We start from the raw sequence: 72,089 nt of genomic DNA on the forward strand, positions 1-72,089 counted from the left end.
ATTGGAAGTTACTGTTCTGACCTGAAAATTTGGAAACTATAAATAAAATTATTAACCTTTGTAATGATGATCTAAAAGTTTTTCTATTTTTTTGTAACTTTAAACATGCTATAGTAATAGTAACAGACTAAACTATTAGATTTGATTTACTGTCTTATTGAATAAATCAAACAAAATAATCACTTTGGAGAATGTTTTGTGAGGAGTCCGTCTGAAACAACATACACTGAGAGTTTATTACACTATCTTGAAGATGTAGGATAATTATGTGTCCTGTTACAGCATAACTCTCTAATAATGCTAAGCCATAAATTGACTTAAGTACTTGGGAAGTTCAAATCATATAATATAGATACATGTGATGTCCTTTAACACTATATATTGTTTTTCAGAGCTAAAAGCTAAAAAAAAATGCTAATGGTTATTAAATATTTTTTTAATTTGTTTAAGATTTTTATTTATTCATGAGAGACACAGAGAGAAGCAGAGACCTAAGCAGAGGGAGAAGCAAGCTTCCTTTGGGGAGCCTGATGTGAGGCTTGATCCCAGGACCTCTGGATCAAGACCTGAGTTGAAGGTAGATGCTTAATCATGGAGTGACTCAGGTACCTTGAATACTGAATATTTTAGATATGACTACTGTGTCCTCACCTAATGATTTATGTTTTTTTAAGCTTTGTAAGACAGAAGCTACAAAGCTACAACCTATAAAATTTTCACTTTCCAAAGGGAATTCTGATGTAAGTCAACCTTACATGGAAGTCTAAGTAACTTCATGGCATTATGCTGCTGACGATCCTGTCTTTCAAGGAGGCCATCCAAAAATGATAAGATTGAAGTGCTAACACAACCATTTTACTGAATCTATACTTAGTGGGCTAGCAACATGTGGTGGTTTTATTTTTTCTTGTTCTTTGCCTCCAACTAGCCTCTATCAACTCTCTTTTTCTTTATTTTTCTCCTTAAGAAGATCTTTGAATCCCTAGTAAGAGAAAAGGGATATTGTCCTTTAAACTATAAGGAGTGTCTGGTCGACATGTGTCCCCAGCTTTCCTTAAAACACAGAATATTTACATCTCTTTTCCCCAGTTTTGGTTCCTAGTTACCAATTTCCAGGTACAGGAAAGACCAGTTCACCACCCTGTTATACCAGTTTTAGAAAACCAAGCAAGTTAACCTCAGAGCATGAAATGTTAATACAATTCATTCATTCTTTCTTTCTTTCTCTTTCTTTCTTTCTTTCTTTCTTTCTTTCTTTCTTTCTTTCTTTTTCTTTCTTTCTTTTCTTTTTTCTTTCCTTTTTCTTTCTTTTTTCTTTTCTTTCTAATGAATATCTATCCTTCAGATTCAATCAAATATTTTTCTGAACTACAACTAAAGTTCAAAGTCAGTTGCTCTTAAATATATGAATTGATCAACCTGCACAATTAAAATATCATTTAGAAAAAAAATATTATTTAAATCTACTAGATTGGAGGCATTACAGAACTGCAGAATTAGGGCATTTGAATCTCCCACACATCCATCACAGTTATCAAGATTCTTTACCCTAAAAATCAATCAGAAAAAAAAAAAAAAAGGAAAAATAAGGCAGTTTACCTTAAAATTGGATGCTTTCACCAAATCTTTGCTCTTCTGTAAAGCCATCTTAATGACAGAAACTTAAATAGTGTATTTGACCTTAAACACTATATAATGAACTTTCAGAAGAGGTGTGGATGACCTAAATACACTAATACAGGACACAGGTAGTGTATGCTTCTATTTACATTCTGAAGAGTTAAAATAATAAAAGTTGAGCAAGTAATGTAAGTTGACTAAAGACTAATTAGGGAAAATGCACTAGAGAAAAAAATGCTTTAAATTAGATTCTGAGGGAGGAAGAGGTCCCTGGAAAAAATTAAATATGGTGTGCTCTCTTTGGAGAGTACAAAAAAGGGAAGAGTATATGAGAATTGACACAGTAAATATTGCGGTGAAAGGAAGGTCTAGACATAAAATCTCTTTTAATTTCTCAGGTTGGCCACTAACAACTCATTTCCCTGGTGTCTCCTCCCAGGTTTCAGTGGTATTACTACTAAAATCAAATTCTTTCTTTTCCTGAACATGTTGCGGGATGGAGGTTGGGGAGAATGAGAGTACCTTGAGTATGGAAGACTTATGGATGCAAAGGGGAAATGGGTTTGTTTGGGGCTCACTGGTAGTTCCCAAGCTCTTGAGACCCAAGAAGACTAATGTCCCAATGTCTGCTCTAGATTTTCTCTACACTTTAGTAATGAAAAATGATTTTTTTAGCTTATCAGAGAAATAGGAAACATCCATGCACTATGTATATTTCTTAAACTATCTGCTTGTCCCTTAGTAACTCAGTTTTTAAATTAACATTTAAAAATGGAAATCAGTTAATAATACACGTTTTCACCATTTCCCAAATCCTTTTGTGACAAACAATTTTCATCTTTGGCATTCTGATTTCAACAGAGTGGTCCAACATCGAATTCTGAAATTCTCCTCATGTATCTACTAGACATACACCTTCACTTTTAATAAAAGACCACTCTCTAGTGACCAGAGATGAATGTCTAATACTCGCTTTAATTTGAACAGGCTAAGAATCTGCAGTTTGCAGACACTTATCTGCCATTTCAAAATATAAATCTGCAAAATTATCTTCCAGAATGAGATTAAATTTCCTAGACTTCACTACCACACTTCAAAATAGTAGTCCTCAGAATGACTTTTCATCACTAGGTTATACAACTATCTTTCAACCCATTCTGTGCTACAAAAACAAAACAAAGCAACAAGAAAAATCTTAGTAGTTTTCTCAGATTCAAGTATTTTGAAACCCAGCTTAACTTGAAGCTGCATTAAATCTCACAGGCATTCTTATATGAATCTTCTTTCAGTAGCTTCTCTTTCAATTTAAGACTCTTAAAAGCAGAGAATCTTAGAAACATTAAAATCTTGCTCATATAACACTGCCCCATTTTGGTAGAGCTGCTTTGTGAGGACAATAGTTTTGTGTAAAATGTCAAAAAAAAAGTCCCTGATTTGTTATCGTATAATACATACAGAAGACTCCTGCACAATTAGGCATTCTTGTTTTACTTGTTCGAGGGAATTTTTTTAATCTCCCCCGAGGGAATTGTTTAAAGGATAAATTTATGTTAGATATATGGAATTCAGAAAAAATCCAGAAAAATTAAGATCATGAATTCTTGCAGTAACTTACTATTTTTTATTTTTATAGCATTGGTGATTTTCTACCCTTACCATATGTAAACTCATACATTGTTCTTTTTTTTTTTTTAAAGCTTAATGGAGTAGATATTCCAAATTGGTTCCAATAAAAACCAGTAATGTAGTTGAGGTTAACTTGTGTATATTATATCACACGGAATAGCTTTGTGTTATTTAGTTCTATGGATAGATTGAAAATGCATTTTGCTTAATGAGGGGTAATCACTAATTTTATATTAATATTTGTAAAATTTTAACCCAATGTTATACAACAGCATCTATATTTCATTTGCCTGAAAATATCTTCTTATTTTCATATTTAGTAGGCAATTTATTAATTAAATTAATAGCTTTTTTATTTCTTTTAGCATCTTGAATTGTCTTCTGGTCTCCATTGTTTATATGGAAACGCATGCCTTCATTTCCATCTTTTTTTTTTTTTTTTTTGTATGTAATGCATTTTTTTTCTGTATCTCTTTTCAAGATTTTCTATTTTGGGGCACCTGGGTGGCTCAGTTGGTTAAGCATCTGCCTTCGGCTCAGGCCATGATCCTAGGATCCTAGGATCAAGTCCTGCATTAGGCTCCCTGCTCAGCGAGGAGTTTGCTTCTCCCTCTACGTTTCCCCCCTGCTTGGGATCTCTTTCACGCTCATAAATAAATAAATAAATAAATAAATAAATAAATAAATAAATAAATAAAATCTTTATTAAACAGATTTTCTATTTTGGACACTGCTATTTGTGACTATGTAACTGTGATACACCTAAATGTGGTTTTCTTTGAATTTACCTTGGTTATTGCTCTGATCTTCCTGACACTGTAAGTTAAAGTTTTTCAACTTTCAAAAATATTTTACTGCCACACTATATTCTGATTTCACTTTTGGAGCTCCAACACATATACTAAACTGTAATATTGCCCCATGAGGTCATGAAGTTCTGTTTTTTTCTTGAATCTTTCTCTCTGCTTCTGAGACTATTTCTGGGTTCCAAGTTCCTCTAGACTGGAGAAGTTTAATCTCCAAACTGTCTCCTCTAAGACTTTTATTAGAGCTTGATTTTAAGCTTTGCTAAAGTGGGTTTAGAGGGGCCTTTCTCTGGGTGTGGCCTTTACCAAACAGCACTGGTTTGGCCTGATTTCCCTTGTTGTTAGGAGGTGTTGAAGTGTTAAAGTCTGTCTATTATGTCTGGGTTAAAATTCTAAAGTCCCCAGCATTCTTTCATATTTTAACATCCTTGTTCTGCTCTCACCTCTGTAGAAGTTACTCTAAGACTTGAGTGGCCATGCCTATGGTTGTCCAGCCCAGTCATCGGTTAAGGACTTATAGGAAACTCCCATAGGAGTTGCATGACTTCTATAGACTCCTTTTCTTCATCTTCTGCCCCATAGTTTCCAATCACTTCAAATGTCCAGAACTCTCATCTCTGCCTCCTTAGATGAGAGAGACTTCCATATTCTGAATGAATTTCAGGTCACTGCCCTGGATCTAGGAAAATTTCCCTAAGCAGAGGTCCAGAGCAACTGTGGGCTCACCTCTTTCTTTCCTCAGGAACCATAGCCCATTTCTGCGGTCATCTTCTTTTAGATATTTAATTCTAACATTTGTTCATGTTCCTTTTTGGTTACACAGTGCCTACCCCAAAAGTATTGTTCTCTTAAACTGTTGTTCTTTAGCTGACATTCCAGTTTTGCCTTCATATTTTAACTTTCACTACATTCTCTTGGCCTCCTGGTTACATAATTGGTTTATATTCCGTTTCTGGATTATTGAACTCTGCTTCCTTTTGGATTTCAGGATATAGGCAATCCCCTGATATGGAAGCTTCTGACCTTTAAAATATAAGATACTTTATCATATATAGCTATGAATTACTATTACAGTTGAACCACCCTCCTTCCGTGTCTCATCTTTAATGGACAAGTAAGAGGATTTTGACACCAGGGAACACTTATTGAGCCCTATTTGCTATTCAACTGAACTAAAAATAAAATGTCTATCAAATTTACCTCTTTTTCTTTGCTAACAAATACAATTTAGCTAGACGAGAATGTGTCCATTTAAATATTAAAATTCCCAGATTCCTGAAAGCCAGAAGTGGCCAGAGAACACATTTCCCCCCAGTGAAATGCATGTCAAGGGCATCAGGTAGGATTTTGGGACAACCAGTTGTTTCGTTAAGAAAATAAAAAGAAAAGTTACACATGAATCCCATTGCCTTTCTACTTACACACTCTGCTTTATGAAGTTCTGGTCTTAGACCTGAGAAGAACATCGCCCAGAAAGCCATGAGATCCCAAAGAATGAGAAGCTCCTGTAGTAAAACTGAACCTAATCTGTGGCCTCGAACCCACTCTCTACAAAGCCAGCTTATATCAGTCAACCTCAGCTTTTCCAAAGTTGTGAGATGTAAATGCTTATTTTGCCATATGCCAGTGAGATCTTTTCGGTATTGGTTATGCAGCCCTGATTCTGGCAAAGCTGGCTGAGACAGTAAGTTAGACTCAAATACTGGAAACTCTTAATTAGGAGAAGATAAAAATGTAGGAGGAAGTAGCCCACCTCTCCTGCTAGACTGCCTGTGTTCACTGCCCAACTCTATTTTCAATCAGATTTTCACCCAATTGACTATCCTTGTGTCTCAGGTTCCTTAATTGCAAAGCAGGAATAACAATGCTTTTTTTGTGAGGATTAAAGAGATAATGGTTTAACATCAGATAATATGAAATCTAGTACATAAAATGATTAAGTACTCAGAATTATTAGCTAGTACCAGACTTAAAGGGTGAGATTTTACTCAGCCGGCCAGTGGTTTTTAACTCTATTTTCATGGAAGACTAGTTTGCCAGCTAAACTGTTCCTTAATAAATTAGAATAATAGTGGCCTTTCCCGTGTGTACATTAAGTAAATTTATATAAATTCCTTGTTATAAGAATTTTTCTCCCCTAATTTTCCTCTTCTTTTGATTGGCACGATTTGTTTGCAAGCCAAATGAAAACAAGTAAAGGAGTGCATAGTATTAATAGAAATAATTCAGAAACACTAACCATACCTAACTTGATAATGGGTTTTTTAAAAAGACATGCATGGTCCAAATTGTGATTTTATATTACGCAGCAAAACACAGTATTTTCTCCTAAGAAACTTGTTCCTAGTTCCTGTGATGAAATTGGAAAAAATTTTTTTTCATTATAATTTGCAAATATAGTGTTCTTCCCAAAACAATAATTTGTAGGTGCTTTGCATGCATAAGATCTGTTGTTGAGGACCCAAAATCTCTGGGAAAAATCTACTTGGTGTTGTTTTATTATTTTAAGAGAGAGCTGTACTTGAAGGTTTACCCTGACAGTAATATATAAAGTTTAATTGAAGGTAGAAAGGGCTGGGACCCAAGCTAAAGGATAGCCACACCAAGATTAAAAAAAAAAAAAAAAAAAAAAAATTCCTTGTCAGGAGCATAGAACAGGAAAGAGTTAATTAATGAAAAAGATGCTAGGAAAGTGGATAATCTGACATCATCAGGTGCAGTGGCAAGGGAAAGGAAAGAGATCCTTAAACTTTAGCGCAAATGATAATCCCTCGGAGAGCTGTGTAAAAATGCATAGATAGCCCTTGTCTCCATTCCCAAGAATTCTAGCTCAGAATTTCTGGAATAGTGACCTAGAATCTACAGTTTAAACACATTCCATTTCTGATTCTGATTCAGGTAGCTAAGCATCACATTTGGAGAAAAATCAGAACATGATATACTTAATCATTTGGAAGCATTAGACGGACTCTGCTAATTCAATTATTCAGCACTTTGCACGTCAGTTACCCGCAAGGACTGATGCAGATGGTAGACCAATGGTAAAGGAGGACTCCAAGATTTTATGCTTATGCATCTGACAGAATAATGCCATCAACGAAGATGAAGTACATACTGGTAAAATGATATACTGTAAGGAAGGAAAGATGATTCTTTTTTTTTTTTTTCTTTTTTATGTGTTGTATCCTGGATTTTTTTTTCAAGAGGTAGAGGGGAGCATTAAATACCCACCCTCTTCCATAGACGGTTCTGAAGAAAGTTGTGAGTAAGGGAGATAGAGAATCCACACAGCCATTTTATTACTGATAAAGGCCAGGCTGGAAGCTAGAGTTCAGGTGTGTCACTCACGCTCTTCCTCACACTACAACCCAGCATGACGATGCCTCCTCCCTTCAATTTTACCGGGCAGGAGCAACACAGCATTACTGTTACTTCCAAGCAGCGAAAAGATATTATCTGAACTACAGTAGCCCTTTATCGAAGCTTTACTGGAGGCCCTGTACTAGTCATTTATGACACACACTTCAGAATCCAGGACAGAAGGCAGCCCGGATGGCTCAATGGTTAAGCACCTGCCTTCCGCCCAGGGCGTGATTCTGGAGTCCCAGGATCGAGTCCCACGTCGGGCTCCCTGCATGGAGCCTGCTTCTCCCTCTCTGCCTGTGTCTCTGCCTCTGTCTCCAATAAGTAAAAATAAATAAATAAAAATAAATAAATAAAAATAAATTAAAAAAAATCTTAAAAAAAAAAAAATCAAGAATGCGTGCAACCCCTCACTGTGTTATCTCTATTTGGACCGAAGTACCATAAGAGCGAGGACCACATCTTATTTGCCTACCGTCTCATACTCCTCATTTTCGCACACTGCTAAGCAACGGGTAGAAATTCTAATCAACCTGTTGAATGAATAAAGGGAAAAAAAAAAGTTAACTTCGGCTGCCAATCGGACGTTTTCCATTACAAGTTCTGTGTTAGTGACGTCAGAGTCAAGAAAGTGAGGAAGGTTTTACTCAAGATTATCTCAATCGAGGAGAGAGGCCGCGACTCTCTTCTAGCGCCAAGTCCTGGGAAACAGCTGGAGATGATACAAACTGAGGTGGGGGTGGGGGGTAACATCACTGACCACCTGTATTTACTGACTGGCCTTCCCCAAATGGAATACTCCGCCCCCCCCCATGTGTGGCAGAAGGTAGTGGGCCGCCGGGGGGGGGGGGGGGGGGGGGCAGCGGTTTGGCACCACCTTCGGCCCAGGGCGTGACCCCGGGGTCACGGGATCGAGTCCCGCGTCGGGCTCCCTGCGTGGAGCCGGCTTCTCCCTCTGCCTGGGTGTCTGCCTCTCTGTGTGTGTGTGTCTCTCTCATGAATAAATAAATGAATTTTTTTAAAAATGCTTAAAAAAAAAAAAAAAGGTAGTCTCACAACTTGGCCCAGGGGCCGGCCTGCGTCGGGCTCTCCCACCCTTCCGCAGAGACGGCGGCACGGCCGGGGAGCCGCCTTCTTCGAGGACGTTCCCCCAAAGACGTTCCTTCAAGAGGCCGCCCCTGGTTGCGGAACTGCCACGAACTTCTCAGGGGCCTCGCGTCTCAGGAGCCCACAATCGTCCAGTGCGTGCAGCAGATGCTCTCAGGAGAGAGAGCCCCGGGTCCCGGGGGCGGCCCGGAGCACGCCCGTCACCTGTACCTGAGCTGAGGGGAAAGTGTAGCTGGTCTGGACCGACGCTTAGCCGTGCCGCCGCAGCTCTGCTCCACGGGGACTCCTCGAGGAGCTTCCAGGCGCTCCCGGTTCGCTTTCTCCCTTCGGGACTAGACGGGCAGAGCGCATGCGCACTCGGCGGAGCGCGCCTGACGTCATCGAAGGCGCCTGCCGCTGCTCGTTAGCAACCGAAAGCGTCCGTAGTATCGCGGGCGGCGGCGATGTACGGACTTCCGGTTCCCCGGGCAGCTGCCGCGGCCGCCGCCGCTGCCCCTGCCACCTGCCCCCGCCGGGCCGCGGTCCAGGGGTGGGTCGCCGCTTCTGCGTTCGCCGCGGCGCCCATGGTCCCTCGTGGAGCCAGGGCGGCGGGCCCGGCGGCTCCCGCGCGCTGAGAGGGCGCTCCGGGGACGATGAAGGGCTCGCGCTGCGGCCGCGGCGTCAGCCCGCTCTTGGCCGCCGCCCTGCTGCTGCTGCTGCTGCTGCCGCCGCCGCCGCCGGGCCGGGCGGGCGCTTGGGCCTCGCTGCTGCAGGCGGCCGCGCCGGGCCCCGCGGCCCCGGGGACCTCGCCGCCCCTGCGTCCCGGCCCCACCGCCGCCGGGTCGCCGGGCCGGGCGCCCGCAGACGCCGCGGGGCCGCGGGGCGCGGAGGGCGGCAACGGCAGCAGCCCCCGGGCGGGGCTGGCCGCGGACGACTCCGGCGGGAAGGCCCGGGAGGAAGACTCGGCGGGCGGGAGCCTGGCCGTGAGCCCCAACCCCGGCGACAAGCCGATGACCCAGCGGGCCCTGACCGTGCTGATGGTGGTGAGCGGCGCGGTGCTGGTGTACTTCGTCGTCAGGACCGTCAGGTGAGGCGGGGCCTCGGCGAGACGGGCTGCCGGGTGACCTTGCTTGCGGCCGGGCAGCGACCTGGCGTTGCACCTGCGAGCCCCGGTTACCCGCCACCTGCCTGCGCGGGTGGCCATGGCGACGCGCGGGGGCACCGCTGCAAGACCTGAGGCCACCAAGCACTTACCCTCTTCCGTTCATGAATCATACCGTATTACTACGTGCTCGAAGGGCGCACTCTCCTTGAAGAGCAAGGAGTCTTTTATTTATTTTGTTTTGTTTTATTTTATTTTAGATTTTATTTACTTATTCATGAGAGGCACACACACACAGAGAGAGAGAGAGAGAGAGGCAGAGACACAGGCAGAGGGAGGAGCAGGCTCCATGCACCGGGAGCCCGACGTGGGACCCGATCCCGGGACCCCGGGGTCACGCCCTGGGCCCAAGGTAGATGCTCAACCGCTGAGCCAGTCGGGGATCCCCGGAAATATTTTCCTGACCGCACTAAGACTCCTCTCTGTGTGTTGTCGTGTACTCTCTCGTTTTGCCTATCCGGGTGTAGACTTCTAGCAGGGCCAGGATTCCTGAATAGTAGTAGCATCTGTGAGCCCTGGAGTTCTTTGCACAACGCCGTCCCTTACTCGGAAATTGTTAGTATTGTTGGATTCATACTAGTGCAGAAAGACCTTGTGAGTATGTTATTTTGTAAAATTCATTTAAAAAAAAAATACCTACCTACCTATTTATTTATTTATTTATTATACACACAGAGAGAGGCAGAGGCACAGGCAGAGGGGAAGCAGGCACCATGCACGGAGCCCGACGTGGGACCCGATCCCAGGACCCCAGGATCATGCCCTGGGCTGAAGGCAGGCGCTAAACCACTGAGCCACCCGGGCTGCCCTATTTTCTAAAATTTAAAAGGAAAGTTACTCCTTGCCAGCATGTTCTCATATTGGTGTTTAATCTGCCACTTAATTCATTAGATTATACTATATGAAGTTTCCTACATTCCTCTTGTTTTTGGCCAGGAAAAGCAACAGTTTTGTACAGTCCAGTCTATGCCGTGTGCCTCATTAATCAGAAGTGTTTAGCACTCACTTGACATGGCACAAGGTATCTCAGTGCAAAGTGTTACCAATTGGCATGATAGAAAACCTATGCAGCCAAAGGAAAAAGAATGTCCAGCATACTCAGGTTTTAATATTAGAGCAAATATTTAGTACTTAATACAACTAAATCTGACTTTGAATTTATTGAATTTTGAATTCGTGAATGAATACATTTGATACTTCACCTTCCAAAACAGCCTTTCTAAAATGAATTCATCTGTGAATAATCTAAGTCATTCAAAAGTTTAAATTTACAAAATAAATAATCTTGTGCCCATTCTTACTACAGAATGCTAGATTATGGAATTCTTTAAATTCCAGCTTTGGAACATATATGATGACTTAAATGGCACCTTTCCCCTTAACTGTGATTTATCTGGTGTCCCATGGGGTTTAAGTAATCTATAATTGTAAATTCCACTGTTTGTTTGAATTTTTTCCCCTTAGCAAGATGTCTAGGTGGACTTAGTAGACCAGGTCATTATGTTGTTTAAGTACCAGATTATGAATACAAGTAGATGATTGATTGCCACTTATTATTCTACTTAATCCCTTATAAAGTAGAAAAGGAATTATGTAATTAAATTGGTGACATTATTATCAGTCACCTTCGTTTGATACATCTTTTTATTGCTGAAGTTAAATTGTTTAATGGCATCCATTGTGATATTTAAATATACCATATAATAAGATTGACTTGGAAGAAATCTATAATAAGAGTATAAGATGGAAAAATCTAAAATAAGGTTATTATTTCAGTGGCTTAGTTGGCGACTGTCTATCTGAAGAGCTGACGTATAGAGCTAAGATGTCACTTTCTGAAGGATTCAGCCAAGAAAAGAGCCGAGGGAACACCGTCTAACTAGTTTTTACGTCCTGTGGAGTTTTGGTGTAGTATTAAAGAAAAAGAAACACTAGTATTAAAAAAAGTCAGTTACCTTGCTCCTCCCTTTTCCAAGTTCATACATATGTGGGAACCTGGATTTTCTTTCTTTATTTCAACCAAACACACATTGCAAATGATTGAATGCAGGAGAAAATATCAAAACCTGGCTGTTTTCCTTTTTCTATCTAGTTCTATTTGTTTAAGCCAAACATTAAAGGGATTTGAGAAAATCTGTATCAGTGCCGTTTTTCACCTTTTTTAGTTTTCTTCTTGACGATTACATTTTTCATAAAAAAAAGATATGTCAACATGTAATGGATTTATTATTTTAAATAATAAAGTTTTATATTTATTTTAAATGATAAATATAAAACGTATTAGGTTTAATATATTAAGTATCGATATGTGTAATCCACATAAACATAAATTCTTTGGAGTACCAAATAATCTTTAAGAATGTAAAGGAATCCCAAGACCAAAACATTTGAGAACCACTGTTGTAAACAGCATTATCTGAGCAAGATATTGCTATTGATAAAGCCAGCAAATCCAGGTCCACTTTTCTGTTGAGGGAAAAGTGAGAACATGTTCATGAGGTGTTAAAGACATAGGACCACCAAACTCAGGGCAGCCCGCGCGTGGCTCAGCGGTTTAGCACAGCCTTAAGCTCAGGGCGTGATCCTGGAGACTCAGGATCCAGTCCCGCGTCGGGCTCCCTGCATGGAGCTTGCTTGTGTCTCTGCCTGTGTCTCTGCCTCTCTCTCTCTCTCTCTCTGTATGTGTGTCTTTCATGAATAAATGAATACAATCTTTAATTAAAAAAAAAAAGATCCTCTCATGTAAAGTGGGGAAAGAAAGCTATTTTATAAGGTGCAGATGAGCCTGAAATTTCGTGTACCAGCTCATTCAGGGCAGTCAGTATTTATTCAGCTGCTCAGAACTGGGCACTGAGGTTCCAGTGTGAGTGAAATAGGCATTTCTTCCTCCGAGCACTTAGAGACTACAGGAGCAGAGAGACACTAATCAAACAGTCATACAGATAATAAAGAATATATAGGATGCTCTGGAAAAGTAATAAAAGGCAGGTCTTAACTAATACTTAGTGCCTAGTAAATACACAATATTAATTTAATTTTAATGGTTCCTATACCTATAAGGTAAGGCACTAAATTAGTTTTCTTTAAAAGTCTTTACTTTGTAACTGAAACCTTATTTTTGAAATTTTATTTATCATCCTGACATCTAACATTTGTTGTTTATGTACCAGATACAATGCCACACACTTCATAGGCATTTTCCATTTTAGTACCTGCAAATACCTTCAAACTAAATAACCACTATTCTTGTACAGGTAAAGAAATTGAGGTTAAATAACTTGTCTAAGGGACACATATATAGACTATAGCAGAACTGCATTGAAACCCAGGCCTGTCTGAACTTTTCCAACATACGTAGCTACCATACTGCTTCCTGTGATTACTTAAAGTAACCAATTTAAAGTGATTTTGCAAATACGAACGGCTGACTTATTTTAGGACAAATAAACGAGTATTGTATGCACAGTACTTTTCTATTTAAAAATAATAGCTTTTGTGAGTATTAAAAACCCTAAATTTTATTTTTAAAAAGTTGCGTTGACCTTAGCATTTATTGATTATTGTATCTGTGCCAACCTGAAATAATTTGGTATTATACCTCAGCCACCTACTTCCCTTTCCTCCGCCAAAGGTTTTTTGATTTGCTAGACACAGGGAGTAGTGATATTTTACAGCAATTTCTATTACTAATCTGATCGTACATATTTCTACCTCAATTCCCTCTGGAGCTATTCATTATTGAATTATAAATGTGGGATTGATAAAGATATCTTTCCCATCTGGTTACTTAACAGGAATCTGACTTATAGGATTTATTTTCTTATACTCCCAGAGGACATATGGTTTCAGCACTACTTATAAAATCATAAGATATCAATAGATATCACTCACTTTAGGCAGAAATAGGGAATACTTTGACTATTTAACATTTATGTGTTTACTCACTGTCATTTATTCAGTAAATACTCTTGAGCACTGACAGTGTGACAGTGGTAGGTAGGCCCTGTAGTGAGAATCAGCAGTGCTCAAGATAAGAAAAGCCCCTGTCTTAAATTCCATGTATTGATACATTCTTGGAAAGTGGAGTTTTCTCAACAAGTATAAATTCTCCTGGTTTGTCATCGTTTGTTCAACTAGGTAGGATATATTGAATGTTATAGAGACTCAGAGCTTAGAAATATATTTAACAAGTATACGTTCCTAAAGAATTGATATTCTCTGCAGCGATGAAACTTATTTTCCCAAAACGTTTAGTCATAGTCTTAAAATACTGTAAAATGCTAATGTGGCTTTGTGGTCAAATACCAAAATGTCAAGGTGATTATGTATCAGTTGTACAGCAGTCTGATATGTACAGAGTCACTGTGAAATGAGAAGACTCAGAAACCGGATGAGAACAGAAGCCATTTATTTCTTCTTCTTCTACTTTTTTTTTAATCCAGGAGTAAATGCAGTGTTTGCACCCAGATATCTAGTATGTGAAGTAGGTGGCCAGACAGAAAAAATAAATATTTAGGTAGGGAAAGTAGTTTACTAGATTTTTCAAAAGAAATAAGAACCCCCTCTTCCATCTCTTGTATACTTTTTATTTCCTGCTTACTTCTAATATTAAAGGATTACGTTACTGCTTGTATCACTCACTATTTTGGTTAAACACATTAAACAGTCCTGGTTAACTTAAACTAAAGGGGATTTTTTTAAATTTCAGAAAGTCAAAGACTAACCGAAGAATCATGTTTTGATAACAGGTAGGAATTAAAGCAGTTTAGGAGGTAAGAAACCAAAACAGAAGTTTCTTTCCACTAGATAGATATGAAGTGGTTTTCAGTCTCTTTGTCCCTCAGCTCAGGAATTGACTCTCATGGAAGGGGAAATAAATTTGCCCCACCTCTTGGCAGAGATGGTTACAATCCTAATTATTACCTCATCAGACTATGTTTATTGTGGTAGAGTTACTACCAATAAAGGAATGTCCCTGCAAACAGAAAAAGGATATAGTCACCACAAGCAAGAGATGTTTATCTCCCTACTCCACCTTTGCTCCACGTTTCAAGGAGGAATATAAATTATTCATACCTATCTTGCCAGATATTTTTTTTATAATCCAGCATTTGAAATACAAGTTCCGGGCAGCCCCGGGTGGCTCAGTGGTTTAGCGCCGCCTTCAGCCCAGGGCCTGATCCTGGAGAACCAGGATCGAGTCCCACGTCACCCATGTCAGGCTCCCTGCATGGAGCCTGCTTCTCCCTCTGCCTGTGTCTCTGCCTCTCTCTGTGTGTCTCTCATGAATAAATAAATAAAAACCTTTTAAACAAATAAAATAATAAAATAAAATAATAAATAAAATAAAATAAAATAAAATACAAGTTCCTATGACCAGTTTAAAAAGTGTACTGCAATTTGACCACCAGTCTGTAATCACCTTCAAATTACCAAGTGTTCTTGATTCTACCAGAAGACTCATGATTCTGAATGGTCTGGCTGTATTTGTTGCTTATCGTTTAATACTTGAGTTATTTTTCTTGCCTTGACCCCTGTTTCATTAAGCTGTCCTGATCTCATTTCAGTGTAGTCTGATGAGAAGTAAGATTTCTTGAGTTATAATCGTAGCTTTTCAGGAGAGTATAATTGTTGTATGTATCCTTGGGTTAAATGGCAGATCTAGGGTTCAGCTCAGGTTTTGTAAAATAGAGAAAATGATAGGATTTACCAGAAAGGATTGTTTCAAGAACCTATATAAAATACTTAGCACAGTTCCTGGCACATAATTGTTCAATGAATTTTAGTAGTGATAATGACGGTTATATTTCTTCTTTCATTACTCTTTTCTGATCTCTTCCACTGGTCTTCTCTCTTTTCTCCTGTAGTTATCTTGGCGGAGTCCTGTTAAAGCTATCTCTTCACTCTGTTTTTCTACATATGATGATAGGATCCTCTCTACTTAAGTAGTTTTCCATCAGGTGGGCAGTCCTGGGAGATAGAAGTAATGAGGTTAATTTATTAGGCCCAGGGCACACTTCCCAACCTTTTCCATGTCATCCCACACTTAGAAATTGATATCCATGTGGGATGAATGCTTGCGTCTATTTACTCTGATCTCTGTCTACCTTGGGCCCTGTTAGCAACTCAAAAGCTGAGGGGATTTTTGTTTTGGCATATCAGTAAACCATTCGCAATTATGGCGCAGTGGTTAGAGAATGTCTGTAAAATGGTGCTGAATGTGAACTATGCAAAGAAGTGGTTGGGGAATTTATTGTGTTGACTACTTTAAATTCAGTCCAAACATTTCATAAGTTTGAGTGACTTGTGTTACTTAATAAACTGTTCTGGGTATTGCATAAGTTTGAGTGACATAACAGTCTGGTTATAGTAACTTAGAAGGATAATTAATATGTCATATTTTTCCTCAAGGAGCTTAACATCTAGTGAAAGAGTATCACTGCTTTTTGTGATAATGGATTGAACTTTGAGGAATACAGTAGCAAGAGATTAAGCTAGTTGGGGGAGGCTGCTTAGGAGAAAGACAAGGCTATTTGGACAGTTAATACAGCAAAAACTATTAAATTTGTATCAAAGGCTGGAATCTTTATTTCTTATCAACATGAATGATCTAATAACTTTTCCTATAACTGAAGTCTACTTTTCAGTTGGCCTTTTCTCCTCGGATATGTTTTGGTCACTCTTAACAATCTTGGCTATTTTGTCAGGGAGAAGTATTGAATGGGGAGGAGGTGTTCATTTAAGAATATAATATTGGAGTATATTCAAATGTTAGTAGTAGGAAAAGAGCCAATAGACAAAGAAATATTGAAGTTAAAGGAAAGGAAGGTCCTTGAGAAGACATGGGAAGAGAGATTCTAAATAAAGTCCATGTGGTGGCAATAGCATGGATGACAGAGGAGAGATGTCCTCCATTGAAATACTCCCTATTTCCATACCTTCCATTTGCTCCTCTGGTTGTTGTAGTCTGCTCTCTACTTCTACTGTTCTAAAAGTGCCCTTGCAGGAGATAATTAATAACTTTATCCCATCAGTTTCATGGACACTTTCCTGTCTTTCCTGTAGCAATCAATATTTTATTTCTTATTTCAACTTCAGATTTTCTTAACTCTTTCATTATTTATTCTCCAGGTTATTCATGAACTTCTTTCCCTCATGGACTACTCTTCCTACTATTAGAATTCTTTTATACCTCTAACCTCCTAGAGAAGAGAATCTGCATTGTATTCATCTTTGGTCCCTGCCACATTCTTAGAAGACAACGCCTTCATTAAATGTTTGTGGAGGAGGATGACTTTTACCTCTTCTGTATTTGGATATTCTATGGGTCCTTTCCTTAACTCTGCAATTTGACTGTCCGTGTATTCTGAGTGAGCCATCCAAAATTCACTTCTTTGATTACCACCTCTAAGCTCTTGATTGCCTTCTGAGTTTCCATTATGTATTGCCAGCCAACTTTTATGGATATATGATTCAAACTCATGAAGTTCAAATTGAAACCATCATTTTTGTTTCCAAACCTTCCTTGCGCTGTTCTGTAAAGGTAAATGGTATCACCTTATACACGGTTTCTTGAATGGAAACCTGAGCCATCCCAAGTGTCCCTTTTGTTTACCATTTATATCCATTCATACAGTTTCATTTCATAAATAGCTCTTGGCTACATTACCACTTGGCCAGCTCCTTTGATATCACATTCCTTTAGGCTCACATCATTTGGCTACTGTGCTACCATTCAAATTTGTTTCTTCACTTCCAAGTGTGTCCGTCCTTCAGCCTACCTTCCTCACTAAACAGCTATTGTTCCTTCTAAAATTTAAATCTGATCATTTTCTGTACTTACAGTTGTGCTTTATGGCTGTACAATATGGTAGCCAACTAGCTACATGTGGCTTTTTAAAAACTGCAGTAAGTTAAAATTAAATTCAGCTTCTTAGGTGCACTAGCCACATTTCAATAGCTCAAGTAATCACTTGAGTCTACTGGTCAGCTGCCAATATTGGACCGCACAGTATAGACTATTTCCATTATGGCAGAAGATTCGTTGGGCAGTGTTATTCTAAGACATTTGGTGGGATAAGGTTCATATTCCTTAGCTTAACATTTAAGGTCCTCCTTAATCTAACTTTTTTTCATCATTTTCCATATTTATCTTATGTTCAAGTGTGCCGTATGTTTATGGAAGAGCATTTTTCAAGCAGAGGGATTACACGCATTTTTTTTTTTTAAATCAAACTGCTAGTTGTCTTTGAAGATGAAAATAAAAAATCAGCTGTATCAAAAAACCTCTGTGATATCCCATACCACCTTGTTGTCTTGGTTCATTTAGGGTGCTATAACAAAAGTACTGCAGACTAACTAGATGATTTATAAACAATGTAAATTTACTTCTCACAGTTCTTGAGACTGGCGAGTCCAACGTTATGATACTGGCAGATTTGGTGTCTGCTGAGAGCTCACTTTTTGATTCATAAATAGTGTCTCCTAGCTGTAACCTCACATGGTGGACGGGTAGAGGGGATTGATTACTGGGGCTCCTTTTATAAGGGCACTAATTCTATTTATGAAGGCTCCACTCTCATGACTGGTTCACCTGCCAAAGACCTGACTTCCTAATATCATCACCTTGGTGGTTAGATTTCAACATGAATGTCGGAGGGACACAAACATTCAGGCACAGCATCAGTATAATGGCAGTATTTCCATTCAATAATAGTTGTAATGATAGTTCACTTGTCTGCCCTCTCTATACTATTTATTCCTTAGACCTTTTTCTAAAATAGATATTCAGATGTTTCCTAAATAAATAGCAGAAGGACTTAGGAAGAATGTATGGGAAAAACTAAAGCAAAGTGTAGAAATGATTAGAAATGTGAGGTAGGGGATCCCTGGGTGGCTCAGCGGTTTAGCGCCTGCCTTTGGCCCAGGGCGTGATCCTGGAGTCCCAGGATCAAGTCCCACATCAGGCTCTCTGCATGGAGCCTGCTTCTCCCTCTGCCTCTCTCTCTCTCTCTCTCTCTCTCTCTTTCATGAATAAATAAATAAAATCTTAAAAAAAAAATGAAATGTGAGGTAGTTGTGCAACAGGTGTTAACATTAACTAATAATCCAGTCATTTTAACTTCACGTGCTTTCTATACTTGAAGAGCTATGGACCCATGTTCTGTGGCTGTGCAGAAAAGTCAACTGGGACTGTTTAAAATATATAAATTATTTGCAGATATTTATCCAAGATAATATACATTATAGTTACCTAAAATAACTGCAGTAATCGGGATGAATTGTAATAAGTATAACTGGGAGATGCGTTTGCTGGTGACTAAAAAGGTTAGATTTGGGACAGATAGGATAAACTGGAATGAGATGCATCTGGTTAGTTATTACCGAGTTTTCCTGAAAACAAAATAATCAACAAATGTGAATTATGAAATTTTAGTACTAATACTCAGATGGTATATACCAGTACACTGTACCAGTACACTTGGGCCAGTTGTTACAGCTAGCATCTGTCTTGATCAGTTGATTCTTACATTTTACGGTTTGTTAAATAGCTGAATATCTTGAATATGATCTCTGCTTATCCTACTCTTCAAAGTTTGAGTTGTTTTGTCATGGTCTCCATTGCCCATGTTGCTATTTATCTTTTATATTAAAAAATTGGCCTTTAATTTTATTTTTGGTAAAGAAACTCTCAAATCTATATTTTTAAAATTACTTAAGCTCTGTCTTTTCTCAAATATGAAAAACAAAGTTAAAATTGGATTGAAAAGTACATTTTGATAAGTTGCATTGCTTAGTATAATATAAAGTGGCGTGAAAAATACTAAATCATAAATTTGAAATCAAAGTCATTTTCTTAAGAAATCATTTAGGCTTTTCCTAATTATTTTTCAGAGATCTTTACTGTTATTTTAATACTGGCTTTTTTTTTTTCTATAATAAGAAATAGGCAGGAGCTTGACAGTTCTCAGAATAACATGAAGATACTGAATCTTCTTAGATTTTGGTTGGCACGTAATGTTAATCCTTCTATTTAGCCAAACTTATATTTTTCTAAAGTAAAAATATTAAAATATACTGTAACTTGTCTCTTTATTGTAATTTTATTTGTTCTCTTTTTTTTCCTTGCATTTGAGTTTTCTCAGTATTATGACTAAAGATTGAAAGGATAAAAATAAACTTTTTGTACTAGTTGATTTACATGCAGATGTGTACATGTTATACTATTCCGTGTAGGCTTCTTTTCCTCCAGTTGACATAATAGTTTTAGTTTTAATTTTCTTTTATTATGCAGGTCTATGAATGTCACTACATGTTAGCAACATATTATATTTTGAATAATTATAACCTTATGGTATCATTTATATATCTTTCTTTTCACTAGGTATATTCGACAACATTTAATTTATATAGATTTATATAGAACTTTTATAAAGTTTTTTTTTAAGATTTTATTTATTCGTGAGAGACACTTTTTTTTTTTTTCTTGCATTTGACTAGCTTACTCGTTCACTGTGTATATCTTTTTCTATTTCATAGGTTCTGGCTCCTGCTTGTACTTTTTACTTTCTTAATAAAAATTAAGTAATTTTTCCTTGCAGGGAACCAGATATGGAACTCGATCCCAGGACCCTGGGATCAAGCCCTGAGCTGAAGGCAGACGCTTAACAACTGAGCCTCCCAGGCACCCCTATAAGCTTTTTTTTTTTCCTTTAACATTATGTTACTTTATTCTCATCTATGAGGTAAATGATTTTATAGTTATTGGGATGGATGTGAGAGTCTGAGGTAATAAACTCAATCTCAATGGCTTAATGCAGTAAAGTTTATTTCTCCTTTATGAAAATTCAGCTGCAGGCTTGGATTGTCCTCTAGGACAGTTGCCCCAGGACGGCAACTCAGCAGTTTGGCTGACCTTGATCTTAGGATTTTGACATTTCAACCTAAGCCCTCCACAGTTGTCAGAGCTTGGTAGAAGAGACGAAAGGATGTTATAGGCGCTTTTGACTGCTTCAGCCTAAAAAGGAGACTAATTGTATGAAAAGCTGGGAAGTGAGAGAGAGAGAGTTCTACATTAGGTGAGCACTAGTAATGTCTGCTATAAAAAGAGATACATCAAAGGTCATATAGCTGGAAAATGTCCAAGACCCTGCAGAACCCAGAGTTTGAATTTGACTCATATTTCTTTGATATTGTTCAGTGAGTTCTCAAAGTGATTGATCATATTTTTACTTTTTCATTTGGATGAATTTACATTTTACAGAATAATAAAACAAATTATTAATGATACTAAAAATAATAAGCAAATAATGCTTTTGCAGTTACCTTTGCACCGTGTCTTACAAACTACTCATTATAATGGAGGCACATTGATACCCATTGGAAAACTGTCCTACTCTTGAAAAAAATTATATGGCTATATAAAATTAACAGAATTTATCTACACTTTAATTACCTTCTCTCTTTTTTTTTCTTGCATTTGACTAGCTTACTCATTTACTGTGTTTATCTACATTTTAATTACCTTCTCTTTTTTTTTCTTGCATTTAACTAGCTTACTCATTCACTGTGTATATCTTTTTCTACTTCATAGGTTCTAGCTCCTGCTCGTACTTTTTACTTTCTTAGTAAAAATTAAGTAATTTAGTAAGTTAGGGCTACTGTGACCCATTATTTCCTTTACTCCATGTGCCTTGCAGTCTCTCCATGAGTTTGTTAATCTCCAACACAGCCTCAGATTGCCTCATGTTCTTATTTGCACCTATGTACATGTGTTTTCTTCTATATTGACTTCGTAAGGTAGATATTCTGATTGGCTTATTTTTATAGACTAGGCCACATCATCAGTCACCATCCAGTCTAGAGATTGACAACCCTTAGAAAAAGTGCCCATTGGAGGGTCATATTAGTCGTGGCTTAGAATAGGGGATTTTGCACAGTCCATTACTTCATTAACTGCCGTTACCCATTCAAAAGAGCTTACAGGCGTAGTAATTTCCTAGAGAGGATAGAGCCAGTAGACCTGACAGGTCACAAGATAGCAGGCCTTGTGCATTGTTCTAATGTTAGAGTTCCATCTTTTTTAGTGATAGAGACTGGCTACCTTTCCACTGAAATGTAGGACTTTGAGGAGTCCAGTTTAAAAACAGTTGTGTTCATAAATTTGGGGTACTGAATCTGAGGAGAGAAAAAAAATGGAAAGGTTATGATCTAGATGGAGGTGAGACTACTGAATCACTGAAAAAGCAAGTGTGGGATCAAACTGAAAAGTTTTAGTGGGCTTTTCTGTGGCACTGCATTTTTTATTGAAAAATGCTAAGAAAAATAAAGTGATTATTTAGAATGGAGGGATTGGTAATACCAATTGGTAATACCAATACCAATTGAAAAATGCTAAGAAAAATAAAGTGATTATTTAGAATGGAGGGATTGGTAATACCAACCTGCCTAAGAGGTTCTTAAAAAAAATTAGAACAAATGCACGTCTGAGTGATGGAAGATTGGCAACCTAACTCAAAGAAGCTGATAAGTCCCCTGATCAGTTGGGAAGTTTACCTATAAGTAGTACAATATCCAATTAAAAGTGACTTTAACATAAGGGCATATTTTGTTGTTGTTGTTACTTACTTATCATGAATATGGGGAGGCTCCGACTTGGTTCAGCAATTTAGTGAGGTTATCAAGAATTAATTTTTTCCATCCTTGTCCCTCCATAAGATGGCTGGCTACCTCAGCTTTAAGGATTCGGTTCTCACACAGTAGTGTCTCAAACAGGAAAGAGGGCCTGAAGAGAGGCCTGTCTTCCTATATTCTTTATCAGGGAAAAAAGTCTTTCCCAAAAACTGCACTGCTGGAGTTATCCCATTCTACCTCATTTGTCTGAACTGCTTTATCTGCTCAGCCCTAGACAATGACTGGCAAAAGGAAAATTATATTTTCATGATTGGTTTACACCAATTATTATGATCATTATCTATCTCTTAGGGCTGGGTCCAATTGCTCTCTAAACAAAATCATGATACTGTTAAAGCAGAATAAGGTTTCCTTTTGGATATACAAGAAGCAGATTCTGCTACTGTGATCAAAACTAAGAGATGGCTTAATTAGAACATAAATATACTTGTTAATGCAAGTAGCTACCAGGTTACTACTTTTTACTATGAAAGGGTGAACCAGAAAACATAGTTCATAGAATATTATATTCATTTTGGTATAATGTAAGATCGTTGTATTGGGGATCAAAAGACTGTTTTGGTAGCTGATTTTGTGACCTTGATTAAAATTACTTTGATTCATTGGGAAGACAGTCTCACTTAATGTTTAAGATCCCAGACTCAGGAGTCAAGTACTTGTGTTTGAATCCTAGCTCTACCATATACTGTCTCAAGTTTGTTTTTTTTTTTTTAAACCTTGCCTTTCTATGTGTAAAATTGTGATTGTTGTGAGGATTATATTATATAATGCTTGTAAGCTGATTGGTTCAGTGCCTGACATATGTGCATACTAGGTAAATATTAACATTATTAGTAATTTTGTATGTCTAGAGTTGCATTTGTAATATATTTTGGGGGTTTTACTGAAATTTTTGATGCCTCTTCACACCTAACTCTGTGTATGTAGTATTGGACTTCTGAAAATGGTTGTAATCAGTGAGACAGTAGGTTTGACAAGGTTAGAGATAGGGTGAGAGCTGGGGAGATTGTAAGAGCAATCTGTCGGGGGATTGGTCATAGATTAAGAAGTGAGGTAGAATGAACTTTGGAAATTTGTAAATAGGACTTTAAAGTTGGTTGGAAAATAATTCCATGCTGAACTCATTTAGAAATGTAGATCAGAGAGTTTTCAAGCCTTACATCTCAAGCTTTAGTGCCTGAAAAAGAACAGTAGGAAATCCATGTAAAGACCAAGAGAGAGGTGAACAAAGGAGTTGTATGCAGGACACTTCCTAGCTAAGCTAAGTGATATTTATTTAGGATTTACTTTACCTGGGGTTGTCTACCAGTATACTATCAAATAGATAAGTCTAAACACAGGAACTCATTATATGTACTAGATTACAGGGAGTGGGTGAGAAAAGGGCTATATCAGAAAACAACATTACAGTATTAAATATAGATGAACATACATTTGATTTTTTTTTTTAACTTTTGAGTGTTAGCAGTGAACATTTTACTGGAGATAAACAGTGACAGGATACTTTATTGGGGGAGTCTTCTAGTTAGTGTTGCACTTGGTCAAGGTCATGATCCTGACAGAGCTTGGTAGCTGAAGGCCAGTAGAAAGGACCCAAGGATAATTATGAAGAGAAACCAAAGGAATTTTTAAAAAGCACAGTAGTCTGAAAACTTCAACATGGGGTCAACACCTCCCAAGAGCATTATTGTTTTACATCAAAGTGGAATAACAATAATAATCTTGAGATTTCAAAAAGAGTAGAATTAGGTGCCTGGGTGGCTCAGTCTCTTAAGTGTCTGTCTTTAGCTCAGGTCATGATCCTGGAGTCCTGGGATCCGGCTCCCTGCTCAGCGGGGAGTCTGTTTCCCCCTCTGCCCCTCACCTTGTTCCCCTGCTCATGCTCTCTCTCTTTCTCTCTCTCTAATAAATAAATAAATAAATAAAATCTCAATAGCAAAATAAATAAAAATTTAAAAGTAGAATTAACTCATTTACCCGTCTAGTAAAGCAGGGATATCTTTAGCATTGGATATAGTTCCATATAGAATGCTGAGAATTTAAAAGAAGGTTAAAAAAAAAAAAGTCACTTTGGCTTTTGAACGGATAAACTTCAATTATTTAGAGTGTAAATGATGTGTATATATGTTACAATATGGTAATTGTACGTTTCCAAAAGAGTTTAGAGTGCAAGCTGAATATTGGTGGTTCTAATTTGGGAAGTGTATGAGAATCACCTGGGCTTGACCTAAAATATACTAAATGAGTAAGAAGTCCTGGGATGAGTGCATGTTTAATATGTTTATTCTAGTCTTTTTTTTTTTGTCCCAAGAGAAGATAGTTATGCATATTATGATTTAAAAATTGGTTAGCTTCGGTTAAGTTTTGCTGTGGTATATTTTTGGAAATGATATTCTCTTATCCCAGAGGTGCTGATTAACATATAGAATTGTAGGTTTCATTGTTATACATAGAAAATGCAATATAGTCACTCCATATATTTTAGTTTATTTAACGGATAGTAGGCATCTGCTTTATACTATTCCCTGTGTACTAGGGTTATAGTGGTGAGCAAAAACAGATATACTTCCTGCCCCTATGAAACTAAGTCTAGTGGGGGAAGGCAAATAGCTTACACAAAAAAGTATACAAGTGTGTCATTAATATGTACTTTAAAGGAGATGTACAGAGGTGCTGTGGGAGCCAATACTAGGTGTTTATTTGTAACCTAGCTAGGTAGATTAGGGGAAGCTTCTCTAAGGAAGCTAGAGCTGAAAGATGAGCTAGAGCTGAAGGATGAATAGGCATTAACACAGCAGTACTGTGGTATGTGGGGAAAAGTGTGAGGCCAATGACAGAGACCACATGGCCATTATAAGGGAATATGAGTTACAAGGTTTTTTGACTAGAGCATAGAAGGTGAAGCAGAATGTAGAGTAAACAGCAAAGTGAGTCTAGCAAGGTAAGTATGAGCTATCCTAAGTTGCACTTTTTAGGCCATATTATATAATTGTTACTCCTGACCAATAGGAAACCATTGGAGATTTTAGAGGATGGAGGGGATGATTTTAGAGGATGACCAGAGCAGACAGAGATATACAGGTATTTAAACTATATTAATAGTTAAGGCAATTAATGATAGTGGTGAACACTATAACTGAATTTCATGATTCTCAGGAAGTACGATCAATAGGACTTTGTGATTGTTACAGCCACGGAGGTAGGTACACTGATTAGACTTCCCTTTAAGAGACCCTGCAGCAGGAAACATAGTTGATTGTCAGTCTCCTGATGCCACAGCTTTGTATCTATCATTGCCTCCAGGCCAGGGCCATAACTCTTGGTTCTTTCCATCCGGTGACCAAGTGTGGCCAAACCTGGACATCCTGATTAACTGAGGACTCCCTCTTCTAATAGGCAACCTTAGCTTAAGGATATCCTGTTGGCCTAGTCAAAACCTACTCAGAACTGCATTGGGGTCTGTGGCTCTTCCTACCCAACCATCCTTCCTTTCTACTCTTTTTCACAGGTCTTAGGCCTGCATTAACCTTTGTAGGATCTCTTCTCCTTTTACCTCCCTTTGTCGTTTGGAGGCCTCCTCTCTAATATAGACCCTATGATCTATATTTCGCCAGGGCTGCCTGCTTTAACACAATATTGCAAACTCGGTGACTTAAACAACAAAAAAATTTTCACTGCACAATTTTAGAGGCTAGACATGGAAATCGAGATATTGGCAAACTTGGTTCCTTCTGAAGGCTATGAGGGAGTATTCTAGAATGAATGTTTAGGTTCCCTCCCAAATTTGTATATGACTATATTTGAAGATAGGACTTGTAAGAAATGATAAGTGTCAAATGAGGTCTTAAGGGCAATGTCCTCATCTAATAGGGCTGGAGCATCCTATTAAAAAAAAAAAGAGAGAGATCAGAGCTCTTTCCCTGCACACACCAAGAAGAGGTCATATGAGCAAACAGTGAAGTGGTGGCTGCTTACAAACCAAGAGAAGCCTCAGAATGAAACCTGGTCCCTTGATCTTGGACTTTCTAGCCTCCAGAATAGTAACAAATACATTTCCATTTTTTTAGCACCCAGTTTTATGGTATTTTGTTATGGCAATGAGCAGACTAATACTTGGAAGGTTCTGTTCCAGATGTCTCTCCTTGGCTTGAAAATAGTGATCTTCATACTTGGTATTCTTCCTGTGTGTGTGTCTATCTGCAAATTTTCTTTTTTTGACTTCATACTGGATTAGGGCCCATTCTAATGATTTTATATTAACTTGATTATGTTAAGACTCAGCTTCAAATAAGATCACAGTCTGAGGAGCTAGAAGATAGGACTTCAATATACGAATTTGAGGGAGACACAATTCAACCCATAACATAATCTTATTTCTTTATTGGTGTCTGCTTCTTCAAGGACTTGAAGTGATAACTGATGATTTGGGTTTTGGCAATGGGGAATAAAGATGAGAGAGATGTCAGGTAAAAGTATTTTATATGTGTGTATTTAGTTGAGTTGGATCTCTTGTTAAATCGTAGTCAACTAAAATTGTGGCTCACTAATTTTTATTTCTATTATGTTATAATGGCAAAGTGATTAGTTTCAAAATCATTCTTGGTCACTATTTTGCTTTTTGCTAAAAATAACCAAGACAAAAACTTTGTATCAATAGTTGTACATTGAATTATTAAGAATTATCTGCTTTATCATTTTATCTTTCAGAGGAGTATGTATAATATATACTATATTTCTCACGTATTTTTGAATATATCGTAGAAGAAATTAAGGAATATTACTTAGATCTTTCCATACTTATTAATACCCTACAGACTTTCATTTAAAAGAAAACAAAAAAATAAAACCAGATGGATACAGCAAGTTACATTGATCAGTTTTCTCTTTCATAGAGTAGTAAAATGCAATTTTATTCTGTTGTGTTTATTTTATGTGGTCTCATACATTTTAACATAAAATTTTATCAAGCTTACTTTAGTAGTTCAGTTTTATTTTTATACTGTAGTTTTTACATGCTATTTAAACATAAATAATTCTTACCAACCTGAGTATAAATGGAACATTGAGGAATCTACAACTATATTAGACAGCTGTTTGAATGATAACTTCATTGCCTGGAATGGATATGATCAAGATCATTTACCTGTGCATGCCATGTGATGAGTGAATATCATTCAATATAATCAACCATATAGCTATTTTATTTTGCCTTTTTAATCTTCCATGTTTTCCTATACACATTTATAAAGTCCCTATTTGTTAAAAGCCAACAAAATTTTTCATACTGCAATATGCATTTACTTTGTCTAATAGAAAAGTGTCATCTGTAATTATATTTGTGTACTTATCAACACACAGACAAGATTGGATGTCATGAACTTAATGAAAGCATTCATTTGAAAAAAAAAGAACTACAGCTGTTAAAATTACATGAGTTTTAAAGTCCTTTTACATTTTTGTTTAAGGCACGCAGCATATTAAATGATAAAAGTAGCCTTTTTACTTAAAATTTCAATAAACTTTTATTATGTGTATTTATGTTTTATGTTTAATATTTATTATTATTTTAAGTAGATGGTTCATTGAATAAGCTCAATAACTTTGAAGCTTTAGAGTTGTTTTTGACCTTCCCTGAGGAAAATCACTACGTATGGATATGTTTAATGTCTGTACCCATGTTGCTGTCACAACTATGTAGCCATCAGTGCCCAGATCTTTGGATTTAGGGTATACTTTTTTTTTTTTTTCTTTTGAGAAATTGCATTTCAACTTTAAATTCTGTTTAAAAATATACAGGAAATATACAGTTTTTTTTTTTTTGCTTATTTTAATTAGTAACATTTACTAATGCTAACATTTACTAAAATGCTAACTTCATTTAAATTGAACTGCATTCCCCCATTTATTTGATGCCTAACAATGTACTTCCTGCATATATGAACTAGGTTCTTGTTTTGGAAGAGCTTGGATTCATGTTTGGAAGATAACATTTATATAAATGATGAAAAGACACTGCAAGCTAGAATAAATAACAAAGTACTCACACTAATGAAGTCAAACATTTACATTCTACAAATATAGAGAAAATAGCATTGTTACTAGATTAATTTAGCCACTCATTGAAAGATTGGGGATTCATTCTAGAGATGATAAAGACCTTGGGAGTGGAGAAGAGTGTTATCTGAGATAAAATTTCAAAAGTCCTTAAGGTCTCTGTATCCTTCCCTTTTTTTAAGACGTGCCAGGGTATCCTGTGACTGGCAATGATAAAGTTATTAATGTATTGAATATTTGTTATGTAATATACGACCTGGAAGGATCGTGTTTGTTTCCAAAAATCATTTACATGACATTAATTTCTTCTTTGTTTACTGAGAATGCCAGAATGTTTGAAAAGCCATATATGGTGTAGAAACTTGAGCAAAAGCCTGGCAAAAGGGAAGAGGAAAAATTCTAACTCTGAATATTCTTAACTTACACTGCCAAGTAGCTTCACTTAGTCTTGTGTATTCACTTTTTTTAAACCAAAGGAATGCATGAAAATGTTATTCACATATGTGGTTCAAAAAGTCCAGTGATAAACTATAATTCCCATTGGACTGTTCTATTCCTACTTCAAGAGTCAGTATTTTTATGCTGTTAGTTTTTCTGTGTTTTCATAAGTTTAAATCACACTTGGTACACTGTGACCCATCAGCCAGATCTGGTTCCTGACCTACTTTTTTAAGACCTACAAACCAAGAATTTTTTTTTCTTTTTTTCTTTTTTTTACATTTTTAAAGGGTTGTAAAAAATCAAACAACAAAAAATTAAGATGGATATGTGATAAAAGACCATATGTGGTCTATAGAGTTTATAATATTTACTATTTGATCCATTACCGAAAAATTTAGATCTCTGATCTACATAGGGTGTATGTGTGAATGTGCATGCATACACATACATACATACAAACATGTACACATATATGTACTTGTTAACAACCTACACATTTACGATAAACTGGCTTATACCTCTTATCATTTTTTTTTAGTCTTAACATTAGTATTCTCTTATATTGGTTACACTTTTTTAAAAGATTTTATTTATTTATTTATTTATTTATTTATTTATTTATTTATTTATTTATGAGAGACAAAGAGGAGAGAGACAGAGGCAGAGGGAGAAGCAGGCTCCATGCAGGGAGCCCAATGTGGGACTCAATCCTGGGACTCTGGGATCATGCCCTGAGCTGAAGGCAGACAGTCAACCGCTGAGCCACCCAGGGGTCCCACATTGGTTACATTTGTAAAATACTATACTTAAAATGCTTGTTTCTTGTTCCAGCACCTTTGGGTAGGCATATAGATAGATCTGTAGGCAGTGACTAGTGGAAACTTTCTTGATATTTATCCAGGCTTAGTATTATTTTCTAAATTTTCACGACTGAGACCAGGCACTTTACACTCAGAAGCTAGCATAATGCCCTATGCTTAATGAAACTCAAATGTTTCTTGAATATGTATTTGTATGTATGTGTGTATTATACGTATGTGTGTGTAAGACAGTTTATCTCCCGGGGGATCCCCACAGTCGGGTTTGCAGAAGCTTGTATAGTTCCTCACAGTTGGCCCTGTAGCCTTGGTATTTATTTTCACACTTGTCACTTTAAATAAAGTGATTCAGAAACTTATACACTTAAGTAAACTTTTAGGTTGTTACTGAAATATCTTCTATTTTGTTCTTCATTCCCCATCACTAGTGTAAAACGTTTTCTTGTGTGTGGATTTGAGGTTATTGTATTGGAGGTGACTTAGGCATTAATTGTAGGGTCAGATTTGGATCCCTGAACTAGAATATGATATCATTCAGACCCTGAATAAATGTTTAAAGAGCATCTTAATCAGACCCTTAGTTAAAGAGACTTTCATATGTATTCAAATAATGATAAATGTTTAGCACCCTAGAATATTTTCAGTCCTCTAGAGCAGTGGTTCTGAGACTTTAGCATGCATCATACTGACAAGAAGTGTTTGTTAAAATACTAGTTTCTGGGCCCCAAGTTCAAGGTTTCTTGCTTACTAGGTCTGAGAAGGCATGAGAATTTGCATTTCTAATAAATTCCTAGATGATTGTGATTCCTGTGATCCAGGAAACCATACTTTGAGAACCCCTGACCCAGGATAGTGGTTTTCAGCACACTGGAATAACTTGTAGAACTTTAACAAAATCTTGATGGTTTGTGCCTTCTCCTTGGAAATTTTGACATAATTATGTGGAGATAAGGACTAAGTATGAAGCGTTTAAAAATACCCAGAGTGATTCTGATGTACAGCTACTTAGGTGTAGAATTTGAATATGTATATACATAATGTTTCTTAGTGGGGCAGAAAGTACCTAATCCTGCACAGTGGTAAGAAGACATGGGGAAGGTAGGGAAAAGGCCGAAATAGAAGGCTTCAGTAAACCTATGGTACCTGAAGGTTTATCTGTCTATATCATAAGCTCATAGAGAAGAGAGTAGGTTGGACAGAAGAAATGGTATGCAACATGTAGGATAGATTTTTGTTTCATAAATAATCCTAGGTAGTAAATTGTTTACATTTCTGAAATGTAGCCATTCTGATACTGAGTGCTTCCAATGCCAGCAACAGAGGGATAATTTATTTTTAGTTTACAAATAGATATAAAGTAAGGGTCGTTTATGCCATATTCAAATAACTTTTATTTATTAACATGTTCTGTTTAATAGGATGAGAAGAAGAAACCGAAAGACTAGGAGATATGGAGTTTTGGACACTAACATAGAAAACATGGAGTTGACACCTTTAGAACAAGATGATGAGGATGATGATAACACTTTGTTTGATGCCAGTCATCCTCGAAGGTAAGTGTTGGGCAGTTTCATTCCATGAATTAGGGAGGCAAGCCCTTGTTAAGTAAATTGAAAAAATAAAGTAGAAAAACTACAGTATTTCATTTAGCGTTTTTTATGCTAATAGATTTTATTTGGTTATATTTGATGAGGTTCTTTTTTTTTTTTAAGATTTTATTTTTTTATTCATGAGAGAGAGAGAGAGAGAGAGAGAGAGAGAGAGAGGCAGAGACCCAGGCAGAGGGAGAAGCAGGCTCCAAGCAGGGAGCCTGACATGGGACTCAATTCCGGGTCTCCAGGATCACGCCCTGGGCTGAGGGCAGCACTAAACCGCTGAGCCACTCGGGCTACCCTGATGAAATTCTTTATACTACCCCACAATAGCTCACATGCACATGGCTTTGCTAAAATAGGTAGAAATAATACCATTCCAAAAAAGAACTCTGTATTATATATCTCCTTCCAGAGCTTTGTCCTTTTAACTGCTACATACTGATAAGTAATATGTAGTAAGTCTGTGTGTGTTTGTGTGTATGAGAGAGAGGCAGAAAGATAAATATTAGTAAACTTGATTTTTCTTTTTGCATTCTGAAGATATTTTGATTTTGGTCTGTGCTCTTCTATTTGTAAATCATGCTTTCACTCAAAATTGTGGGACTAATGGTCTACTAGTGTAGTTGCAACATTTATTCTTATAGATCTGTTCTTGCTGAGTGTTAACACCTTTTCTAAGAGATTTGTATAAGCAAAATTACATGCTTATAAACTTAGTTCCCAAGCAAATGGAATGATGAAAGGAGGTAGTAAAGATTCCATTCAGTAGGGAAAGACATGTTGAAATACAGGGGAGATTATTTGGCCAAAGGAAAACTAGAGTCCACAATTAGGTACAAATACCATGAGTACAGAAATCTTGGTTTTTTTTTTTTTTTTAAGATTTTATTTATTTATTCATGAGAGACACAGAACGAGAAGCAGAGACATAGACAGAGGGAGAAGCAGGCTCTCTGCAAGGAACCCGATGCAAGACTCCATCCCAGGACCCCGGGATCACGCCCTGAGTTGAAGGCAGATCCTCAACCACTGAGCCACCCAGGTGTCTCAATCTTGGATTTTTATACAGGCAAAGTTGGGATGACCAACTCTGGCAGGACATAGGGATGTGCCACAGGTTGTTTGCTTTTTTTGTTTTGAGAGAAATAGGTAGAGTTTTAGAATCTGCTAAAGAATTTGGTATTATCCTGCTGTTATTGCAAAACTATTAGTCTTGTTTGTGTGGAGTGTATATATTCAGATAATCAGATTTGTGTTGTGAAATAATACCTTTTGTAGTGATGGAGAAGGTGGCTTACAAGAGACGAAGGATGGAGAAGGACAGACCAGGGTACATAGAAGGCACATAAAGAAGGGAATGGTTTCCATGAGATATAATTACCTCTAGTTATCTTTTACTTTATGGCCTGCCTCATCACAGATCTTTCTCCAATATTTATCCCTCTCTTTTGCCCCACTTTTCATGAATTTTGCATTCTAATAGGGAGCTAGACATTAATCAGAGTTACATAAACAGATTAAATACAGGGTGATATGTGAACTTGTAGTGAGAGCATAGAACAAATAACCAAAAACTAATGGTCCAGAAAAGCCTCCTGGACAAGAAACATTAATGGAGACCTGAAAAAATGAGTAGAAGTTAGCCTAAAATTAAAAGTGGTTACAGGGGTAGGGATTGGAGAGAAAACAGCAGGCACAAAGCACCAGAGGCAAAAGAGAATGTAGAGTATCCAAGGAAGTAAAAAGAAGCTAAATAGATGCTATATTAATATGCATGAGAATAAATGAAGGAGTGAATAAATAATCTTTGAGCTTTGAATGCAAAAGTAAGAGTGATGGATAAGACAGAACAAAGAATCAAAAGGCAGATCATGATCCATGGCAGTCAGTGAGAAGTTACTCTACAGGTTATAAAAAAGCCACTTGGGAAATTTAAGATGGAGGAAAATATAATCAAAGTTGTGTTTTGAAAATTACATAGATTGTAGAGAAGCAAGGTAAGAAGTAAGGCAACCAGGAAGACCAGTTAGATAGTACAAGTACATGAGGTGGCCGGTACCAGAATGATAGCAAGAGAAACAGAAAGGGGTAAATTATTCAAGAGACTTTAAAAGGTATTATGAGCAAAATTTAAGAAATGTGTTTGGAGAGTAAAGGAGAGAGAAATTATTATAATAATGGAAAAGCATATTTCAGGGGTAATGATAATTGTCAATCATAATTGGTAATGGCGTCATCTTCAGATTTTTAGTAGTATGTCCCCATATATTTGAAAAAAAAGACTTAGAAAAAACTTTTGTATAGATATGTTTAAAGTAAGGAGAACAGCAAATAAACAGTGCTTACCTGTTCATTCGCAGATTCATTCATTCATCCAAAAAATGAATGATGGAGCAGCTATATATACATATATATAGGTGCTGTTTAATGCCTGGGACTGATCTGGCCACTTGGGATACACTAAAGCCACTATTGACTTTTTTCTCAAAGATCACATATCTGTGCATTACTTTAGAAAAAACTTGCCATTTGGGAATAATTTCAGAGCTTCAGAAAAGTTACAAGAATAAAAATAGTACAACAAATATCCTATTATTCTTAAATCTAGATTTATTGGCATTTTACTCCATTTGTTCTCTGGTGTGTTCTTTGTCTATCTCATAATATAGATAGAGAAGAATGCATACTCCTCATTTTATATTTACCTAATGTTCTGATGTTTCCTTATAATTAGATTCAGGTATTCATTCTTTCCTGAAATACTCTCTATATAGATCATGATATGTTTTACTCACGGTACCCTATCCAGAGACACACAGTGCCTTTTCCTTCATTTATAGTAGTAATTTTGACGCACCTGCTTAAGGTTTTGCCCAATTTCTGTAGTATGTTACTATTTTTCCCCCATTGCAACTAATAAGACATTTTAAAATCATGAAGATATTCTGCTTCTTACCAAAATTTCCCTCTAAGTTTATCATTCGTCTTGATTCTTGCCTGATCTAATAATCTTCACTGTGATAGTCACAAAATAATGATATTCCAACTTCAACATTTCCTTCATATTTACCAATCAGCATTGATACTGTAGTGTAGGCAAGAGCTCTCCCTCATTCCTTCTAACTTCATTTATCTAACTGTGGACAGTATGGAGTCATTTTTCTCCCTTTTCAGTGGTTTATAATTCATTGCCATCCTTGCCAGGGAGAGCCTCTTCAGGCTGGCTTCTGTGCCCCTGTGACTTCCATTTTTTTTTAAAGCACTTCCTTACATTCTGGCCTAACAAGATATGCTAGGCTCATTTTGTACCTACCCTGCCCTAGTAATGGAATCAGCCATTTCTCTAAAGAGCCTTCCTATCTTTGAGTGGGCATCAACTGAGCTCTTTGTTATTAAGGTGTGTCCTTGCTTCTTGGCCTGTTTAGCAGACAAATCTATGAAATATGTGTGCATGCACGCACGTACATTCACACATACCCGTTTATATACATATTCACGTGTGTATCTATACTTTACACAGTATTACTTCATACCTCCCATTCTATACCATGCTGGTCTATTGCCACCGTGTTCTTTCTTGCTTTCTTCCTTTTCCATAATTGCATTCTCTTTATTCCATCATGAGAATGACTTCCAACAATGTTCTGGATCCCAGCATCAGCATTTACTCATTAACTCAGTCCTACAGGACTGACAATAATAAAGCTGACAGTTTCAGAGTCACTTTGCCTATGGCCATAAAATAAACAAAAGCTCCTAAGAAGGTTTAGGATTTGTTAGTTTTCTCTTCACAACCCCATCTTGCCCAAGACTGAGAGTATATAGTTAGATATGTGATTTGTCATAGTTTTTTCCTCCTCCCCTGTTCAGTGTGTTTATCATAATCGCTTGAAATATAATTGAAGTCATTTGAACTTGTGTTCAAATTTAGATTCCCCCCTTCCCATTTTCATTGTCATTTTTAATATGAAAAATACTAACATGCTTCCAAAAATAAAAACTACACACATTTTTTGAAGAATACAAAGAAGTATCACAATTACTTTGCAATTATAAATTATACTACAGTTAATAATGTTGTACATATGTATTTTTGTGTTGTTGCAGGTGCATTTTCAGGGTAAACTTCTGAACTGGAATTAAAGTTCAAAGGGTATGAAATCAATTTTAACCATGAAAATTAGAAGGGACTATGAAATATCCCCATGGACATAGCAAATTACATGAATTCATTTTTTTTTCTATTAAAAGCAGAGATAAACTGCCTATTATTTGTCCCCAGTTACTCTACTAAGCTATGGGAATATGGTAGTGAACAAAATTGGGCAAAATGCCCATCCTCGTTTTAGTTAACAATCGAGTAGATGTACATAGGCTAGAAATACACAACAAAGATGTCTTGGCTAAACTTGAGATTCTCCTTACTGGTTTTTGACCTTGCCAAAATCAGGGTAATGGCCTTCTCTAAAGCAGACCTACTTTTGCCTCTTTTAAAATGATCATTGAGATGGATATTTCACTACACCAAGAAGCAAAGAGCAAACAGTTTTTCTGTTCTCCATTTTTATTTTTCAAACAATATTAAACATCAATTAAATAACATCTGCACTGATTCTAGGCCTCTGCTTTGATTTTTTTTTTCATACTCTGTGGTTACAGACCCCCTTTTCTGTCTCTCACTTAGGGGAACGTAGACACATTTCTTTTCTACTACAGTTTTGTAGTAAGAAACAACAGTTTTCTGTGGCTGACAAGTTTTGTAGAGGTGTGTTTATATTCCTATTACCTTCTGTAGCTTAGAGATTATTGTCTGCGATGTGATGTACTGTTCAAACTCTGCTACTTCATTTGAGGCTGATTCACCGGGTAAGACTCTCTCTGATCTTCTAATGTTAATATTAAAAATTAAACATATTATGCTATCAATTTAGTAAACAATTCAAATTTATCTTGTGGGAAAGATATATATATAGATCTTATTGTGACTGACTTAAGTAACATTATCAGGGTTAACGCTGTTTGTTTCTCCCGTTAGTAATGGGGGGAAATCAATACTTAGATGAAGATTATATTGTGAGGTTCTTTTAGGGCCTGAAAGAGGACTTCCACCTAAGACTTCCCAGTGGTCCTACCATATAAATGATAGAAGAAGCCAAGGGAATGGATGATAATATTGGTAGAGATGTCTTTACAGGGATAAGATCAGGGGTCTTATCACTGAGCCCAATGGGGCACCCTGGGCAGAGCAGTAACAGAACTACAATAGGAGCAATTATAATAGTCACTTGTTAGGTATCTACTTGGGTGCAGGATATACAGACACTGTACTAAGCTCTTTACATATATTATGGAACCATCAAGACAGTCTTGTAAAATAGTTCCTTTTGGTCTTATTTTAAAGATAATCCGAGGCTCAGAGAGTTTAATTTAGGCTTCTCTTCCTACTGTAACTTAATCCCATTTTTAAAATACGTATTTGATTTATACCTTTATAAAGAGAATAATTGTTAGTTCTCTTCATTCTGTCTTCTATATCAACACTTGCTTTTACTTTTTATTTTGCAAATGAGGACCCTAAAAATGAAGAATATAAATATTATGATGTGCCTACCTTGCCAACTGCAATGCAGAATCCTATTAGTCTACAGTATAACTGCTGGTAATTCTTGTGGGATCAGCCTTACTGATGCTGCCTTCATTGTTTAAGTGCTTTCTAAAATTAGTTCCTCTTTATTTTCCAGATCCTATCCACAGAATAACAGGAAGCAAGTTATTTCCAGAGAGACAAATGAATTTCCTTGCTTATAATTTTATCACGGCATAAAACTATCCTTTTGTAGCCAGCTCTTTCTGAGAAGAGTTTTTATTGTGGTTTTTAATATATCAGAATTTTTAATGATTGCTGTTGGTAGTTAGAATTTGGGGTAATTATTTTCACTGTTTCTTTGTGTTAGATGAAACCATATGAAACTGCCAAAATGTGGTTTAATCTAACTTTCCTCAAGGAAATTTATTACTTCCTATAATAGTATGTCACACATAGGGCTGACTCCAAATACAGTACATCATGGCTCTGGCTCCTTTTCTTTGCCATCTCTTGGATCTCTTGGATCTGCACATCTTCATGTGTTGGCCTCATTTTTAGGTGCATCCCAGCATTTCCTATAATCATACCTAGAGTGTAACTTTCAGTGGAATTTAGGGACTTGCTTTCTTCTGTCTCTTCCTCAGGAATGAGGAAAGCTTCCCCCAAAACTCTAAACAGATCTGTTTTTTGTTTTGTTTTGTTTTGTTTTTGCTTTCTATATTATTGGTTGTGTGGCCATTTCTAAACTAAACCCCAGGAAGAAAAGTGGAAGTACTGTGATTAGCTCAGAATTATCATTTTTATTTGAATGGATATTGAGATGTTAACCACCGTTACCACTATACCTAGTACTTTTAACTGTTGAAGTTAATACAAATTGGGAAATTGTAGGAATGTGAAAAAAAGATAATTTGAGCAACTTGGTTTATCTAATTTCTTTTGAATTTACTATTGATACTCTAATTTGGTTTATTAGAAGTAATATTTTTATGTTTAGTTACTTGAAACATTTTACACAAAGATATTAGAAAACTAAAACGCAAATGTCAATTCTATAATTGTAAGATGTGTCAGCCCACTTGAATAGAAAAACTGTTGAGGAATTAGGTAGCTTATACAGACTAAAAATTACCTTCATTTTTCTCAAGGAAAAATATTGGAAACAAATACTCATAAACAGTCCCCCAAAAAAGTTTAAAACACTGCTTTACTACACAAACAACAAATGAAAACAGTACTTTCTTACCTTGTGTTTGATTTCTACTGAACATTAAAATTATTAGTATTTTATGATGACATACATACACTACAAGACCTCTTTACCATTCTTGGTAGCAGCTTCTAAGAGCTGGCACTTACATCACTTCAAGGCTATTTCAGTAGTTTTTGTCAAGTATGTAATTTTTAAAACCCTAAATTTGCTTTTTAGCTACTTCTGTTCTGCTTCAATAAATTTAATATTGTATGGCTTCATTACATTTGCGCTCAATGTTATTGACCACAAAATATTTTCTGGTTATTAACATTAGCATATCAGAATTAGAAAGGAGATTTGATATAAGTATTTAACCAGAAACACTCATTTTTTTTTAATTTTATAAATTAATTTTATTGGTGTTCAATTTACCAACATACAGAATAACACCCAGTGCTCATCCCGTCAAGTGTACCCCTCAGTGCCCGTCACCCATTCACCCCCACTCCCCGCCCTCCTCCCCCATCCACCACCCCTAGTTCATTTCCCAGAGTTAGGGGTCTTTATGTTCTGTCTCCCTTTCTGATATTTCTCACACATTTCTTCTCCCTTCCCTTATATTCCCTTTCACTATTATTCATATTCCCCAAATGAATGAGAACATACACTGTTTGTCCTTCTCCGGTTACTGTGGGCAAGTTCAAAAAGGGTGTTGCCTGAGTTCTCCTCTGGGATTTTGATGGAATCTTGTCTCGCATTTAGATCTTTCATCTATTTTGAGTTTATCTTTGTGTATGGTGCAAGAGAGTGGTCCAGTTTCATTCTTCTGCATGTGGATGTCCAATTTTCCCAGCACCATTTATTGAAGAGACTGTCTTTCTTCCAGTGGATCATCTTTCCTCCTTTATCGTATATTAGTTGACCATAAAGTTCAGGGTCCACTTCTGGGTTCTCTGTTCTGTTCCATTGATCTATGTGTCTGTTTTTGTGCCAGTACCACACTGTCTTGATGACCACAGCTTTGTAGTACAACCTGAAATCTGGCATTGTGATGTCCCCAGATATGGTTTTCCTTTTTAAAATTCCCCTGGCTATTCGGGGTCTTTTCTGATTCCACACAAATCTTAAAATAATTTGTTCTAAGTCTCTGAAGAAAGTCCATGGTATTTTGATAGGGATTGCATTATACGTGTAAATTGCCCTGGGTAACATTGACATTTTCACAATATTAATTCTGCCAATCCATGAGCATGGAATATTTTTCCATCTCTTTGTGTCTTCCTCAATTTCTTTCAGAAGTGTTCTATAGTTTTTAGAGTATATTTTGAGAACCGTTTGAATGGTAAATGGTTCTCCAACCTTTTATTTTCAGGTTGTAGGTGTCCTTCTATCTAAAATGAGTCTCTTGTAGACAGCAAATAGATGGGTCCTGCTTTTTTATCCAGTCTGAAACCCTGCGCCTTTTGATGGGGTCATTAAGCCCATTCACGTTCAGAGTTACTATTGACAGATATGAGTTTAGTGTCATCATGATATCTATTTAGTCCTTGTTTTTGTGGATTGTTCCACTGAACTTCTTCTTAAAGGGGAGTTTTAAGAGTCCCCCTTAAAATTTCTTGCAGAGCTGGTTTGGAGGTCACATATTCTTTCAGTTCCTGTCTGTCTTGGAAGCTCTTTATCTCTCCTTCCATTTTGAATGAGAGCCTTGCTGGATAAAGTATTCTTGGTTGCATGTTCTTCTCATTTAGGACCCTGAATATATCCTGCCAGCCCTTTCTAACCAGAAACACTCATTAAGAAGATCTTATTCAGTTACCAGTTTGAAAATGGTTCTGATTTCTAAAACACTACTTTCAATGGAAAACATATTATCAGAATATACACTAAGATAATTCAAAATAAATAGAATAGAGGAATGTGTCAGTTACTAATATTTATGTTAGATAAAAATTGGTATTTTAGGATCTTTAGTGGTATGACTAGTAGGATCATCTGTACTTTCTGCACTTAATGGGTTCTATGCTCTCTTTGCCATTACTTAAATAAGATTAATAAGTAATAAAAGGTAATAAGAGAACTCTCATGTTCTTCTTCTTTTGGTATGTTTTACATTCCTGTGGACACTGAGCCTTAGAAGAAAATTTGCCTTATCCCATTAATAATTAGACATCACAGTGTGCTTATTGGTTAAAAACATGAATCATTTGTATATTATTTTAACAAATGTTATGTTACATCAGATTGTATTTGGTAATGGTATTTTCTCATATCATTACATGGTCTAGAATTGTCCTGTGTAATTTGATAGCCATTAGCCACATGTGGCTCTTGAGGATATGAAATGTGACTAGTGTGATTGAGGAACTGAAATTTTAATTAAATTGCCAGATGTGGCTAGTAGCTCTTGTGTTAGAACAGACCTAGAGCAAAAGTATTTGACTGATTTGGTTTAAATTAATACTATTAAATGAAAACTTATACAACAGTTAAATGACAAATTTCTATTTATATAGCAGGTGATCCATTTAATGAAATGTTTACAGCTTTTGTTCAGGATTTAAATTCTCCTCTGATTATTTGAATTGCAGTCTCTCTAAGGTGAGATAGATGAATATGCATAACTACCATGAAGCTGATATGCATGAATGGTGTTAAAGGCAATACAGGGACAAAGATCTCAAGTTTATGAAAAATTAAAACACAAGCTATTAACCTTTCCCAGTGTTCTCAGTTAGTAGTCATTCTTTAGAAGCCACAGATACTGTATCTTTAAAAGAACTTGATGAGAGAGAGAGAGAGAGAAACCAAAACTCCAGGAATCTAATATTTGCAAATATATTTAAGTGAATGAAGAGTAACAATACTCTGGACTCCATTAGGACAGTTTTGTTTTGTTTTGTTTCTGAACCTGATGTAGATTTGTAACTGTTGAGATAGTTTAAGATTTTGTTAGCTTTTAGGTTGTCCTTGAAAATAGTGTCTTTTCTTTTGATCATTGTTTCATTATATAATATGAAAAGACAGGACATTCTTGAAGTTTGAAAAGTACTCAAACTGAGGTTTCCATAAAATTTATTAACATTCTCTTTATCTCATAGAAAAGCATGATGATTTTTCTTTATTGGGTTAAGAATACTTAACAATGCCGTAGAATAAATTTCTAGAACTTACTCATCTTGCATAACTCAAACTTTATAACCATTGAGTAGCAACTCCCCATTTCACTCTCCTCTCAATCCCCAGAAACCACTTTTGTACTCTCTATTTCTCTAAGATTGGCTGCTTTATTTCCATTTTTACTTTTGTCTATTTTAATAAAGAACATAGAATTACAGAAGTTTTTTTCTGAATTCAGGAGTTTTTCTCATGTCATAAGAAGTCTGTAGTAGTTGACTCTTGGTATCAATTCAGTAGCTGTTTGATCATAATGTTTACATTTATTCAGTTTTCTCCATCCTTTCCTCATGCTTATCTTATCCAGCTTCTACGGCTGCTATTATTTTAGCCATCGCGTCTGTTTCAGGCAACAAAAGGGTAAGAAGCAAGAACCCACCTCAAATCAGTCTCTTTATCAGGAAATCAAAATTTCTCAGAACTATCCTCTTCTTTCTAACAGTCTTCTACCCCTCTTTGCTAGCAAAAACAAAAACATACAGAAAGTCAATATTTTTATTAGCAAACCAAAAGAGATAGTGTTGAATAGATAGCTTATAATGTGTCACCCTGACTATTCAGAATGTTTTCTAAAAGTTAAATTTGGCAACTGGTAAGAGAAATATTTGCCTTTGGCGGTCACTGAATAAAGGTATGAGTTCTAGGGAATTATTGTTCATGAGTAGCAGTTTTGCAGAGCAGTAATAGGAATTTAACATCATAAACAGATTAGCTTTTTTTTTTTAATACAGCTGTAAATGGTAGAACAATAGAGCATTTGACATTGCATCTAATCTTTAGATTTCAGTGACTAAATCCTCATGACTGAGAAGTGCTGTGGTAAAATTAGCACCAGAAGGTGATTATGTAGACTCAAGTGCTTCTTGAGCTTCTGTCATTGATAACTGAATATCCTTACTTCAGTCTCCTGAATCTTGTTTCTATTTCCTTACCAAGTCACCTGACAAGTAGTGTGACTGGACTGCATCTCTAAATGTTATTCCAGCTCTTGAACTTTGTAATGGTTTCTGTTTTCATCCAGAAGAGTTCCATAAAAAGACATCCTTTAATCACTTGGAAACTGTTTTATCCCATTCTTACAAAGAATAACTTATCCAGTAAATAATGGACCAAGATGGCAATAGAATTCAGGCTTACTTTCTAGGCTGAGGTTGTCTTTTGTCCTCTAAGTAATTTCCATGCTGTATTTGTGGGTCTGTAATAAGAGAAATATGTTAATTCTTCTTTTTTTTTTCTTTTTTTGTCATCACCATCTTCCCAGTATCAAGCAATTTTCCTGGCAGATGATAGTTCAGTGTATGTTTGGTGATTAAATGAATGTCATTTTAGAAAAAAAATGTATGTATTAAATTTAGTAGCACACACAAACCAATAGGTTGCATACCCTATTTTAAATAAATCAAGGCATTGTGGTTACTGATACCTGTCTTCACATGAGACTATATTTGAAATAAATTTGTCTGTACTTGTTCTACATGTCACTGCCCTAGAATGTGGTTTAGCAAGGATATAATGTTCTTAGGGTTTTTTAGATCTTAAATTCTAACTTAAATTTGTTAATTTCAGTAGTTATTTACAGCTTAAAAATTGTCAATTCAAAATTTAAACGATATTAATTGAAGATTCTCTATACCTCCCATCATGCTAAGGTGACATAAGTTTTATGGAGATTTTTACCATTATTCATTTAATCTAGACACTATTAATTTTAAGCTGTAACACTAAGAAAGAAGTCAATTTAATTATGAAATAATATGATACTTTTGTGTAATAGTGGAATTGTGCACACCAGCTTCTTAATACTTTTGCATTCTTCCTCCCTTCTTTTTTTTTTTTTTTAAAGATTTTATTTATTTATTCATGATAGTCACACAGAGAGAGAGAGAGAGGCAGAGACATAGGCAGAGGCAGAAGCAGGCTCCATGCACCAGGAGCCCGATGTGGGATTCGATCCTGGGTCTCCAGGATCATGCCCTGGGCCAAAGGCAGGCGCTAAACTGCTGCGCCACCCAGGGATCCCTTCTTCCTCCCTTCTAAAGAATTCGGCAATTGCTCTTGCCTTCGGGTGTATTTCTTGGTTTGTAGTAGTTTTTCAGAACAGAAATTAGCAAAGGTTCGTCTACTTGGGATATTGGGACATCTTCCCATTTTTAAAGTCACGGTTGTTTCTTGGCAAAAATATGGAATTCTCACCATTATTTCGGTAGTAAACATTTGCTTCCCCAGTAATAAACTATAGTTTACTACTTTCATTTGTTATACACATACAGTAACTTTTGCTTCAGTAATAATTCATGATATTATCTTTATTATCTTTTTAAAGGCATTCTAGACATCAAACTCATTCTCTATAATACCAACAATGCATGTAATTCTATTGAAGTGACAAAGAACAAAGAGCCTGATCAGCTTTGTGCACATATAGGCAGTGGCAACTACGTAGTAACCACCACCTGTCTGATCACATTTCTAAGATGTCTTCCATCAGCTGGAAGATGCATCTCAGGGTCAGAGATGTTAAAATATGAAAAATGTGTTTTAGAAACTGTGAAATCTAGTCATCCCTGCGAGAAGGTAGGCTTACTGTTCTGCTTGGTTTTGGGGCTTGAGCCTCTAGTCCTGCCACTTTCTGCCAAAAGAACCTGTTGTTAACAAGTCCACACAGATTATATTATGTATTCCTCATTCTTTGTCTAAGCTTGAATCTTCAGTCTGCCTTGTACAACTTTGCCTCACCAGATACTGGAAACTCTTGGTTATTTTCCTGATGCCATACATACTAAGGCTTCACATTTCTAAATTGCTGTGAGAACTCTGAGAAACTGTGTTTGGGGTGGAAAATAGGAGAGTTCACTGAGGAGGTGATAAATTTAAGTTGCAGCTATTTTCGAAACTCATAAGTTATTCTAATAAGAGCCTTATGAAAAAAAGAAAGTTGCTTTTCAACTGAAAGCATGTGTCAAGGGATGCCGTGTATGAGAGTGTGTGCATTTGGCATGTTGTGAGCCCCATGGAAAATCAGTCAGATCTGGGGCCAAATCAAGAAGGCCATGTTAAATATATATAACTAAATATATATTAAGGATTTCAGTTTTACTATTTGTGAAAGTGGTCATAAATCATTAACTGCTTTGGTGTGGAGTGATACTATGAGATACATGTTCTAGGAAAAGGATCTTGGTGACCTTATTAAAAAAAAATGAGTTGGAAAGAAACTAAGGTCTAATTTTTTGAAGCTATTTCAGTTATTCAGTTGAGAAGTATAAAAAAACAGAAGCAAAAGCTAGTTTAGGAGATGAAGGAAATGAAAACATTTGACAAGGCAGTAATACTCAATAGGATGTAGGGCATGAGTAGTCAGAGGACCTTGGTGCCCCCACTGGTGGAATGGTGACTAGATAGGTTGTGTTACCATTGTATGTGTTAAGAGGGTGAGAGGAAGGCCAGGTTTAAGGCTAGAAGATGACGGGTTTGATTCTTAATAGGTTAAAAATATTTCCTATGGGGCATGTAGAAAAAAAAATCTTCATTATTATTTGGTCTTTAGTGTAGTCGTGCCAGAGAAACTAGAGAATAGTGGTTCTACATAGCACATTGTAAGTGCTAGACAGGATGAAACATCTGGAATAGAATTCTGAGGCAATCCCAATTCAAGGAATGCAATGAGAAAACAGGTTGTACAGTCTGGAAAATAAAAAGAGGTTCAGTAAGATTTGGATATATGCAAAATAATAGGTATGCATGTTCACATATGTTTTGGGATTGATTATGAATCTTAAAATGCATTTCTGAAACTGTACAATAAGAGATTCTTCGTGTACTAGGTACTTCTTGATCCCAAAACATCTTACAGTGTCATCATTAAATGTTGCTTAGATTCTGATAAGTAGCCTGAGTTCAAAAGGCTATTTAATGCTACAGTTGGGTATTAGGTACTTGTCATCTTATGTTTTTACTCTGCTAAATGGAACTGCAAGATTTATTCATCTGATTTTTTTCATAGTCCACAAATTCATTATCAAAATGATCAAGAGTTTCAGGCATGCAAAGGATAAGAGTTGTGTAAAAATGAGGACTAGGTTACATTGTTTTGTAATAGCCTTCAGTATCTTTGTTAAAAAGCTTAAATTTATCCTCAAATTAAAATATATTAAAAGTTCATTAGCTTTAGATTGTTTACTGAAGATTCAGATAAAATAATAAATTGGAATAGAGTATTAGTCATTCATATTTCCAATGAATTTTTAAATGTTGATGGTGATTGTAAAGAAAGACTTATTAAGTTAGTAAGATCTGCACACCCTTGGCTGTTCTTTTACTCCAAATACTTTTTGGTTGTAATGGTCTTACCTGCAGAAATTTCTTGAAAGCAAAGGGTTTAGGTTAATAGTACATCCTGGTGTAGAATTAGAGTTAAGGCCTAAAAAAGATGTATGTGATAAAAATGTAAACTCATACTACCAAAACTAGTCAGTAAAATAAGAAAATAGGCAACCTTATGGAAAAGTTCTATATGGATACACTTTGTAACTGAATTATAAATATTAAAAACATTTTTTGAGTGGCATCTGGGTAGCTCAGTAGGTTTGGCATCTGACTCTTGATTTCAGCTCAGATCATAATCTCTGGGGTCATGAGATCAAGCCCTGGGTTGAGACTTCATGCAGAATCTGCTTGGGATTCTTTCTCCCTCTCCCCCTGCCCCTCCTACTGGTGCTTCCATACACACACTCTCTTTTTCAAGTAAATAAAACAAACACATTTTTTTGTTTCAGAGTATACTTAGGCCTGTAGCTTCAGTTATATCCTCATTTCTGAAGGTTTAGAAGTAAAGAATTGTATTTACAGAAACTATAGAAACAAATAACTTTAGGAATATTTTGAAATGTTTTTGAATTGTTCCAGGATGAGCATTTAAAGTTTTGTTTTTTTTTTTTTTTTCTTGCAGATAAGAATGTGCCTTTTAATGAGAGGACTTCATCTTTCTACAATGAAGAGCAGAATTTCTATGTTTAAGGAATAAGAAGCCACTTTATCACTGGGGGAGGGGGGTATTTAAGTTACATATATTATGACAAACTTTAATTTGTTGCAATAAATACTGTATCGTTTTGTTATGTCTTTGTATGTATATGTATAGAAGTGCTCTTAATGGGCTCAGAGTTGTTGGGAGGGAACTGCACTATAATAGAAATCTGTATGAAAATTACTTTAAGCAAGGTGTTTTCTGATCAGTTACTATTGCTTACCATATTGTAAAAAGTTTTATATATTAATCAGTTAATGTTATTTTGTTTGGGGGTTTTATTTTTTTATTTTTTTTGGTGATTGCCCATTAGTTGCTTTTTCCCCCCATTAATTGTTTTTTGCTAAAACTATAAATCCCAGCAACAAACTGGTGTGTAAAAATAATTTAAGATTTCTTTACAGAGATGTATTCCCCATTTTTGTGGGAAAAAGAAGCCAAGTTTACTTTGCATTTGATTTTTTTAAATATTAATAAATGAGTTGTATGCAAAAAAATAAATATGATTTAAAAATTATTTTAAAGTGGTACAGAAAGAATATTTACAAAATAAACCCAAATATAGAATTATATAAGTATTTTATATGATTTCTAGAAAAATCTTTCAAAAAAATGTAACCATTCATATTTAGCAATTTGTTAAATTAAGATAGCTACTTTGATTAGATAATTTAGAAAACAATACATTTCAAAGCCATTTTATTTATTTACAGCATCGTGAGAGAAGTAATGGCAAAACATTCCAGTCATATATTAAGATGCAGGAGAGTAAGAAAGTAAGTGTGTAGACTTTGGCAGAGACTTAATAGCTCTGAACAAATTATGTAACTCTGTTGAGCTTCAATTTTTCGCATTCTAAAATTAGGAGGGAATTTATGGGAAAAGCATGGGTCACAAGTTTCCTTGCTCATAGGGACCAGGGAGGAAATGTAAATATGTGGTGTCTGTCAGGATAGTCTAAGTCAGATAGTAGTAACAGATGGTCCCCAAATCACAGTGGGTTATAACAAAGATTTATTTCTCACTCATGCTACCCATTTGTTATGGACTGTGATTCTGCTCTTCGTTGTCTTTTCTTCAGGGTCAAGGCTGATGGAAAAACTTCTGCTTGGGATATTGCCTCATAGCTAGATGTCCAGACGTGTGAACTGCATGCTAGTTCATAAGCTTCTGCCCTAAAGTGATACATTTTATTTCCATCTACATTTTATTGGCCAAAACAAACTCTAAGGCTACTCCAGAGTCCAACAAGGCAAGGATAGGTAATCTGCTAGCAATGAGGTAAGTTGAAGTATTTGGCCACCCAAAATGCCAATTTAGTTTTACCAAGTATGCTAACTGGCTTAACCACAATGAGTCAGGTTCCCCTGATGTCATTGTATTTTTGTATGTTGTGTAAGCAGGGACTTAAAGTTAAAATACATTTCCTACAAAAAATAAATAAATAAATAAAATAAGTTTCCTCTTCTAAAAGGGTCAACTTCTGTTTCGCTCCCACAAATAGTTACTCTGAGGAACACTTGCCCAGTGCTACTAAGTCATGATATTATTTTCCAAGGAAAACTAAGACTCCAGATTTCTTGTATAAAGTTTTCTCATTTTGAAATATTATTAGAACACTTTTTTGGATTTAAGTTTAGCCCCATACCTACCATTTTGTGATATTTGAAAATCATATACAGTAGTATCTTAGAAATAATGGTAATTAATTTACTGACTGCTGTTATTTATAAACCAACTTTTACACTGAAACTAAATGGAGGTAAGAATCAAATCCACCCTAGAATAAGAATTCTGTTTAAGATAAAGTAATGATAATTTTAATAAATGATCTCCAAGTTAGTTTTTTTTTTCCAAGTTAGGTTTAAAGATGTTACCAAAATGCCTTAAGTAGCAGCAATAACTTTATTAGAAATACACAATTTCTCTAGGTGACTATTTTAAAAAGATATCCTTAACTGAATATGGAAATTCTGGCATGTTTGTTAAAAATGCTCTTATTTCATTACATTTATTTTTTATTTTTATTTTTTTTTTAAGATTTTATTTACTTATTCATGAGAGACACACAGAGAGAGAGAGATAGAGAGAGAGAGGCAAGACACAGGCAGAGGGAGAAGCAGGCTCCATCAGGGAGCCTGATGTGGGACTCGATCCCAGGACTCCAGGATCATGCCCTGGGCTGAAGGCAGGCACTAAACTGCTAAGCCACCCAGGGATCCCATCATTACATTATATAGTCATTCCTGAACTGCACATCTACTGATAAATAATCATAATAAGCCACACTGTGATTAAAATGCCAGATAGTATGCCAAAGTTTAGCTTCATTAGATATGTAAAAAGCATGCTGATAAAATTGTTAGTATTTTCATCTCAAAGCTGTACATTATAAAATAGCTGGGGATACTTAGATGTTGTGAAAACCTGTTACTATTCTTCTTTCCCATTTTATACTTTGTGGCTATTTTGTTGATGAGAACCTAACCTAGGAATTAGAGATCAATAGAGAGTAATATAATTGTGTTCGTAGCTTAGAATTAGAGTAAATTAGAGAAAGGATAAGTTTGGAGTAATTTATAGATGTTGTACACTTGAACTAACCAACTACTACATGAGGCTAGAAAATTAAGTAGCTTCTTTCTGCCTAATTTCTTGTAATTATTAGGTAGATAACCACTTCAGTCCAGTGAAAAGAAGCCCCTGGGCTTGGACTCAAACTGCACCCAGTCAGCTTCTAGGCGATTACTGACTTTAGTTGCCTTACTGAAGGTATAATCTATTACCTTGTATCACTTATGCTTTTCTCTTTTCTTTTTTTTTTTAACTACTTTAGTTTTAATTTTATTCATTTTTTTCTTATATAATATAGTTTTACCTCATTTACACCTCTAAGTGAAACAATAAAGGAAAGATAGTTTGTTTTTCTCATGTTGGGAGGTAAAAAGAACTCAAAAAAAGATTGAAGGGATGACTCTAGCCAAATAATCAAAAGATCTGTTCCATAAACATTGAAAATACTTCCCTGAATATTCCCCTGGCTACCCCACCAAGGCTACCCAAGTCAAAAATGACTTCCATAAACAGCTTCAGCGACCTGTTAGAATCAAGCAAAAATTACTCAGTATCAAAATTATTGATATTTTCTCTCATTTGCACTATTAGTCCCTATATCAGAAGTTGAGCATTTTAAATCTACAGACTCCAATATATTTTATCTGCCCCCTCTGCCCCCTGGCAATAGTATGTTACAAAGCAAGAAATAAAGATAGAAGGGAAGAAATTAGAGGTCGAGGAGTGGGTCTTCCTCCTAACTTTCATGACTAGCTGCTTGAGAAACCCTGAATGCTGTGTGTTCATTCTATCATAAGATTCTAAAATAGAGCCACAGTGTAGGATGTATGGGCAGGTGTCTGACTTTGTTTTTGCGTATGTTTCTAAGTTTGTGTGTTTTTATTTGGATTTCTCTTTATTCTTATTATACAGGTTCCTTTAGTACTCATGCCATATCATCCAGGGATAAGGCAGAATTACTCAGTCCATTTTTGTCAAATAGGCTTTTGAACCAAAGTGAGGCAAACGTCTCTGATAGTTATTTCTGTTAACCTGCTATGGTCCTTTTTGGAACAACTTGGATCCCCACCTATTGTCATTACCTAAGAAGGATTAGGAATTCATTTCATCCTTTGACTCTACTCATCCCCTTGCCTGAAGAAAGTTCTTGAAATAGAGTGCAGCTTGGGCTATGTTTGTTTGTTTGTTTGTTTGTTTGTTTGTATCTCCAAAACTAGAAGGGTAGTAAACTTCAGACTTTATTCTCCCCTTATTTTATGTATTTTTTTCCACTGAATCTGTTGTTACTCGTCATCTATTCATTGTCTAATCTCCTTTTCTAAAATTCTTATTTTACTCGGGAAGTTTTGCATGCGCTATTAGCTTCTTCTGGGTAAATCATCTAAATTTTAGGTATACTAGTACCAGGGAAGTGAGGGAGAGTCAGAAAGCCTGCACATTAACTTGCTTCCAATCAAAAGGTAAGTGACCTTTGAGTAGTTGCTGTTGTTTTGTCCAATATGCAATACACCATACCCAAAGCTATGGGTTTAACAAATCCTAAAATATTAGGCAAAATCAATGGGTATGGTCTTTCAGAAAAGACAAATTCTATATCATTTCTGCTGATGATTATTTCTTTCTTGAAATATGGCAAGGTAGGCTCGAAAAGTAATCATCTCAATTCTTTGGCTTATCCTTTTAATGAATTTCAGTATGTTGTTTGCAGGATATAGATAAATGAATTTTATTTCACAATATTCCATTGTTTGGGGTCTTTTTTTCTTCTCTTTGATTTTCTGTGATAAAGTAGACTTTGACAGATGGGAGTAGGTTAATCAAACTTATTTCTTATGCCCATAGGGGTCCATTGCTTATTGCTTCTGATTTAGTTGTCTGTCAAGGTACTCAACATTATTCCCATCAAAATCACCTACTCAGGGTATCTGCTCACAGTTTTATTTACTTTTAACTTCTTTACGTTGTACATGCTTTAAAAAACAATTATATCTGGGGATCTGAAAGCCAAAACTTTTAGTAGGACCAATGGGCCTTTTCATAGAAGTGTTGAAGAGCATGATTTCTTTTCTACAGGAAGTGTGATGGTTCCTGGCCTTTGGCAGGGGGAATGGTTGGAGGGTGGGTGGGAGGGACATATTTAAATACACATATGCTGATTCCACACTCAAAAATTCATGTTACACTGGCATAGGTAGTGGCTTAAGCATCTGTACAATTAGAAAGCTACATAAGCAATTATTTTGTAAAGTCAGATTGAGATCCTTTTCTAAAGATTAACTGCATTATGATTGAGAGCAGAGTTTCAGAGTCTAACAGACCTGTTCTGATTTCTGGTTTCATCATTTTCCTCTTAGTATTTTCAATATTTCTTTTTTCGCAGTCTCCTACTCTCCACATATAACGAATAGTTCAGACTAACTGAACACTAGAGTGTTAAATGCGTTGGATTTGTTCATTCATTCAATCCTCACACTAATGCTTTGAGAGAGAGAGATTATTATCCTCACTTTGCAGATAAGGATACTGAGACTCAGAAAGATTGGAGAATCTGTTTCAGGCCCAATAGCTAGAAAGAAGCAGAATGGCCTATTGAATATGAGTTGAGGAAATTTGTTTTTACTAATGTAAGTCTCACTTTGTTTCCAAAGAAAGGATAAGATTGTTTATAAATGTACATACAGCAAAAAGATACAGTCAGTTTGTGGAGGTGAGGAAATTGAGGCACAGGAAAAGAAAGAACAAGTAGGAAAATAAAGGCATAATGTGATTTTATTTTATGCTATGAAATTCCCTATATTTGCTATATGCATGCCATAAATGTTACTGAAGAGACCAGCAAAGCTATTCAGTTATTGCTGGTACAGGGATGAAAGGGAAATTTTTCCTGGGTTCTCAAGTAGTAATGTAATGAAGGCCCTCTGGGATAGAGTGATGAACTCTTTCCTCAACATCTTTACAGTAAACTCACAAAATATATCATGTACATCTTTTAAAATGTCTTTTAATATATACTATGAGCATCACACTCCAATATAATTCAGTAAAATTAATTTAACATGAAAGCAAAATAATCCTGTTTGTGTACAATCACCTACTGATTTTTATTAACTGAAGGGTAAGTCTCAATGGTATCTAAGGCAGCCTTTCCCAAAATATTCTAAAAGAAATCTATGAAAAGGAATCACTTCTTCACTATTCTCTTATCTTCTTTATTTATTTGATCATTTGCTTTTCCTCCTCTCTTTCTCATTTTGTCTTTACCTTTAGGTCTCTCCCAGATCCTGTCCTCTTCACACTTTGATCTGTCCTTAGGCCTATCTACTCATGACTTCAGTTATTGTACAGACAGTGTCAAATCAAAATCCACACAGGGACAGGAAAACTTTATTTAAGGCTCTTAAAATAGTGGACAGAATAGAGGCCAAAATAAAATCTAAATTTCACTGAAACGAAGATTAGACAGGCTCTTAAGCCCTAAAGTAATGGAAGGTGTTGGAGAAGTTAAAGGCCATATATGTTCGCTAATTGGCTTTATCCAAAGGGAAAATAAACTTCTCACATTTTTATGATGAGAGTTTTACAACTTGGCCCCACCAAAGTTAGGCTTCTACTTTCCCACAAAAACTTGGAGATAGGGGTACTATCTCCCCTGATGTTTACTTACACTTCCAACAGATGGCTCCCAGGTCCCTAAGAAAGACATTCTGGGTTGTGAAGCCATCAGATGTTTTTGGTTTTGTTGTTGCTGTTGCTTAAAAAAAAAATAAAATAAAATAAATAAATTGCATCTCAAAGAGGCAGAAAGAATTTACGATTTTGTTTTCTAAAATAAATAGTCAAAAAAGATAAGTAAGCAATCCTGAGTTGGGAAGAAATCTATCATGTTAGTCAAGCTAAGGGGAATGAAATGTTAAGGCCATTTTAGTCAGCAGGTTATTCACAAATGTGTATTTTCTTAAATTTCTCTGACATTTAAGTCCCATATATTTCAACTCTTATGTATACTTCCCATCCCCCATGTGGATGGCCCATAGGATCCTCAAATTCATGATGGTCCTCACACAGACTAGGCTTTCTTCTTTCCCTTTTCTCACTAAAGGATATCAACAGTCATTCAAGTATGCAAGCCAGAAGTCACAGAATCTTCCTTAGCATCTCTCTCAGCTCCCATATTCAAACAACACCATGTTCATATATACATACAATCAAAGAGAGCATTTGGCAGTACAATTTAATTTTTTTCCAAGTTAAATTTACAGAGTATAAAAAAAAATTATGGGGCATATACTATATGGGCTAGGTTATTAGCATCACAGTTTTCCATTTTTGTTGTAAAATGAACAGAAACATTCTGTGAGAAAATCCTTACTCCGTTACTGGCTACTATCTCAGCCAGTGTGTACACTGAATTATAGTTTTCCACCCAGGCACATATCCTAATTAGGCTCTTCAGTTTCCGTAAGAGAATGCTAATTTGAGTCTGGAGCATTACAGTGGAAGATTTTATCAGATCGATCAAAAGCTTACTAGCAAGAAGTTTTTATGAAGATTGGTAGTAGAAATCATTGGCCACCAATTCCTCAATGTTTGAATTTTATTATTGGATTTATTCAGATTGCCAGTAGCTGTAAAACTGCAGTTCATTGTTCTTCATTTTGTAGAATCTCTTTGGACTAACTGGCATTATGCCTTTGTTGAAGAGAGATGTTATAAAATATTTAGCTCTGAAGGATAAGGCTATATTTAACTTGTTAACAATGAGTAAGTTATATATGACATCACATCATATCTTTTTTTTTTTAACAAGGATATGAGAGATATTTCCTTCAATTCATTATCAGAAATGTTTGGGTTCTCATTGAGCAACTAGTTTTATATTTATTTGCTTTATGAACTCTTGGCAATTTTGCAATTGTATGACTGACTCTTTGCCTATAAAACTTGAAGCTGAACCATCAGCCCTTGTTTAGCAAAGTACAGCTTACAACATTGTTTTGTGTATTTGTTCATTCCTGGAGTATCAACTTATTTACATGGCTACATGTGACCAAAAACCCGAGTAGGAGATTCTTTTTTTCTTTCTTTCTTTCTTTTTTTTTTTTTTTTTCTATTATCTTGAAGTCAGGAAGTTTGTGGTTGCTAGTGCTTCTTTTATAGCCCAAGGAATTCAGGGTCAAGGTCTCTAAAAATGTCTTGGTATTTCCTTCAGGGTTTCAAGATGATTTTTACAGCTGTACTGTAGGATTCATGCCTTTGATTGCAAAAGGAAAGAAGAAAGGACCAGGAGAAAAATTGTTGGTCCTGATAATAGGTGATTCTTGTTTTCTTTTATTCACATCATTACTTTCTCAAAACTTAGTAGCTTAAAATAATTTAGTATCAATTCTTACTTGGGATCTCTCATGTTTGCAGTCAAATTGTGGTTGGGTCTGGAGGCACATTAGACTTAACTGAGCTGAATTTCCAAGGTGACACACTCATGTGGCTGAGATGAGGCTGGCTGAAATGCCTAGATGTGACTGTCTTCATAGCATGGCAGCTACGTTCTGAGAAAGTGTCTCAAGAGTAAGTGTTAAAAATCAAGGCAGTAAGGCTTTTCATGGTCTGGTCTTTGATGTTTGAGAGTATTGCTTCTAGGCACAATTGGTTAGTCAAGAAAATAAGGTGTACTCAGAACAAGGAAAGGAAATTCGAGCCTAGTTTGTCGTGTGAGAAGCAGCATGGGTGTGAAGACAGGGTGTCTATGGTGGCCAGTTTGGGAGACTATTTAGCATAATCTGCTCTTTGGCTACCGATATTCATGTCCCTTCTATATGCAGAGTAGGTTAATATCCCCCAAGTTATGGCCTTATGGTATTGGTGTGAAGTTCAGGATTGATCATTTAAATCAGATTCAATGGGAGATAAGGGTCCCACTTTCTCAGATGCAGTTTCTCAAGCATGATTTCTCTATAATGAAACGTTTTGAACCTTAAAGGAGGCAATTTATCTGCCCAATAAGCTCAGTTATCTGTTCAGTAAAGCCAGTATTACACTGGTGATACACATGTATGAAATTTGCAAACAAAACAAAACAAAAAACGTATTTTAAAAAAGAGACGAGGTCTCACAGGAAACAAATAATACTTGCTCACCCACAGGAAGTCTAAAGTCAGCCTGAGCACACTTCCTTGTATGGAGCCAAGTCCTGCTCCCTGAGGAGTGAGGCTCTGTGCCAGTTGGTCGGCCCTCTAGGTTTTTGGTGCTGCACTCTAAAACTTCCCTTCTTTTCTTTAGAACTGGCCTGTGTTTGCTGCCGAGGAGCTCTCAGCCTGCTTTCTGCCTTTAGAAGGTTGGAGCCTCCCCCCCCCCGCCCAGGGGCTCTTTTTTGTTTTGAATTTACCTCTATCACTTTTAGTCCAGTTTTATTAGGGTTCAGTCCAGTAGGGGGAAAAAAATCCCACTTTTTTTTTTTTTTTTCCCAGAAAGACTCCTCTCTATGGTGGGCTGAGTCTTGATGGTGTGCGATCATGACTTTAAGATTCTTAGGAGCTCTATTTTCTGGTTAAAAAAATCTTTAAGCCATTCAATTATATTCAAAGAAGGCCTTTTGTCTGGTTGAAGGCCTGTCATAAATGCTTCCGAGGTGTCAGGAAAGGGAGCTGCAAATGCACCACTGAAATGAACTTTACCCTCCTCTTACGTGTTACCGGAAATATTCTGAGTTCGCGTTTTGCTCTGATGCCGTTTCTTTTTTTGAGAAACTTTTTGCAGGCTTCAAAGACTGGAGATGATAAACACTTCTATTTTTGAGCCGAATAGGTCCTAACTCTTTTGTTTGTCCTCTAAATTCTTCTATAAAACATTGAATATTGCCTTTTTTTAGCTCATTCTTTCTTTATCTAGATCTTATCCTCTGCATCTAACAGAAACCAATTGGAACATTCAGCATTCTGCCTGGAAATTTCCTTAGCCTGATGTATCTGTATTTTCTGCATTACTATAGCATGCTATCACTAAACTTTGTGTTACTAAAAGGTTTCCTGTGACCTAGTTTCTGAAATTCCGAATATCACTTCTGCATTCTGTCTGTCAAGTCAGTCACTACAGCCATCTCAGATTGACAGAAAGAGGAACTAAACCTCTGCCTCTTGATCTGTGAGCCAACATGCATGTGAAGCAACAGAAGGAGCTTACGGTGGTCATCTTGGAAAATCGTGTACCACATCAGGAAAATAAAATTTTCCAAAACTCCTTAGCATACTTTTCTCATTGGCCAGAATTGTTTCCTAGTTTGGTAGAGGAACAGTTACAGAAACTAGGAATTGTGGGCTTTTTCTTTTTTGTTAATAGAGGATTAAGAAAATGAAGAGAATTAACAGTCGTAGCAGTTTTAAAATCCTGTTGATCAGACGTAGCAAGGGCTTCCTGAACTAGCGGTGGAATAAGCTCAAGCCAGCCAATCTTTTACTCTCTCATCCCATTTTTGTGGTCTCTGACTCTGCCCTCTGAGATGCCACACAGATCTGAATCTTCAGGCTCTTGTACAGTCTTAAAAAATAATCACATGTGGTTTTGCGTTGGAGGATTGTAGGAATAATTTCATACCTTTTTAGTAGAGCAATGACTTGCAGGAGTTGACAGTCCAGACTAGATGTTTGGTCACCATAGTTCTGTCACGACATTAATAGGTTTACATATGTCTCATCCCTATCCTGCAGGTGTAACTGTAGCTAAAGATGCTATCTGGTCAAGGTTTTTAACCTTAGATATTGTCTTTATTGACTGGCCATTACCTTCTCTCCCTGCTTTAACTTAATGGTTATTGCCTTGTTGTAATTTAAAATCATATATTTTGGGGAAGGCTAAATCCTTTATTCTATTTATTTATTTATTTATTTTTGCTTTCATACCAGCTGCATTTACCTGTTTATCTACTAGTTTTATCTCTTACTAAGTTTGCTGCTTTGCTGTCTTGCAATGGCTTCAATTTAGGATGTGAACCATGTTTTTATTTTTTAGCCTTCCAAGGCTTCAAAGTACAGGATGATCTGGCAATACAGATGCCAAACTCTAAGGAGAGAGTGCTGGTCCTATCAAAGTGGTATTTCCTCCTCTCTCTGCTTCCAAGCCGTGTCCGTCTGCCTTTCACCTGGGTTCATCTAGCTCTTGTAGAATTTTCCTAAAGGTAGATAGCCAGTACTAGCCAACATTCTGATCAGTCTCACTCTTTCCAACGATACAGACTTAGTCACTGTATAGTTTGCTTTCAGAGTTCAGATGACTATTTAACCAAATACTTCCCATTGTGTATAAAGTGTGACCAGTTTTCTAGTGTCAAGCATCTAAAACCTGAATTTTCATCTCTATCAAGTCAGTCCCACATTTTAGTTCCTGTTACTTATAGCAACCTATTTCTAGTAACAATTACTGAACCAATTGCAGCACTTATGTGCAAGAACAATGCATTTTAAACCATTTAATAAGTAACAGTTTATAAATCCCCAGAAGAGCCAGAGAAAAACTGTTCAAAGGGAAACATCACCTAACATCTAGGACACTAGGAACTAGATGACAAACGGATAGCTGCCCCAGAAAACATACTTCTGTGATTCTACATGCTGTGATGGCTACATGCTTGAGGGCCCTGCTCAAAGGCTAAGTGGGTTCCAGTGTATTGCCTCATTTCTGTTTGATGTCGCAAACCAGTCTGGGGACTGCAGTTTTTAGCTTTATAGTCAGTTGTACAGAAAGGCAAACTAAAAACTATGTAATAATGGGTATTGAATAAGCAAATACATAGATCTGTCACATTTGGTTTTTATTTGTACTTTTCCTTTCCTGTTGAGAGCAACATCAAAATGGCAAATATAACATAAATAGGTTCAGCACTCAGACTTAAGTGGCATCTACACTCCACTAGCTGTGGTCATAGGTATTACTTAATTTTTACAAACCTCAGTATTCTGAAAAGCTGAGATGGGTTCAGCACTCAGACTTAAGTGGTATCTATACTCCACTAGCTGTGGTCATAGGTATTACTTAATTTTTACAAACCTCAGTATTCTGAAAAACTGAGATGATATAAGCTCAATGAGATGACTATCTAGGATAGTGCAAATAGTTGTTAGCATAGTGTCTGCTGAAAACATTTCTCACTGGATCCCTGGGTGGCGCAGCGGTTTGGCGCCTTCCTTTGGCCCAGGGCGCGATCCTGGAGACCCAGGATCGAATCCCACGTTGGGCTCCCGGTGCATGGAGCCTGCTTCTTCCTCTGCCTGTGTCTCTGCCTCTCTCTCTCTCTCTCTCTGTGACTATCATAAATAAATTAAAAAAAAAAAAAAAAGAAAACATTTCTCACTAAGTAGTAGCTATTGCTATTATATATTGGTTCCACTTTGAAGCAATCTCCTACCTTAGTTTTTTTCTCAATTTGGAATTTTTACAATATTTATTTTCAAAAGGTACTTTAGGGTTTTGAAGTCTACTCTCAGAATGAGATATGGCTTAAATAAATACAAGTAATTCGGAGTATTAAAATATTGAAAAGGTTGCATGAGAATTCAAAACTTTGAAAGCATCTTAGGATTTTTCAGGGAGAGTTATAAAGATCTGTAAAAAGCTTATCATACCTCATATTTCTCTTTGAATTATGGATAATGTTATTAAGTCTTAATATTTAGTTACTAATCACAGAAAATATTTTAAGCACATATTATGTGCTAGTCACTCTGCCTAAAGGTGAAAAGACTGACAAGATCTTTACTGCATAGTTTGTATTCCAATAAGGGAGACAAACAGTAAACCATTCACAAACAGGTAAAATGATTACTGATTGTGGTAAGTACTATGAAGGAAATAATGTAGTTGCTATGTTAGAAAAATATTGGTAGGGGCAGGGTAAGCTGCTTAACATAGAATTTAAGAAATGCTTCCCAAAGAGGGTACATTTAAACTGAGACCGTGAGGAATGAAGAGACCCAGTATATAAAAAACTAGTGGGAAAGCATTCCAGGGATTTTGCAATCTCAAAATTCCCTAAATGGAAACTAATTTGAGCCATTCGAGAAACTGAGAGAACCAGGTTGACTAGGGTTTAGTGAGCTCGTGGGAGAGACAAGTACAAAGTTAGAAAGCCAACATGGGCCAGATTATGCAGTTACAAAGGCCTGGCAAGAAGTTTGAGTTTTATTATAACTGAAATGCAAATGGGAAGCTATAGAAGGGATTAAAATAGGAAGTGATTTAATCTAATTTGTGTTTAAAAAGATCCCTTTGGCTGTTATACAGACTACCCTGGAGTGAGTCCAGAGAAAATTAGAGAAACTAGTTAAGAGGCTCTTGAAATAGGTGGTGTGCAGGTGATAAGAGATTAATGGATCTAAGTAAGTGATATGTAATACAGTTTAGATACACAAAAATTGGAGCTCCTGATGGTTTGGGTGGAGGAGATTAAGAAAAGGGGAGAAGTCAAAATGACTCCCCATTTTCTTCAATAATCATGTCAGTTGTGGTATTCTAACAAGATAGGTCAGATTAACAAAAGATTATGTTTGAAGTAAGTACTTTTCTTTCTGGGGTGACCAATAAATCAAGATTTTCATCATAAGATTTCAGTGAGTTGGGTAAGTAAGAGTGTCAAGTAGACAGTTGCACAGGTATCTAAATCTGTGGTTCTTGGAATGCCTGGCTGACTCAGTAGGACATGCAACTCTTGATCTCGAGGTTGTGAGTCAAGACCCATGTTGGGTGTAGAGAATACTTAAAAATAAAATACTTTTAAAAATTTTTAAAAAGCTGTGGCTCTTAGATCAAGATAAAAATATTGTGTGTTGTTGAGGTAAGACAGTATTTATCAAGGGGTAAAAATGAAATCACCTAGGTAGATTGTATAGACTTAGGGAGGAGAAGTCATAAGATCATTGTCTAAGAAACCTCAGTATACAGAGTTTGTGAAGAGTTCTCATTTATATGATTATGGAAAATGTATATGAATGTGTCTGCGTGAGTAATATTTGATTTTGAAAAAAAAAAAAAAACTCATGGGATGGGTGGGAGTTCCTGGTTACATATGGAGCATGTAGATTTACAAGAGTAGAGGGCCCGAGACTGGTCTCTGAGAAACTTCAAACTTAAAGATTTGGTGGAGTTGGATATACAAAAGAATTAAGAGAAGAGAAGAGAAGAGAAGAGAAGAGAAGAGAAGAGAAGAGAAGAGAAGAGAAGAGAAGAGAAGAGAAGAGAAGAGAAGAGAAGAGAAGAGAAGAGAGAAAAAGAAAAGAAAAGAAAAGAAAGAGAAGAAAAGAAAGAGAAGAGAGGAAAAAGAAAGAAAAAAAGAAAAAGAAAAAGAAAGAACTGCCACAGAAATAAGAGGAAGGTCATGTGTACTAATACCATGCCTGATAGAGGAATATGGAAAACGTTTTGGGAAAGATGGAGTGGTCAGCTCTATCAGATACTACTGAAAAGTTTTAATAACATGACGTAAAAGTATATGTTAAGTAGAGAAACCTGAAATATCTTGATGGCTTTATTAGTATTAATTAAATGGTAGAGGTTTAACCTAGAACAAGTAAGTTTAAAACTGAATTTAAGATCAAGTACAAGCAATACAGAAAACAATTTAATTTTTCTTATAGAGAACACAAGTGAAGAAACAGAAATTAAAGAAGGAATCTAAGTCCTTTGGAGAGCAAGGATGCTGGAGATTAGAAGCACAAAGTTTTCTTCAAATGTAACAAGAGGGTAGGAGAAGTTGGACGCAGATATGGATATGAATTAACAAAATGAGGGATTTAACATTTGCTTTTGATAAGATAATCCATAAGAATAAAGCTAAAAAAAGTTTAATGAAGAATAACTGCTGTGTAGGTATTGAGCTATTTATGTGATAGCTGAGTAGAACTTGATTTAGGTTTTGTCAAGTGATTGCACAAGAAACCATGTAAGGCGAGGTATTTGGGAGTATTCACAGAGATCTGAAAGCATGAGTCTTGATGGATTGCAAAAGTGAAAAGATCAGTGGGTTGATGATCTCAAAGAAATCAAAGTTTTACAGAAATAATGGGAGTATTATTAAAAATAAGCTTTCCAGATGGAAAGTAGTTTGAGATCGTAAAATATTTGAAATTCGATGAGGATGGGTAAAATATTTAAAATTCGATGAGACTTTCTGGCATTAATTCTGGTTAGTCATTTAACAGTTATCTGATTATAAGAGGAGGTGGATTCATAAAATAAGCCATTGGGACCAAGACTATTTTTTCCATAAGTTATAAAAATTAGCCTTAAAGATAAAGATTGACTATTAAAGAGTCGATATCACTACTACATGGAGGTAATTCAGTTAATAATGGTGGGAAATAAATACATATTTCATGGGAGAATACTGAAAATAAAAGGACATGAAGTATATGATATACTGGATTGTGCAAAATGCTTATCTTTTGCAGACTTAAAAAATACGGTATATGAAGAAATCACTTGGACTTTATGGGTCTATTATTCTGTAGTTGTCACAAATACCTTGCCTTTAAAAAAAAATGAATACTGTTATCCAACATTTTTGGTTAATTAAAGAGAAGTTAAAATAGTGAAGGATGATATTTGATTGCCTGGATATCAGGAAGGGCACTTTAGTAAGCTGGGTTTCTTAGAGGAGGTCTAGATTTTATTTTCTATTCATTTATTTCTTTTGTCTGTGCCCTAGCAGCATGATCTTGATTTTAGCATGCTCCCTTGCAGAGTGAATACCTATGTATATTAGCTGAAGCAACATGAAAACCTGCCAGGGTTGCTGTTAGAGTCAGACTGTACGTTACAGCTGGGTCTCACAATCAAAGTTGGCTGACTAACATGATTTGGGTTTATGTTTCCATGGTTAGCAAGCCTTGTTTTATGCAAAAATATCTGTTGGCCGGGCATCAGGGTTCATAAACATAGCTGCCTCCTACTTGGGAGGCATGCTTTTCCTTTCTTTTTTTCTCTTCCTCCAAAAAGCTTAAAACTATTATTGCCTTCAAAGTTTAGGGAGAAGTCAGCCTCATTGGGTAGGCCAGCTTTTATGTGTATCAGTTAAATTCTGGGCCAAGATGCGTTAATTATTTATGAACTTTGGGTTTTTAAAATATTTCACCTTGGAAGAAAATCCATTTCTACTCCCACTGTTCTTAGACTTAAAAAGGAAAGAGTAAGTATGTGGCACAGGAAAATTAAAATAAGGATAAGTCTTCTAAAACCCAAGAATTTTTAGAGGGTAGTTTCCATACAGAAATATTAAATAGAGAACAAAATATCAAATAAAGGATAGGTTTTCTGAACTTGACCTTGTTGTTTTCCAGATTTATATAATTGCATTTACCACTTTTTACTTTTGGAAACTTCAGTCTGTTCTGTTCAATTCAGCAATGATTTAATGATCACTTACTACATGGGGAGCACTAGGCTGATGCACTGGAAAATAAAAATTATAGTTATTTGCCCAACCCTCAAGGAACTTAGATTGTATCTAGTACTTTAAAAGCAGTCAAGTCCAGTAAATATTTTAGTTGCACAAGCCCTCTAGGTTTTGTTTCAAATACATGTTCTTAAGACATAATTCACAACAGAAATTTATATATTTTTTCCTAAATATACAGAGTCAAACATCTTCCAAAGATTCCAAACCCATTGTTTTTAATACGTCTCTTCATTCTCATTTTCCTCATTATTTCCTTAAGGTTTTGTGTATTGGCAGATTTTCTCTCCACTGATATTTTGATCAGTTTGTTTCTTCCCTTTGTATTCAATGAATTTTTCATACCACCATCAACTAGTATACTTTACACATTTCATTGATGTGCTGATCTATCAGGTCATTAATGGAGCCATCAGGAAGTTACTAAATAATTTACCGCTTTGCCTGAAAGAGCCCAAGTTTTCTGACCCTTGGGGCATAATGGAAGATCTGTCTGCTTGTCAAACAAGAAACAGCAGGCTCAGGATCCCAAATTTGAGTCCCAGAGTGTTGTAAAAAGCACGGGTATTATTTTGGGGCCAGAAATGATAGCATGAACAAATCATAAGCTAAATAATATCTTTTTATCAATTTATTTGTTTTTAGTGTATTACCAACTAATACCAACTCTTCACTGTGGTAGTCCAGTATTACCTTTAGAAATTGAACTTTTTAATACTGTTTTCTGAATTAAGAAAATGTTCATCCTAAAAATTTTGGGAAATATATATTCAGAACCCATAAATTTTTTTTAAGTTTTTATTTATTTATTCATGAAAGATACAGAGAGAGAGAGAGATGCAGAGACATAGGCAGAGGGAGAAGCAGGCTCCTCCAGGGAGCCTGATGTGGGACTCGATCCTGGAACCCTGAGATCACGCCCTGAGCGGAAGGCAGACGCTCAACCACTGAGCCACCCAGGCGTCCCCAGAGCTTACAAATTTAAAATAACCTGATATCCTACACTGTAACATGTTATATATGCACACACACGCGTGTTCAAACATGTAAATGTTTATCATACATATATAAACTTGTATAAATGGCTACTTTTTAATTTGGAAAATTAATATATGTTCAGCTTTGTCAGTAGTCTTTAACATAATTATTTTGATTGACTGCATATATTCTATTCTGTGAAATAGCGTAATTTATTTAATCAAATCATTTTGTCAATCATTTATTTTTATTTTTATTAATGCTAACATATCTTTGCGTATATATCTCTGCATAGTTCTCACTGTTCAGAACAAATTATGAAGTCATGATATTAGATTAAGTACATGAAGATAACTGTTCTCACTTCTACAAATATGTAGAAATAGCTTATGAGATGATAAAGGAGTATCACAGTGCTAAAAAAAATACACAAGCAAGACATACTTTAGAGGTTAACAATAGGAAATGAAGCCTTATGGCCCAAGATATGCTAAGCTCAGAAGCAGAAGTTGGGTCTAGAATTTCAACCCTTGGATATGAAAAGAGACAGCATAACTCTTGTTGAGTCTCAAAGCTAACTACCAATGTAGTTGGTAAAGTTTTGCCCACTTGTAGGACAGACTGCTTTTATGTGGTGGAGAGAGTAAAGAGAAGCAGCAGCACAGCGATCCTAGTCAAGCTATATATGCTGGTTTTAAGACAGAGATGCTGTCCTCTAGTGTTATGACTACTTAGATGACCTCTTTAAGAACTGTGGAACCCTGGGGTTGGGCTGACACAACCTCAGAAAATATTGCATGGATTGGGGTGGCCTGTTGGAAAAGAGAAATATTCTAATGCAAGTTGAGTTTTCAAGCCAGAATTTACTGACTTAAAGGTTTAGAAGTTTCTCACATAACAGTACAGTGTGGGGAATTTTAGTTTGGCACTAGTTTTGACACATACAGTTGTTCAGTGACCTGGACATGTAGGTGATTGTTCCAATTTGAGTACTTGGCTTTAGAATTGCTCCTCTCATCATCCTGAAAGTGACAGGAAAGTGGAAAGAGCATGAGAAAAAGTGGATGGGAGGTTTACAAGCACCTTATAGAAGTGGCACATGCTACTTTTACTCAGAATCTGCTCACAAACATCTAGGAGTCTCTAAGTCAAATGAATAGTGGAATAAAAGCATGCAGTTCTTAACCAATAACAGACTAATATAAAAATTAACCAACTAAAATATTGGAATTAAAATTTAATAGTTGATATTATAAAATTTAATAGAAAAGCTCCAGATTAAACTGAGCACAAACATATAATTAGAAATATAAAACTGAGAAAATCACTCAGAATTTTAGAATAGTATGAAGAAAATTCAACAGGTGTGTAATTGAACTTCTAGGGGCAGCACAAAGAGCTAATTGGAGAGATACAATTCAGAGTTTTAATGGCTAAGATTTTTGAGACTAAGCGAGGTAAGTGTACTCAACAAAAAATAAAGCAAGTGGGATAAAAAAAAAGTCACAGTCTATTCATACAGTCTAATAGTTACTTAATATCGAGGACAGATTGGAAACCTCAAAACTTCAAAAGAAAAAAGAATAATAGTGAAAAAAAGAATAGTGAATTATAGCAAACATCTATAATAAAAAATGTCAGAAGACAATAGGAATATATTTTTAAACTACAAAGGAGAAATTGTTATAAACCTCGAATTCTCTATCTCTATCCAGCTAATCTCTTACCCAAAAGTAGACAACAAAAAAAACCTACATAAATACATGGATAAGCAAAACACAACTAAGAGTTTTGATAGCTATGGGAAATCTCAAGAAGAAATACTAAAAGATATACTTCAATAAGAAATAAAATGCATCCAGAAGAAAGGAGTGGAAAGAAAGAAGGGATGGTGAAAAAATTAATTTTAAAACCAAGTTGTTAAATACAAACAAGTGTAAGTTTACAAGGAGAAGAAGATGGATAAAGGACAAGTATAAGAGGAGGTGAAATATATTTATATGCTGGTTTTGAACTTTGTAGAAAACCTCTAAACTTAATAAGTTCAGTATTTAGGGCTAACCACTGAGGTTAGAAATAGAATGTATAACTTAATGAGTGTGTGTGGGGGGAAACTTATGAATTTAAAAAAAAAAACAAAACAAAACTTGAAGGCGAAGGCAACATGGCATTTATACCAGATTGCAATTTTAAAAGTTAGACCAATTGCACATTAGTGTTAATATCCACAGTAAAGTAATGGAAAAAAAATATCCACAGTAAAGTAATGGAATAAACATACTGTTTCTAACACAAAGGTTAGAATTATTAACTATTTCTCATTAAAAGCTCATGCTTGTCATAAAATAATATTAAAAGGATGGGAAAGGGTTCACTAGACAAAGATTAGCAAAAGAAAAGCATTATATGAAAAACAATTTAAGGAAAATTAAGATAAAAATAAAGGACATTACTTAAAAGGAAAATCATATCAATCAAAAATTTGTATGTATCTAAAGTCTAGAAAAATACAACGTAAAACCTGAAGGTTATAGGATAAAAAGAGAAATTAATAATCATATAGGTTTCCTATATCCATTTCTATATCCATTTCTAAAAACCAAATCAAAGGTAAGTAAAATAGACCATATTTTTTTCTGTATTTGGCCAATATTAGAGCAGAGTAGCATGATATAAGAGATGCTCTAGTTTCCAAACAACTATAGCAGGGCTGTGGCACATGCAGGCATTACTCTCTCATGAGGTAATAGTGGCCCCCAAAGATAACCCCTCCCAAACAAAAGAGCAAAGAAGGCAGGAGCTGGTTTTAGAGATGCAGGCAGCAAGTAGGGGTGCGCTGGATATGGGTAGCGTAAAAGCTGCCTGAATACTGTGCTTTGAGCCAGAATCAAGGTGGAGGAACTGAGGCTGGGACTTGTTAGTGAAACTGTTCCCCTAAAAGTGGTGAGAGGGCCACAGGTGTGGGGGTGCTCCCCAGGCCCCCAAGAAGCAGAAGCAGATCTCTTCAGGAAAGCTTTCCCAACTGAGGCCCACAGGACTCCCCCCCACCCCAGGTTAAAATCAAGCAATGAACTCAGAGTTAAAGATAATAAAATATTGGAGTTGTCAAGGTAACATGTAACAGAAATAAAGTATTTACTAGATACTGAACAAAAAGTAACTTAAGTTAGGATACAGGAGGCTGTGCACTAAATAGTAAGTCACAAAGATGAGCAAGAAAGAAATGATTAGTGGAAATGTAAAGGCAAATTTGAAAGAAAGGTGGAACTGATAAAAATGGAAAAGACAATTTTAGAGCTAGAAAATCATCAGTATATTAAGCAGCAGAATATACATAGCTGAAAACAGAAAGTGTATCTAAAGAAATTACCTGATTATGACGTTCTGGCTGTGTTTTGAAAGCATAGCTAACACATTTGCTCATGAATTGGCATTTTTTCAAAGAATGGGAGCGGCCAGGAATAATTCCCAACTTGTTTTGCTTTAGCAAATGGATAGAATTGCATTTAACTGAGATAGAATTCGTTTGAAGGAGGACTACCTGTACTTCATTTCAAGGTGTCCTAGGTTTGATAGGTCTTTCAGACATCACTGTTTTGAGAAGGTAATCAGAAATGTAAGTCCGAAGATGAGAAAGAGGTCCAGACTACAGAGACACATTTAAGAGTCCTCAGCCTTTAGGTGGTGTTTAAAGCCAAAGACGAAACATGATTGCAAAAGGCAAAGATGTAGTTTAGTTGGAGAAGAGAGACGTGTCAATGATCAAGTCTTGCAGGACTCCCACACTACATGGTGAGAAGGACAGAGGGAGAAAAAGGAGTCTGAAACTTTTAGATAGGATGCAGTTACATGGGCAGGAATGTTTTGTGCTGAGAAGAGTAATCCAGTGAGAATTTCTGAGTTTGAGTTAAGGCTTCATTCTGGTCAGCGCGGATGACTTAGGCCAGTTACTTAGTCACTGGAAGGAACTCACTGATTTTCCATATACCTACTCTGATCCAGCTGTAATTTAGGTTCAATTTAGTTTTTTTTTTTTTTTTACATTGAAGATGATTTTTTTTAAATTCAATTTGCCAATATATAACACCCAGTGCTCATCACATCACCTACCCTCCTTAGTGCCCATCACCCAGCTGCCCCGTCCCCTCACCCACCTCCCCTTCCACAACCCTTTGTTTGTTTCCCAGAGTTATGAGTCTCTCATGGTTTGTCTCCCTCTCTAATTTTCCCTACTCAGTCCCCACCCGCCTTCCCTTATGGTCCTTTTCACTATTTCTTATATGCCATGAATGAATAAAACCATATAATTGTCTTTCTCCAATTCACTTATTTCACTCAATGAAATACTCTCCAGTTCTATCCACGTTGATGTAAATGGTAGGTTTCCATTCTTTCCATTGATATACAGAGAGTAATATTCCATTGTATATATAGGACCACATCTTCTTTATGCATTCATCTGTTGAAGGACATCATGGCTTCCACAGGTTTTTTTGTTTGGTTGGTTGGTTGGTTGGTTTTTTTGTACTGGGCAACTTTAGAAACAGCCATTTCTTATTTGGATAAATGAATGATTTGTTCTGCAATACAGAGTGAAATTTTCAGTTTATAGCCATCTCTTCACATGAGCAGATTCATACCATTGCAATACACAGGAGTTCATAAATAAAATTCTACTCAAGTAGGCAGTAACTAGAAAATTTTGAGTCAACAAAGTCTCAGTACTATATAATTCTCTTCACCAAAGATGAGTCTCTCTGATTTCAGCAATTATTTGGCTCCTTGTAATGCCTTTAGCATGTCAGCTGCTTCCTTCCTGTGCTGTGCCATGTCCTCAGATTCAGTCAGAAGATCATCCAATAAGGACGACTTATACAGCTGTCCTACTAACTCACTTCTGAAGAGTATCTTTCACATGATCAACCAAAAAAAATGCATTACTGCCTTTTGCACACTGTCCTGAATGTTCTTTCTGACAATAAGAAAATATGATTTGATGAGTCCTTCAATGCTGCTATGAACATTGGGGTGCAGGTGTCCTGTTGTTTCACTACATCAATATCTTTGGGGTAAATCCCCAGTAGTGCAATTTCTGGGCCATAGGGAGCTCTATTTTTAACTTCTTGAGGAACCTCCACACAGTTTTCCAGAGTGGCTGCACCAGTTCACATTCCCACCAACAGTGCAAGAGAGTTCCCCTTTCGTCGCATCCTAGCTGAATATTTCTTGTTTCCTCTAGTTAATTTTAGCCACTCTCACTGGTGTGAGGTGGTATCTCTTCGTGGTTTGGATTTGTATTTCCCTGTTGGCAAATGATGTGGAGCATTTTTTTCATGTGTCTGTTGGTTATGTGTAGGTCTTCTTTGGAGAAATGTCTGTTCATGTCTTCTGCCTGTTTCTTGACGGGATTGATTGTTTTTTGGGTGTTGAGTTTAATAAGTTCTTTATAGATCTCGGTTACTAGCCCTTTATCTGATATGTCATTTGCAAATATCTTCTTCCATTCTGTAGGCTGCCTTAGTTTTGTTGACTGTTTCCTTTGCTGTGCAGAAGCTTTTAATCTAGATGAAGTCCCAGTAGTTCATTATTGCTTTTCTTTCCCTTGCCTTTATGGAGATGTCTTGCAAGAAGTTGCTGTGGCCAAGGTCACAGCAAAGGTTGCTGCCTGTGTTCTCCTCTAGGATTTTGTTGGATTCCTATCTCACATTTAGATCTTTTAATTTAAAAGTCACTTTCCCACAGAGGTCTTCCATGTGCATTTTACCCATCATTCAGCCAGTTATTCCTTATTACCTACCGTGTCTTGTTTATTTCATTTCTTAATCCAGTCTAAAATTAGCTTATACTTTTACTTCCATGAATTGTATGTCTCCCTCCTTCTCACCACCCCACAGATGTGTATATTGCACGTAGGTAAGTTTTTTGCCTCACTCATGACTTTGTTCTTACTTCCTAGGCTTGGTGTCTGGCACATAGAAGAGGATCAATAAGTAACCATGACATAAATGAATTTCCCAAGAATGAGAAACACTTAACTGAAAATTTGCTTATATCCTAAAGGATGCTCCACTCACTAAGCAAATCAATTTAGATCCTCAAGGAGATTTAAATATTTAGTAGGTTGCTTAAAAATTCTCAATTTTCTGAAAGAAAACAGTATTATATTTTTAGAAGTGCATTTTTATGAGTTATTTCTGTATCTCTTATCCTTTCTAGTCACATTTCAGTTGTACCCATTAGTTCCAGGCACTTTTAAATACTGGGCAAAAACTTCCATACCATCTACATCAGATGAACAATAGATCCAGAGAGATTGTGGAGGAATTATCTCCCCCCTAAAACACAGGCACTTCATGCCCTTCTTTTTGCATTCTGAAACATGTCATAGGACAGGTTTGGATTATTTTTCTATTTGTGAGGTACTTCCACATGCCTTTAGAAGTGATATGCTACTGCATGCACCATCATGTCTAAATTCCTAAGAGTTATTCTTTGAATTATCCAGATCCCCTGACCCCTTTTGCTCCATACACTCTGAATCACCTAGACTTTCTTTCCTTTGACATATAACTATAATAAGGAATCTCTTTCTGTCATCTCTTCTGTTTCTGTTAATCAGTCTCTATAAATACATGGGAAAGAAACAGTAATAACTTTTGAATAATGGGATTTAATGAAATTACAGATAGAAATTTGTGCATTTTGTTTTTTTAAGAAATCATGGAAACAAATATCACAATTAGAAAGCACTAAATTATTTTTTTAAAGATAGTTCTCACAGGAAATCAAATCATTCTCATGAAGAAACTGCAGTTTCTTAACAAAGATTATAAATGATACATTTACAACTTCCTAAGCGACCACTCAGTCACATAAGTTATTTAAAGATCACCATCTTGACTTTTATAGCTAAATAAACTCTGTGAGCACTGTGCTCTCTTTCATGTCAGTGCTATGGATTTATAATCTCTTCATCTCAGAATAAAAGAGCTTTTTAATTTGCCCGTGAATTTCAGGGTGTCTGGTTGTATTGTTTATTAAAAGTAAACAAATTCAGCAAGAATGAAGAATCCTTTAGAATTTCCTTCTGGAATTTCCTTTGAACAGGTGTACGGCATATTCATTTTTTAAAATAGTATCTCTGGCATGATATAGATATTGAATTTCTTATTTTTTACATTAATTTGATAAAGTGTTTATAATTATTATAAAAGTGACATTATTAAGATACAATTTTATTAAGGGATTTTTAATTTCTATTAAAAGTGGAATCGTTTCACCAAGGCCTATACACTTGTTTCATATTCCTTTATAACAAAGGTTTTTTTTTATGAGCCAGTATTTGTACATAGGAAATATATAAATAACGTTGAATTTCTCCTAATGTACGTATTGTACACTGTATAATTTAGGTAGCAAAGTTTCTAACCTTTCATTTTTGGCAAAGTAAAAACTATGACAAGAAAACCCCTCATATTTATCGGAAAGCTAATTTACATGTTTAAGAAATAATTTTTCTGACTAAAATCAATACAGTGATTTCACATGTATTCAACATTTATATAGCAACATAAGTTTTCTGATATATTCTGTGATAAAAATATATATTTTTTCTTATCTTCCCTCTTTTGTTAGTGTCATGATGGATTCATGGATTTTTACTTATTCAATGTTTCACCTCCAAGTGTAGTCACTTGTGATGCTTTAATTGATCAGTGAGGCCTTTCAATTGGACTTTTATGATCTTTTGACAATTTTTCCCTTTAAGCTTAATTATTTTCTTCTACAACAGAAGTCCCAGGTTCATGTTATGTTTTCTCTATTCTAACCTTGCAACGTGTCCACGAGACCTGGTTGATTTACATAGGTATATGGAAACCAAGATCTAGGTTTCTGAGATTTAGGGCTCCGTAGTGCTGCTAGAGTGTCTTGACCTTTCCATGACTTAAAAAACGTATGTTCACATTGACATGTTTAACTTAAATTTAAGATGAAAGAATATTTCTTAACTTCTTTAATTTTATTATTTTGTTTCTTTTCTATTTTGTGAAAAATCTCAGTCACTGATATCACTAACACATTTATTTGGTTTAGCCTGTAATTTGAATACAATTGTTAGAAAATTACAATACCAACTTAAATGTTTGTTTGTTTGTTTGTTTGTTTGTTTTTTACTAATCATTGTTTTTACTAACAATAAAGCTACTGAGAAAAGTTCAAGATTTCTTTATTTCACTAATGGTGTATAGTTTGAGTTATGCTCAAAGTGACATATTTGTTTTTTTACCCCGTGTGTGTGTGTGTGTGTGTGTGTGTGTGTGTTTTAAAGATTGTATTTATTCATGAGAGACATAGAGAAAGAGGGAGGCATTGACACAGGCAGAGGGAGAAGCAGGCTCCATGCAAGGAGCCTGATGTAGGAATCCATCCCGGATCCTAGGATCACACCCTGAGCCAAAGGCAGACGCTCAACCACTGAGCCACCCAGGCGCCCCTAACCCCCTGGTTATGTTACTAATTTGATATATAATTTAAGTTTCACTCAAGTAATTCCAGCTCCATTCTTCCTATTTCCCACATTAGTGCTTCTCCTCCAGTCTCACCATGCTGATATCTATATCTAATCTTGATTATTTGTTTCTCTCCTTGTGGTGTCTCCTTGTGTGACACCACTGAATATTATTGAGGGGATAATATAACCATCCTTATTAGGCTCAATATATGTTGATGATTTGGACCTGAACAGACCACTTACTCATGTTTTATTTTTACTTTTATTCATCTATGGATGACTTCCTATCACAATTTCTAATATTCCCTCCTAGATGTATGTATAACAGTGACCTTATTTTGGTT

At 36.1% G+C, this 72,089-nt stretch overlaps 1 protein-coding gene across 2 annotated transcripts; it reads left to right on the forward strand.

Annotated features, from left to right (window-relative positions):
* Positions 1–9,034: 9,034 nt before the first annotated feature.
* On the forward strand, positions 9,035–46,763 carry FAM174A (family with sequence similarity 174 member A). Of its 2 annotated transcripts, XM_055312756.1 has the most exons (3): positions 9,035–9,588; positions 31,088–31,222; positions 46,169–46,763. In XM_055312756.1, the coding sequence occupies exons 1-3, from the start codon at positions 9,155–9,157 to the stop codon at positions 46,170–46,172; spliced, it is 573 nt and encodes a 190-aa protein (XP_055168731.1). In that variant the 5' UTR covers positions 9,035–9,154; the 3' UTR covers positions 46,173–46,763. The 2 variants fall into 2 exon arrangements, with proteins under 2 accessions (XP_055168731.1, XP_055168732.1); XM_055312757.1 differs by lacking the exon at positions 46,169–46,763 and having other exon boundaries at positions 31,088–31,226.
* Positions 46,764–72,089: the final 25,326 nt, after the last annotated feature.

This window comes from Nyctereutes procyonoides, unplaced genomic scaffold (assembly GCF_905146905.1).
Source record: "Nyctereutes procyonoides isolate TBG_1078 unplaced genomic scaffold, NYPRO_anot_genome, whole genome shotgun sequence".
NCBI lineage: Eukaryota > Metazoa > Chordata > Mammalia > Carnivora > Canidae > Nyctereutes > Nyctereutes procyonoides.

Excerpts from the sequence above, each read along its gene's own strand:
- FAM174A (XM_055312756.1), top strand. The coding sequence starts at position 9,155 with ATGAAGGGCTCGCGCTGCGGCCGCGGCGTCAGCCCGCTCTTGGCCGCC. Across the intron at positions 9,589-31,087 it reads TTCGTCGTCAGGACCGTCAG|GATGAGAAGAAGAAACCGAA; the intron begins GTGAGGCGGGGC and ends TCTGTTTAATAG.